This window comes from Bubalus kerabau, chromosome 17 (genome assembly GCF_029407905.1).
Source record: "Bubalus kerabau isolate K-KA32 ecotype Philippines breed swamp buffalo chromosome 17, PCC_UOA_SB_1v2, whole genome shotgun sequence".
NCBI classification, from domain to species: domain Eukaryota; kingdom Metazoa; phylum Chordata; class Mammalia; order Artiodactyla; family Bovidae; genus Bubalus; species Bubalus kerabau.
In genome coordinates this window covers 21,992,598-22,064,686 of record NC_073640.1, presented here as the reverse complement: position 1 = coordinate 22,064,686, position 72,089 = coordinate 21,992,598, and the positions used below count along the sequence as shown (strand labels likewise).

The window sequence follows — 72,089 nt, the reverse complement described above, 5'->3', positions numbered from 1 at the left end:
GCCAGCTGGGGCGAGAATCTAATATCCACCAAGAAGGGAGGAAAGATGGACAGAACTGAGAGCAGGAGAGAGGGAAGAATAGCTTTTTCAGACACCCACTCTGGTCCAGACATCCATTATCTTGAAAGCTTGAATTGTATCATTGGCAAATACGGTCCATTTTTCCTCCTGAAGTGATAGGAATGCTTCACTCCTTTTGGGGCAAAGGTCTCAAGTCTGAATAACCATAATTTCTCTCCCAGCCTTTCTTTCCCAAGTGAAAATGATGCTCAGTTAAGTCAGCTCACAACTCAGACAATTGCCCAAGTACTTCTCTTTAAGACAACTACTGTTCTTCAGCGTGCAGGACAAATGCTTTATGCGTTGGCCACGTAGAACATGAAAACGGCTTGTACTCAAAGGTGAAGAAATTAACAAATTAATCCATTTTTCCTGCTTCAAGGACATTCTTAAGTGATAACCATCTCTTTTTCTGTTTTTTGTTTTGCCACGAGTGTATCACAGCCTGATTCACGTGGCAGCACAATCAGACTTACCCAATATTGCTCTCGCACCATCGATGCAAACCAGTCCACACAGTGAAAAGGGAAAATAACATTTCAGTGTTATTAGGAAAATAGTTCTGACCTTGTAGGCCCCCTGACAGCGACCCAGGCATTCTCAGACCACACTTTGATATGCCCTGCCTTTCACTATTTTGTCTTTCTCTATAAGCATACAAGCATGCGTGTGCATGCTCCCCCCCTCCCACACACACACACACAACACACACACAGCTTCTATCATTTGATTTTGAAAAGGGCATTTGAATACCAAAAAGATGAAGGACGTCATTTCAGAAGAAAGCACAGCCCAGTAAACTGCATGTGTTTAGATTTATGAACAACCCACTGCATTGTCCTTACTTTTCTGGTTTTGCCAAGGCCGGAGGGGGGTAGCTGTTGGCATAGAAGTCTGGTGTTTGGAAACCGCCTCCAGGATGGCACACCCCTTCTTGAACAGATGAGAGAAATCAAGCCCTGAAGGGCTGAGTGCTAGCTGGGGCACAGCTAAGCATGGTTGGACAGGGCTGGAGCCTGGGTTCGCCTCCAGACAGGCACCCCTCGGAGGAGGGCCCCAGGTAAGCTTTTACACCCAGCCTACCCTTTCCAGAAGATCTGGGAGTAGACCAGCCCCTGGGAAGCCCCCAGTGAGGCACGTGTGGAAATGGGTGAAGAGCTCACACCCATCACGAGCACGCTGGAGAAATAGTCTGAGCTATTAACCGGCAGACACTGCTTGGCCTCTGCCCCACTTCCTCCCCCCCAGCCCCGCCCGCATTCCCCCATCCAGTATCCACTGTCTTGGGTCACTTCGTAGGAGCCACACAGATTCACATACCTACTCAGGTGCACAGCGCATATGTATCTGCCACCTACCCCCCAGCTCACACTCAAACCTTACCTGCCCCGCCTCCATCCCCAGTTGCATTCTTTACATCCTCTCTCCCCATCAGGCCCACAGCCCTCTGCTCACTGCCCACCCCTCCCACCGTCCCCTGGGCACACACAAGAAGACCCAGGCCTGAGGGTCAGGGCAGCCAACAGGCAGGTCGCTTCCCCATCCCAGGCCTCAGCTGCCCAGCTATAAGGAAGGAAAGGAGGACTGGAGGAGAAGGTCCATCTCTAAAGACCCTGGCCAGTTTCAACACCCCACGGGTCTACAATGGTAGAAAAGCATGTGGAAGTCCACCCCAGCTGCCCAGGGGGATAGGGAGAGAGGGGACTTGGGAGGCAGGAGGGAAGAGGGTGTCACCAGGGGGTGTAGGCATCTGAGAGCACCCAGGACTGAGGCTCCAGGGTTGGATGTGAGGGTAAGGGGGACCGGTTGCAGGTGGTGGGTCTGAGGAGTTGGGTGGGGAGAGTCACAATAGGGGACTTTGGGGTGCAGTTTAGGGGCTTCCAAGGGCTCCTCAGTGGATGGTGAAATTGCAGGACAGTCAGATTGACCCTCCAGAGTCTCCACAGTGGTGTACGGAGTGGTTTATGCCTTTCTCTGCACAAAACTTTCCCCCTAGCAATGCCAAGCCAGCAAGCACAGAGACAGATATCCATCCCTTTATTCAAATAGTCAGCTTCTGTGGGAGGTGGTGATGGTGAATTGTATGTGTCCACTCGACTGGGCTCCAGGGTGTGCAGTGAAAGTGTTAGGAGCTCAGTCCTGTCAGACTCTACGCGACCCCATGGACTGTAGTCCGCCAGGCTCCTCTTTCCATGGGATTTCCTAGGCAAGAATACTGGAACGGGTTATCCTTTCCTCCTCCAGGGGATCTTTCTGACCCAGGGATTGAACCCAGGTTTCTACATTGCAGGTAGATTCTTTACCATCTGAACCACCAGAGGAGCCCCCAGGGCGCAAATACAGTGGATGAAACATAGCCTGGGTGTGTCTGTTTGGAATTTTCTGGATGAGATTAACATTTGAATCAGGGGTCTGAGTAATGCAGATTGCCCTCCCCAGTGTGGGTGGGAATGCCAGATGGAATTTGCTGACTAGGGAGCCTTCAGCACCCAGAGTCCTGGAAAGGGCAGGGACCCTCTTCACCGTGCTTTGAGTCCACTTGGATTTACACTCGGCAGTACGGTTGGCTTGTGGGAAGAAGGAGATATGACTTGGTGACCCTAACTCAAAAGTTTGATGGATTTTAATCTGTGGCCGGTGAGAAGAGATGGGTTTTCCTGGTGCTGCTGCCGCTGCTGCTGTCACATCAGCCGTGTCCAACTCTGTGCAACCCCATAGACGACAGCCCACCAGACTCCTCTGTCCCTGGGATTCTCCAGGCAAGAACTCTGGAGTGGGTTGCCATTGCCTTCTCTGTTTTCTGGTGGCTCCGTGGTAAAGAATTCACCTGCCAATGCAGGAGATGTGGGTTCAATCCCTGGCTGAGGAAGATCCCCTGGAGAAGCAAACGGCAACACACTCCAGTATTCTTGCCTGGAGAATTCCATGGACAAAGGTGCCTGGCGGGCTACGGTCCATGGGGTCGCAAGGAGGTGGACATGACCTAGCCGCTGAGTACAATAAGAAGAGACACACCTGTGTGTCTCTGAAGCTGCCTTCAGAGTGGCCTCCTGGATTTGCTTGTGCTTACCCAGAGAGGAACTAGCTTGACCTCGTGGGATCAGAAATCTCCTCTGTTTCAAGAGCTAAATGACAGTCACAACCCCAGAACCCCTGTCCCTGGATCCCTCTCCCTGCTCCCCCACCAGGAAGATGGGAGACAGCGGTCTTCTTGGGGAATTAAACTCTTAAAGCGCTACTCTTCATATCATGGAGGAGACAGGAACAAAGCTAACATTCCCATTACCTCCACTCACTGATAATTCAGGCTCAATGGATGTCAAGTCATACCAAACAAGCTGAAGCTACTAGTTAGAAACAGAAGCAATAACTCTAAAGGGATTCCATGCCAAGGAAAGGATTGCCTTCTACTTTATACACTGTACATAAGTCCAGACTATCCTCGGGCTTTCCCCCCACAAGTAGGACCCCTCTGAGGGAGCGAGGGGGAGACACAGGGAGCAGGGAGAGGTATACTGCATGGCTTGGGTGCCAAGAAGGAGGAAAACCCCATCATGCCCAGGTAATTCCTGCCCTGGGGTCCCTGCCCACATGGAAGAGATAAAGGTGGTCTGGAACAGAAGAAATAGTCTCCCCACCCCAGGCCTTCTCAGATGAATGGAATCACCAATTTAAAGGGGAGGTGGGGACCAAGACCAAAAAATCAGACCAAGTAGCCTGACATGAGGTAGTCATGATGACAAGATGGAGGAGTGGGTAACACCAAAGGCTTTAAGGGTCCAGCTTTTTTCATGCAAATATCTGCAATTCTGTTTGCTAAATGTCCAAATGATTTCAAATCCACACCCTTCCTCAGCTTCCTCCTTTATGAAATGAAGATGATAATCATTGTAACCACCTTGTCAGGACCTGTAAGGATCCAATGGCTTCATGTACATAGAGCCCTAGAATCCGTTATGGTCATTGCTCAGCTGCTATGTCATGTCCAACTATTTTGCAGGCCCATTGACTGCAGCCTGCCAGGCTCTTCTGTCCATGGGATTTTCCAGGCGAGAACACTGGAGCGTGCTACCACTTCCTTCTCCAGGGGATCTTCCCGACCCAGGAATCAAGCCCACATTTCCTGCATTGGCAGGCAGATTCTTTACCATCACACCTCCAAGGAAGCCCCAACCCCTGGAATAGTGTCTACTAAATAAATAGCGATTCCAGGCCGTCACCTTTGGTGTCATATCCTGTTGTGGCGAAGCAAGGACATCAGAGGCCAGGAGGACCCGCACTCCCAGCTTAGTCATCTTGCTTGGAGGGTATCATTCAACCCCTCTGAGCTTCAGTTCCTTCATTTGAGAACCAAGATGAGTTCTCTGAAGCATTATCATGAAGTAACATGGAATGATGGAAACAGGCAATCCCTAGACTGTAAATGGCTACAGTCCATGGGGTTGCAAGTCAGTCGCGACTTAGTGAATAAACCACCAGAGGTGGGTTTTTTGTGCAGTGCACAGCCTGAGCAACCGTCTGCAGCAGCCCTGATGATGAACGTCAAGCAGTTGGCACACTGGAAATACCACCACTGTGTGAGCTTTCCTACCAAACCATCGACTAAAACTCAAAGTCTTTCCTGTGCACCTTCCCCTGTAATGAGTACAATCAATGCCAGGGCTGAGGAAGATGGGCCACCTTTAATTTGTGAGGGTTCCTACAAATGTTTCTAGCAGGAAAGAGCCTGAGTCCTGCTACAAAGCAGAATCCAACTCCACAGGTCAGGCTCCAGAGAGTGAGGCAACCTACAGCCGGTGAAGGGGACAAGGCTGGGTGTGCAGAGGTGTCTTCCCCACAGGAGGGTCACTGGGGAAGGCCTGCACTCCCATGCTTTGACTGATGATGGTGGACACTGAGGTGGAAGGGGCAGTGTCTACAGAGGTGAGGAGGGGGACATGCTTCAGAAAATAGGCTCCTCTGGGGGCCCTTCCGTGTGCACCTAGGAGTGCCCACCCTGTGCCAAGTGGGGGTGAGGCAGAGTCCCGGGAGAACCTCTGGGGACTGGCCCCGGTCCTATCCCGTACCAGTCGGTTAATCCACTTCAAATGGGACAGCTCGCAGAGAATCCCGAGTGACACCATTGTTCTATTGCCCTTCATTACCACCACTTAGATCTTTTTACTTTATTACAAACATTCTTTAGCCCAGTCACGGGCTGATCTCCTAATTGGAGCTGCCGCTTCCACCCCCGCCCAGATCAAAGCTGCCCTGTTTGTTTGTGGAGGACGGAGGATGAGCCGTCTTGCCGGCCTTTGAACATGAAGGCCCCTTTGTCTTTCAGCTGAAGTCATCCCTGGCACCCGCGGGGAGGAGATTGTGGAGGGGGGGTTGCTGTAGCCTGGCCAGAGGCTCAGACCTCTCAAGCTCTGGTTCGAGCCTTCAGAATAAGACCCCAGACCTCCCTGCCGGCCTCTGAGGGGGGCTTGCAAACCGGCAGCACGCCCCGCCCTCCCGGCCCCGTGGTGGTTTAGTCACTAAGTTGCGACTGACTTGCGACCCCATGGACTGTAGCCTGCCAGGCTCCTCTGTCCACGGAATTCTCCAGGCAAGAATACTGGAGTGGTTTACCATTCCCTTCTCCAGGGGATCTTCTTGACCCAGGGATTGAACCAGGGTCTCCTGCATTGAGGGCAGATTCTTTACTGACTGAGCCACCAGGGAAGCCCCCCTAGAGGCATCTTATTTGACCGCTATGGTGACCTTGTATCTAAACGTTTAATTTAAATACTTTTTAAAATTTTAATATAGCAGATGCTTAAATATTTCTTAAAGAAATAAAGTATTTCTTTTGTAGTTTTTATTTAAAAATTTGAATACCTGTCAATACTGGGCCTCTGCAGAGAGAGTGAGCTAACCAGCATTCTGAAGGTTATTGTCTCATCTGAGGGGCATCCATGGGGCATTTCGGGCACCTTTTTATTTTTTAACACTTGCTTTTAAACTGTTATTTCCCCTGAAGTTCCCTGGGCCAGAACCTGAGCCCTGCCACTAGAGATGGTAGGAAGCAGTGGAGGAAAGGTTGTGCCCATTTTACAGACAGGAAAACTGAGATCCCATGATATTCATATAAGTGGCCTGAGGTCACACAAAGGCTAATGATAGACTTGAGAGGTAGAAATTACAAGACATAGGGAATTGACAATTATTTATCCTCTCTTATTTTGATGTTATGATCAATATGACTACTTTGGAAGAGAAAAGCACAATAAAAGTGCCTTTCTTTAATATAGACACCCTTGAGGTTAACACTTGGGATCTATTATTATGTAAGAAGCTGAGTACTCTTTATAAACAATCCCTAGCACTGGGTTATAATTTCTACACTTTACAACTGAGAAAACCAAGGCTTTGAGACTCAAGGGCTTTGCCCAAGGTTACCCAGAAGGGTCAAAGGTTAGACCCAGGTCTGCCTAGCTGGTTGGTTCTGTTCTGGGTTCATCATGAGCTGGGTGGTTACATTTAAGAGCTTCTGGTTCTCCTACACAACATGGGGGCCACCTACTCAGAGGACCTCCCTACCTGCAAGGCATCTGCAGCCTTGCTTATCTGCCCCCACTAAGCCCTCCCTTGAAAGAACCAACTGGACCAGAAGTGAACACCTGACCCAAGCTGGGCCAATGAGATCCTTCCTGTTGGGGAGTAGAGATTGGAGTTCAGTTGTGGACTCCAGTCCAGACAAATAGAATAATGAAGTGTCTGAAAAGAAAGAAAGATGGAGCAGAGAGAAACTGATGCTGAGGCCCGATCGCCCCACAGGCATCCAGGTCCAGGTCTCGCGGCCTCACCCCCAGCCCTTGGCCTTTGCCATCACCCTGTATCCTTCCTGTGGAGCACCATTTTATTCTCAAGGTGATTTGAGAGATTATCTGTCTTTACAGCCATATAATCCCCCAGGTAAACAGAGTAAGACAGAGCTGGGTTTTAATCCTGCCCCTGCCCCGGCCATGTGCTTTTAGACAAGTTATTAACTATAGTTTCTCCTGTTCATAAAGTGGAAGAAATAAATTCCTACCTCATGGGGCTTTGGGGTGATTCAAAATAAATAATGTAATTGGAGATCCCTGCAGATAGGACCCAGTGCAGCAGAGCCCTGGCACCTGGCTAGAGCTTTTACCAGCTTTGTTATATTACATTAGAAAGCTTTTGTGACAGGGAGAAGAAGCAGTAATTTCAACCAACTCTTGACTATTCCACTTTGCAGGGTATTCACAAATTAATTTTTATCATGTGTTGATGTCCTTCCACCACGTTTCTGCACATGTTTAGAAAAGACGGAATTATTTATCAGTGGCAAACTCTATAATTGTGGAGACAGAGGCTGTTGTTCAGTCACTAAGTCATGTCCGACTCTTTGTGACCCCATAGACTGCAGGATGCCAGGCTTCATTGCCCTTCACTGTCTCCTGGAGCTTGCTCAAACTCATGCCCATTGAGTCGGGGATGCCATCCAACCATTTCATCCTCTGTCGTCCCCTTCTCCTCCTGCCCTCAATCTTTTCCAACATCAGGGTCTTTTCCAATGAGTCAGCTCTTTGCATCAAATGGCCAAAGTTTTGGAGCTTCACCTTCAGCATCAATCCTTCCAGTGAGTATTCAGGGTTGATTTCCTTTAGGATTAAGTAGTTTGATCTCCTTGCTGTTCAAGGGACTCTCAAGAGTCTTCTCTAGCGCCACAGTTTGAAAGCACCAGTTCTTCAGTGCTCAGCCTTCTTTACAGTCCAGCTCTCACACCCATACATGACTACTGGAAAAACCATAGTTTTGACTATAGGGACCTTTGTCAGCAAAGTGATGTCTCTGCCTTTTAATATGCTATCTAGGTTTATCATAGCTTACAACTAAATCATCTAAAGCAGGTGTGAATTTTACTCCATGATTCTAGATATGAAAAAAAAGTTCTTATTTTATTTTTCTAAAATCAAATTAAACTTGATTCTAAGCACCCATCCAGCAGCCTAACTAGAAATTTGTCCCTGGCCACTGTTGATCAGTCCTCAAACCAAGGCAGAACTGGACACAGTGTTGCTCAGAGGTTGCAGCTCGGATGCCTTCAGCCACGTCTTGGCATGGGATCTTTGCTTAGGCCTGGGGTCTCAGTCCAGCCACACTAGATATGGCCTTTTCTCTCAAAGGGGCTACCACAACCCTGTATCCAGGTCCCATCCTGTTATTTTCAGGATTTGAGAATTCCACACAGATCTTTCCTCCCTGAGGGAATTTAATTTTCCTCTCATCACCTCCTCTCCCCAAATCAACCTCCCCCATTCAGAATCACTTTCCTTCACTCTGGAAAGACCCAAGACAGCGGTTCTCAAAGCGTGGTCCTAGGCCAGCAGCATCTGTATCACCTGGGAGTTCTAGAGAAGTGTAAATTGTCAGACCTGCTGAATCAGATGCTCTGAGGGTAAAGCTCAGCAATCTGTGTTTCAACAAGCCTTCCAAATGATGCTAAAGCTTGAGGACCACTGGTCCAGTATCATCACACAATGAATTTATCAGTTTAAAACCAAAGCCAAGAAGGTGGGGTTGTCTTGAGACAACTCCAGGCTCTGGTCTCGGCTACACAGCATCCTCTCACCTGGTGAGTGAACAATAAAGACCCGAGTCCTGAGCTAAGGAGAGACAAAGGACTTGGCTAGTGCTCATGGCAGTGTATGTTGTGAACTGCACAACTCCAGAGGGCGCCATTCATGTAAACTGCCACCTGATTGGCAAAAGATGGTGGCCAAGTGGGAAACATCAAGGAACCAGAGGGCATAAGGAGGGGGCTCGTGATTATTTGAATAAGTGGGTTTGGGGGATTCCATCCCATGCAAGGGGTGAGTGGGAAGATGGAAAGAAAAACAGTTGCAAAACCTGAACTCATCCCTAGGGGGCGCTGTCTATGTGGACAACACACGTTACGGGTCAAAGAGAAGAAAGCATTGAGAAGGTCTCAAACTCAAATACCTAGAGGAACCAGGCTGGCAATAAAGAGGCAGGGGGCTGGAGGATGCAGCCCATGTAAAGATGCAGGCTCCACCCAGCCTCAGCCACTGTTGCCACATGGGATGCTGGGCTCAACCTTGTCAGATTCAACTTTCACATGAAATCTCTTGACGTATTATAAACAGCTTTTGATTTTTAAAAACACTTTACAGCATATCTAAACATAAAAATTATTCTCAAAATCTAATTAAAAACAAATTTAACAAAAGATTTGAACACTTCACCAAGGAAGATATATAGGTGGCAAAAAAAGCATGGGAAAAGGTGTTCCACATCATTAGTCATTGGAGAAATGCAAATTAAAACCACAATAAGATAACACTATGTACCCACCAGAACTGAAAGAGACACATGTACCCCAATGTTCATTTCAGCACTGTTTACAATAGCTAGGACATGGAAGCAACTTGGATGTCCATCAGCAGATGAATGGATAAGGAAGTTGTGGTACGTATACATAATGGAATATTACTCAGCTATAAAAAAGAATGCATTTGAGTCAGTTCTAATGAGGTGGATGAAACTGGAGCCCATTATACACAGTGAAGTAAGTCAGAAAGAGAAACACCAATACAGTATATTAACACATATATATGGAATTTAGAAAGACGGTAACAATGACCCTATATGCAAGACAGCAAAACAGACACAGATGTAAAGAACAGTCTTTTGGACTCTGTGGGAGAAGGTGAGGGGTGGGACGATTTGAGGGAATAGCATTGAAACATGTATATTACCGTATGTAAAATAGATGACCAGTACAAGTTCGATGCATGAAGCAAGGCACTCAAAGCTGGTGCTCTGGGACAACACAGAGTGATGGGGTGGGGAGGGAGGCAGGAGGAGGGTTCAGGATGGGGGGACACATGTAGAACTGTGGCTGATTCATGTCGATGGATGGCGAAAACCACCACAATATTGTAACGCAATTAACCTCCAATTAAAATAAATAACTTAATTTAAAATAAAATTTTAAAAAACCTGACAATACCAAGTGCTGACAAATAATGTAGAACAACTAGAAATCTTAACATTGCTGATGGGAATACAAAAGGGTACCACTACATTGGAAGCAATTTGGCACTTTCTTATAAAGTTAAACATATTTTTACCATGCAACCCAGTCATCCCACTCTTAGGCATTGCCCAAGAGAAATAAAAATTTATGTTCACACAAGACTCTGTAAGTGTATACTTATGACAGTTTTCCTATTTGTAATCACCAAACTGGAAACAACCCAAATGTTCCTTCAACTGGGCAATGGATAAGAGAATTATGGTATATATATATATGTAATATGGAATATTGATCAGCAAGCAAAGGAATGACCCACCAATACATGCAACAAAGTTGCTAAATCTCAGTAGGCATACTGTCAAGTGAAAGAGCTCTGACTCAACAGATTGCTAGTGTAGGATTCCATTTTCATGACGTTTTGGAAAAGGCAAAACTGTAGGGACAGAAAACAGATCAGTGGTTGCCAAAGGTTGGGGGTGGGAGCAGGAATAGACTAAAAAAACCACGCAGGGGATTTGGGGAAGTGATGGAGATGCTATATACATTGCTTACGGAAATAGTTTGTCAAAATTCACCAAACTGTATACTAAAAAGGGTGAATTTTACTATCTGTAAATTATATTAATACAATAAAATTATTATACCTTATTAAACAATATACCTTAATAAAACATGGAAAATTAAATAAAAATCACTCTGTGGGCCAAACAAAGCAACCATGAGTCAAATGCAACCCGTGGATTGTCCTGGGTGTCACGGAGAACAAAAGGGGGACCACGGAAGCCCCAGCCCCTGCCCTCAGGGAGCAGAGGGACAGAGAGGCACGACTTTAAACCATACTCCCCAGTGACAGCCCTTCTCTCTGGTTTTCACCTAGGGTTACATGGAGGATGTCCAAAAAGACTTCCTTCCTCACCTAAAATAGTTTGGAAACTATCAGCCTCTTGGAAATAGGGATGGACCAATATGTGAAGATTCCATGAGAACCCACCTCTACCACTTCTCTTTTGTGTGACCTTGGGTCCTTCCTGGGTCTTCATGTCCACTTCCCTAAAATGGGAAATAGACCACCCCCCTTGGTGCCTGTCCCCCAGATCCCCTAGGAGACCCCGTGAGACAGGAATATGAAAGGGCTCTGGCTGTGGGAGGGATGAGCTGGGCAAGAGGGTGGGGAGAAAATCATGGAAGACACTCAGAAGTAACCAGACAAATGCCCATTAAAACAGCAGGGAGGTACTGTTTTTCATTCATCGGACTGGCAAAGATGAAAATAAAACTGAGGTTTGGTTGTGGTAGCAGTGGGGATGTGAATGAGCCCAGGGGCCTTAGGTTCTGTCCTCAACCCAGTCACATATTGGCATCTCCTGGGCAGCTGTCAACCAACCTGGAGCCCAAGTATGAGCTTAGTTGCTCAGTCGTGTCTGACTCTTTGCAGCCCCATGGACTGCAGCCAGCCAGGCTCCTCTGTCCCTGGGATTCTCCAGGCAAAAATACTGGAGTGGGTTGCCATCCCCTCCTCCAGGGGATCTTCCTGACCCAGGGATCAAACCCAGGTCTTTTGCATTGTGAGAGGATTCTTTTATCAACTGAGTCACCAGGGAAGCCCAGGTGAGACCCAACCAATTAAGGAAAATCTCAGGAAAAGGAGCAACAGAGGATGAGATGGTTGGATGGCATTACTGACTCGGTGGACATGAGTTTAAACAAACTCTGGGAGATAGCGAAGGACAGGGAAGCCTGGCATGCTGAAATCCATGGGGTCGCAAAGAGTTGGACACGACTGAGTGACTGAACAACACCAGGCAACATCATAATCAGAATTTTTAAAATAATTTTTAAATTGGTTCTTTAGCATGGGAAAAGCAGCAAGTAATATACAAGGGAAACCCTATACAATTAACAGCTGATCTTTCAGTAGAAACTCTGCAGGCCAGAAGGGAATAGCAGGATATATTTAAGGTACTGAAAGGGAAAAATCTACAGCCAAGATTACTCCACCCAGCAAGGAACTCATTCAAAATTGATGTAGAAATCAAAGTCTTTACAGACAAGCAAGAGTTAGAATTTAGCACCACTTCCCTGGTGGCTCAGATGGTAAAGAATCTGCCTACAATGCAGGAGACCTGGGTTTGATCCCTGGGTTGGGGATATCCCCTAGAGGAGGGCATGGCAACCCAGTCCAATATTCTTGCCTGGAGAATCCCCATGGACAGAGGAGGCTGGCGGGCTACCATCCACACGACTGGGCAACTCAGCACAGCACAGCATAGCAAGCATCTTTACAACAAATGTTAAAGGGATTTCTATAGGAAGGAAACACCACAGAAGGAAAAGACCTACAAAAACAAACCCAAAACAATTAAGAAAATGCCAGTAGTAACATGTATCAATTTTTAAATTGGTGCTTTAAAAATGAAACATCTGCTCAATATCATGTGGCAGCCTGGATGGGAGGAGACTTTGGGGGAGATTGGATACATGTATATGTATGGCTGAGTCTCTACTGTCTACCTGAAACTATCACAGCATTGTTAATCAAACAATACTCCAATATAAAATGAAAAGTTAAAAAACAAAAATGAAAAAATGAAATGAACAACTGTGTGTGTATAAGTGTGCATCTGAAAAAAAAAATATATATATGCTATATATGCTGTGCTGTGCTAAGTCGCTTCAGTTGTGACCGACTCTTTGTGACCCGTCAGACTGTAGCACACCAGGCTCCTCTGTCCATGGGCTTATCCAGGCAAGAATGCCCGAGTGGATTGCCATGCCCTCCTCCAGCAGATCTTTTCAACCCAGGGGTTAAACCTGCATCTCTTATGTCTCCTGCATTGGCAGCATTGGCAGGCAGGTTCTTTACCACTAAGGCCACCTGGGAAGCATATATATATACATACATATTTAAAGGATTACATTTGATTGCTTGTTGTTAGAATTCTCTCTTCTTCCTCAAGGTAGAGGTATAAGGTAATGGATTTTAGATGAAGTCTGGACTTCAACTTCAGAACAAATCAACCAATCTAAATCCATCATAGCAATTCTGTTTCTCTCACCAATAACTGGTGTTGAGCCAGCCTACTCTCAGTTCTGCCCAAGAAGGGGTGCGGAATGGGCTAGGGGTATTTCTAGCCAAAGATCTATTTCTCTCAAGGAGACACAGGAGAGAGAGCCAGTCACTTCCTGTCCCTCAGATGGTGGCCTGGGAGCGCATGATGTTTAACGGTGCTGTGGGCATCTTGAGCCCAAGAGGATGGCCATGCCAAGAAGATGTGCAGGTGCTGAAAGTGGTGGAGGGAACAAAGGGATGGGAATTGGGTGTCAAAGACACTACAGACCAATATGAGCCACCCTGTCACTGGGCTTCCCTAATGTGAGATAACAAGTGGCCTAGTGGTCAGATTCCTTACTTGCTGTGTTCTCTTTTCCCTAAAACTGACAGCATTTCCAAGACCCACCCCTTAGAGAGCGGTCCAGGAGAGTGGAGTAGCCCCTACGGGTACCTAGCTGAGCAGGACTCCCCTTGCCTTTATGGAAGTGGCCTGGTCTGACAGCTTCTCTGGATTCAGGACCACTGGTTGCTTGAAACTCCATGATCTGGCTCAGTGGGAACCTGTACCTTAGAGGCATGGGTGAGTGCGTGGAGATGGGGTCTTCTGGGAGCTCACAGGGGAGAAAAACCTCAGAGCTCTCTGAGGTCTCACCGTCTTGAGGGTGGGCAGGAATGGTTTATACTTCCTCAGACCTCACAGACCCGGCAGGGAGGTAGGCACCCTGGAAGGGTGATTTCAAGGCCCAGTTTCTATAAGGAAATTGAGGGCTGCCCAGTTTAAGGATAGAGCTGCTATGAAAACAGCAATCAAGATGCCTCAGTGCTGGCATCTTCCCTCTTCTGGGCACCAGGCCTCCATGTGCTCAGAACACTAGAGTGTGCAGAAAGGAAATGCCCAGACCTCCTGATGATACCCTTGAACCTGGGACCCCACAGAGCTGGTGGCAGCCAGATGTCTTTTCAGTCCCCAGCCAGAAGGCACCCAGGCCCTGCCCTGAGGAGCCCACTCAAGGTGAGAAACAGAATATGGCCCCAGCTCTAGGCCTGGAGGATTTGGGCTACACAGATGCTGAACATCCAAAAGACAGTGATTCTGGAAAATCAGGCCTCAGTTTACTCATCTGTAAAATGGGGGTACATACGATGCTCACCACAGGGACTCTAACATGGAGGACATGCACAGAGTTGCTGATTCCTTGCAGAGACCCCACCCACTCTCAACAGTCTTTAACCCAGGTGACAAGTCATTCAGATCCTTGGGAGTTTGTGCTGCTTCTCATCCTAGCTGACCAACCCCTGCCCAAAACTGCAAGAAAGGTTTCAGTCCCAGTCACACATTTTGAAAGGGCAATCACAGAGACTGGAGGTGAGAATGGAAGTGAGAAAAGCCAGTCCTCCAGTGAGGACAGAGGAACAGGTGGTCCCAAGAAGCTGAGTGGAGGAGCCGGGAGGAGGGGAGGGTGGTTGTGAGGGGCCGTGAAGGACAAGCAGGAGTCTGTAGACCTGGTTTCAGAGTCAGCTGTGAAAAATAAGCAAAGAAGCCCTCTTGCACATCTTAGCCCTGCCTCCTGCGTTGGCTCCTCAAAGGACTATGCTTATCTCCATCTTTCAGATAGAGAAGCTGTGGCCCCATGGCTCACACACACGCCTCATAAGCCACCAGCCTGGGATTCAAACCCAGGCCTCCGGAGGCTCCCAGCTTAATGTCCCAGTCCTGCCACTGACTCAGGGAGATGAGGAGAGTCCTTGCTCCTCTCTGGGGCTCATTTTCCCCATCCTGTTGTCCTCCAGGCCCTAAATCCCCCGGTCCCCGAATAATGTGGCTTGCCAGCATCAGCCTCTCTTCCAGGGGCTCCAGGACCAGCTGTTCCGGCAGGACACCCCCCAGCCATACTCTGGTGCTGACCCCCAGCCTGCCCTACCTGGGGCAAAGGGTGGCCAGGACCCCTGCCCCCGGGGTTACCCCAACTCTGAGCACTCAGCTTTCTGGAAGAATGACCCCATTCTTCTGGCTGATCACTGTCCACAGTGACCCCAGGCCACTTCCTCCAGGCTGCCCCTGCAGACAAAGCCCCGGGCCCAGGCTGGACCCTCTGCGCTGCCCCCAGACCTCACCCACACTCCTAGCCCTTCGGCACCAGGCATCTGCTGCCCTTCTGGAATCTGTGTCAGGCTGCTGTGGGGCGGGCAGGCCTCCAGACCCAGAGGCCCAGGGCCCCTGAATGCCCTAGGGTGCACCCCCCAGGGTCTACCCAGGTTGCTTGGGAAACCATTTCAGGTCATTTGAGACGATCAGGAGCCTTAACTCTGTTTTGAGCCAAACAACAGGAAGAAACAAACCCCTGTCTGTCAAAGTCCTTCAGACAGAGCCCCCCCGGGGGCCAGGCATGGCGGCACACCTCACTGACTCCTCTTTGCTGCTTCTTTATTCAGCTCCACAAATATTCGTCAGGAGAGCTTCCTGCCACACTGGCATTGGTGTCCGCGGAGGTCAGCGGGGGACGGGTGGACGAACAGAAGAGAGGAGAGCCCCCAGGGAGAGCCGACTTTGTCTCTGCACCAGGGTCCTCCCAGGGCAAAAGTGCTTGCTACCTCCCCTGCGCGACTGTCCACAAAACAGCCAGTTGTATCCTTGATTTCTAAGTGGTCCCAAGGATGGAGAGACCCCAAATGCCGGCCATGTTCTAATGTGGGGGAAACGTTCTCATCATCCGTCCTTGGGTGTTAAAATTCAGCGCCATGAGCAATTACTACACTTACAATTGGACAGCAAAGGTTTACGGGCCTATGTTTTTCCAGTACTGAGATGATTTATTGGAGGTGGCTGTAAATGTTATTCTGCTCCTTGTAAAATGCAGACAAGAGTAAAACACAGCCAAAGAAAGTGAAAAATCACTTGTAGTCACTGATGGGGCTGGAAAAATCCGGTTCTTCATTTCCTAGTCCACAATGATGTAAGGCCTCGGGGATCAGAGCGGCTGAGGCGCAACTGTGAAATCCGTCAGGGCTCTGGGTGCACCTGCAGGCCCTGGCCTGGGCTGGTGGGGGCCCTGAGCCTTGGCTGCCCTAAGCCTGTGCTCCCAGAACCACATGGGGACGGGCAGTAGGGAGCTCCCCGACAGGAGAGGAATTCAATATATACTGATCTGTGAGTCCTCAGCATGCTGGGAGGCAGATGTTCCCAGACACTGGCTAAGAGGCAACAGTCTAATCTCCTCCAAACCTGGCTTATCAATTTGACATTGCCAACTTTTAGGTTTAAATCTTATGCCAAGCAAGTACATTAGGAAATCAGCAATTATTCATGTTCACCAAGACTTCATAAAAGAACGGACATTTATAATATTATTTATTTTTATTTATTTATTTGGCTGTACGGGTTTTAGTTGCAGCGTGTAAACTCGGTGGTTGTAGCATGTGGGATCCCAACCAGGGATCGAACCCAGGCCCCCTGCATTGGGAGTGTGGAGTCTTAGCCCCTGGGCCACCAGGGAAGTCCCAAGAACAGACATTTAAACAACAAAAACAGAAAAGACAGACTCTCAAAGTAAAAAACTTTATGAAGAACTCCGTATACTGCCCTCACTTGCCTCATTTCACTGTGCGGGAGTCAAGCCCTGGATGAAGGCCTGCAGTTGAGAGCCAGGCTGGGAGGCGTGGGCTTGTCCTTTCTCTGGACGTCAGTTTTCCCCTTAGTCTAGCATTCTTCTTGCTCAAAGGCTCTGAGTTCTCTTAACCACTCACTCCCAGCATTTCTCTCCCTCTCTCTTTCCAGTGACAGTCTTGTCCCAGTGGTCACCTTCTAACAGCCCATATGTAGCAGATTGTTTGAAAGTGCCAACACCTAGACAGACCAGCAGAGGAACAACCTGGGAGTCACCCAGGGGTGATGAGCTGGGGGAGGAGGGGCAGGGAGGCAAGGCCACACGGGCATCCGAGCTGGACAGGGAGGCGGCGGGGAGTGAGAGAAGGTGTCAAGCAAGGGAAAGGTGAGAACACTGGAGCGAGGGTCTCTGCCGTGTTCTAGAAAGGGGCACGAGACGTAGAGTGGGCCATGAGAACATTTCCAGAGGTAGAGCCGTTTTCTGGATGGGCTTTCTGAGCTTCAAAGCCATATTCTGCCAGTCGGTGGGGTTAGTTCACAGCAGAGTCCCCCTAGGAATCCCAGATGGAGGGAAGGAAGGATGAAGGAGACCCTCCAGCTCGCCCTGCCCGCCCCAGCACAGCTGCTTCTTCCAGAACCCCTTGGAACGTGTGCTCCAGAAGTCCCCACCTGAGACCTGTTCTCTGGGGCTGGGGTCTTGTAAAGAGGGTGCGATGGAAAGTAGGAACACTCCAGCACCTGTTATCTCTCCAGCACCCTCCTCCTCCCCGTTAGCACCTAGCACCCTCTCCTCGGGGTCTCCCCATTTGAAAAGTCCAGCCACACAAATAAGGGGGAGGAATGAGTGGTGAAATCAGGGCTGAGGTAGGTTTGGATCGTCTCATTCAATCATTGCCCACTGCACAGAGGGAAACTGAGGCCACTGAAGCACCTGGGGATTGAGGAGTCTTCCGGATCATCCCACGTGGGACCATCAGAGACACCGGGAGCCTGCTGGGAGGAGCAGACAGTCTGCGTGTCACTCAATGTGGACATTTTTAAACAGTTAGATTTTCTTTTCTTCTCAGCCCCTCAACCCCACCCCCACCCCTCCCAGCAAATGGATAACAGGAAACAGCCAAGCTTCTTAACTTTTCTTTAATCTTCCCCTCTCTGGCAAACTGAAAAATCAAACGATAATTGTCTGGGTGATCTCATTATTGTCAACAAAATCCAAGCCTTGAAGTCCGAATCCACTGAAACGCTGACACATTAAACACAAAAGGAAACTGAGCTTGCATGTTGTTCAATAAATAAATAAGGCTGGCGGGAGCCCGGCGCAGGCCTGGCACACGGAGGGGCCAGGCTGGCGGAAACGTGGGCAGGCAGAGCGACCGTGGGACCTGAGAACCGTGGCCTCAGGGAAAGACGGGGTCTAAGGGGTCGACATCCCATCCTTCCTGTTTGTATCAGTCTGATCCCTGCAGGAAACAGATGGCATCTTCCAAAGGGAAAGTGGGGCTCTTTACAGGTGAAGGGGAACTGGAAAGGTCTTAGTGACAGGGAGTACCAGTGGGAGTAGGTACCACAGCTAGGCCTGAAAGGACAAGGGGATGATGGAGCAGGACCCAGAAAGGATGGCATTCAAAGAGGCAGTCAGGTAGGTCTGTGTCCAGGCAGGGAGAGAAGCAGGGAATGGACCTCCCTCCTGCCGCCTTCTCATCCCCCAATGCGTCCTCCTATTGACCAAACCCAAGCAAAAGTCAGAGGGAGGCACCAATGGAGAGCTGGCGCTGCAAGGCCACACAGTGGAATCTGGAGGGGCATAATGGCATGCCGTCCATGGTGGGACACCCTTTAGGGTGCCACGCGGAGCCCACCCCAGCTCGTGCCTGCCCAGGGATCAAAGCAACCCCCCACCTCTACCTTCAAGCAGCCCATCCACATCTGAGCATTCTAAATCTCAGCTCCTGGCAAAACCAAGTTCTGGGGTTGGGAAGCAGGTCACACGCAGAACAGGGAGCTTGAGCCTGGGGAGGGCCTAGTGGGAGGGCTGCTTCATGGGTGCATTGGTTGGGGAACACAGAAACAAGAGATTCCCCCCTTTGATCATCTTCTCCATAGGTCTCTGGGCCTGATGTTTCTTCCACCTTATCAGAACCTTAACAAGCGCCATGACAATACATTCCTCATCACTCTCATGGAAAATGGGATACTTGCGGGAACAGAAGTGGGCGGGGATGTCCTTCCCCTACTCCCTTCTCATCTGTAGTGTGGTGGGCTTACAGGGACAGACCAGCCTGGGCGAGTACCGCCTGCGCACAGGGGTTGCTGGGAACTGCTGCTGACTGGGGCCCCCATACCTCCTCTTCTTTCTGGCCCCGAGGCAGCCATAGGAGGAAAAGAGCATCAGGAGAACTGGCGCCTTCACCTGCCTCCGCTGCTTCCTGGTTCTGTGTCCCTGGACAAACCCTTCCCCACTCTGGGCTCAATTACCCCAAATAACAAGGAAAGGAGGCTTTGATTCTGATCTCGGCCAACCCAAGACCTCAGCATGGAGAAGAGCCCCCTCCCTCACTCTGCACAGTCCCTCCCTCTCTCCCCAACTTCCTTCTATCCAAAAGGGGCAACTGGCTCCTTCTACACTACAGAGAAGTTAATTCTAAATTTTTTATCTGTGAGAAATTCCCATGAGCACACTGGATTTTTGCTAAGCACCTCTTGGGTGCTGTCACATTGGGGTTTTTGCCAAAAACTCCCTCTGTTCCGCCTGTTCAGCCATAGCGTGAGCAGATGGGATGATGGTGGACCCCAGCGTGCCTGACCCTCAAGCCAGAGACGGTCCCAGGTCCCCCTCAGCCCTCCCTTCTCGGGCTTGCTGCCCTGGCTCTCTGAGCCTCGGTTTCCTCATCTGTAAAATCAAGGCACTCATTGTAACTACATGACTGACAACACATATAGCATTTGGCTTGATGCCTGGCACGTGGGATGCTCTTTTTTCCAGCCTCTTGTTCTGCTCTCCTTGAAGCTTGGTGCAGGTGGATTTCCTCTGCAAAGCCAGCTGTTTCTGACACCTGCCTGTCCAGTCACTGAGCAAGTAAGTCCTCAGCGCTTCATTTCCTGGCTTAAAAACCCTCCCCAGGAGACTACGGAAATAAGGCTGGAAAAAAACCTCTTACTAAATGCAAAGAACTGCATGCTTCTAAGAAATTAAGAAAATATGTTTATTTTCTCGTCTTTCTCTATCTCATCACCTTGAACAAGTTCTGAACTCCTTGAGGGTAGAAAATGAAGGTGGGACACTACTGTTTATTGAACACCATGGGAGATATTACAAGGGCTCTCTAATATCTGGTTGTCTTTTCCTTCCTGAACATAGAAAAAATCCTGTATCCCAGCACCCTTGCTGTTACATGGAGCCATGTGACTAGTTCTGGTCAATTTAAAATTGAAATCTAAAGTGTGCTGCTTAGCTTTTTAGTTAATTTCTTTCTCTGCTCCAGTGAACATAGGGGTTTCCTGTTGAAATGGTGGAACAAGAACTTAATCTTCTGGATCATGTGTCGTACATAGGGGAACGCTGCCCTAGGGAGTGGCCAGCACCATAAGCAAACCTTTTGCAAGAGTGAAAAATAAACTGTTGCTGTGTTAAACCACTGAGCTTTGAGGAATATTTGTTATTGCAGCATAGCCTTGCCTGGACTGACTGTACAAACACTCTCATGTAAAAGTATTTTCATATGCATGATGATTTCACTTGATCCTCACAACAAGTCTTGAGACAGCATTATTATGATCTCCATTTTCCAGATGCAGAAGCAGACTAAGACACGTCAGATAAGTGGCCCAAAGTCAACAGGAGGTAGACCCGGGGGTAGAGCTAGGTTTATATGCCTTCCACGTGCTGAGTCTTACCAAGTAGGTAGGTTCCACTCCCCAGAAAGGCGGTATCTGGGAGGCAGGCATGTAAATGGCCAACTCAATGGAGAATGTTCCCGGTCAGTTTGGGGTCTTTGTTGAGTAAACGTAATCCTTCAAGTGTGGATTTCTACAGTCTGGGAAAAAAATGTTCCCAGCTAAAAGTAGCTACACCAGAAGGTCTCAGCCAGAGTCCAGCTCCAGCCTGGCAGACTTCTCAGATGGCTTGGAATTCCTGCTGGCCAGGGTTCCACCAGCATGGAAGTGTTTATACTCGCCTCAAATTAGTTCTCCCATGCCTTCCAGAACCCAGTCCATATTTGGGATGGAAAAGGGAAAATGATTCCCAGTGGGGATTCAGAAACCTCAGAAAAATTCCACAGGGGCCACAGGCTCTCGCCACATGGACCAGGTCCCTGTGCAGTCACATCTTCTGGCCCCTCACACCTGGACCCTGTGCCGAGAAGGGCAGCCAAGTCAGAAGGACATGACCCAAACACACACACACACACAAATTCAGAAGGAAGGCGTTTCTGGAAGGATCCATATGAGAGACAGTATACCTCTGCAGCCAAATGAAGGGTGAGAGAGAAGAAAAGACCTAATTTGTGTTTCTCATTCATTGAAAGTGGGCTTTTCTTTCTCCCTTCAAGAGGCTGCCAGGTGATTGGATTGTCTTCAGCTGTGAGGAGCAGAAACCCCAAATAAAAGGGTCTAGGCCACATGGTGTGTATCCTTTTTATAATGCTCAGAAGCAGACAAAACAAAGCAATATGCTGTTTGGATGTACCTTTATATGTGACAAAACCACACACACACGCACACGAATAATAAACGTAGCGTTCAGGGCAGTGCTCTGGGATGGTCAGGGGAGCAACAACAATTGGTAATATTCTATTTTTTGAATTTTGAGCTGAGCGGTGGGTAAAAACATACCAGTGGCATGTCACAACCAAGGTTTATGCTTAATCCAATTCTGTCTACCTATTAGGGCTTCTCTGGTGGTTCAGACAGCAAAGAATCTGCCTGCAATGCAGGAGACCCAGGTTCAATCCCTGGGTTGGGAAGATCCCCTGGAGAAGGAAATGGCAACCCACTCCAGTTAACTTAGATTTATTTGTGTGCATGCATGCTCATTCATGTCCAACTCTTTGCGACCCTATGGACTTGTAACTCACCAGGCTCCTCTTTCCAGGGGATTCTCCAGGTAAGAATACTGGAGTGGATTGCCATTTCCTCCTCCAGGGTATCTTCCCAATGCAGGAATCAATCAAACTGGCACCTTTTGCATCTCCTGCATTGGCAGGTGTATTTCTTTACCACTGAGCCACCTCAGTGGCTTATTTTATGGGTCTTATTTTATGTTCATTTTATAGATAAGGAAACTAAGAAAAGAGAGCTTAAGCAACCTGCTAAGGGCCACACTGTTACTAAGTGGTAGGCAGTCAGGTTTCAGAGACCTTGGTCTTAGCTGCTGCAATAAGGATACAATTACCTCATAAAACTATAATCCCAGAGCCCTGGTTGTTGTGGGCGGGGCGGGAGCGGGGAGGATATGACATCATCAAAGATGGCATCCTGCACATGTCCACCATGTCTCCCCACCCCCACGGAAGGGCATATTGTACCTGCAGCATTTTCAGAAAGTCGCAATGCAGTTCAGTAATTCTGATTCCCATGTTCAGAATCAAACCAAGCATCAGCCACCATAATGAGTTTAGAACAAGTCACCCCCTGAGACTTCAAGGGTAGGTGGGAATGGCTGAAGAGAGCTAGCAGGGAACCAAGAGCATTTGCCTCTACCACTGTTTGGGATTCCCTTGCAAGGGCTCTGAGAGGAAAAGGTGGATGACTCCCCTTGGACCGTGACCCCTTGAACAGCAACTATACCTAAGTCATTCTGCTCTCCTTCCCCCCTCCCTGGAAAAGGCCCATCAAATAGCAGGCATCCAGCTGTACCGGATAGGTCAGTTCTTGAGCCTGCCCTGCTGAAGGAAGAGGAGACAGTCCGTCCCTGGAGCCCCAGAGACTGATGTCTGGCTTATTCTGCCTCTGATGTGAGATGATTGGTCGAGAATTGATCACCTGACCTGAGGGAAGTTATGTCATAGGTTATCCAACAGCCTATGAGACATCTCAATACAAAGGAATAGGTAGGTGGTTTAGTGGATGTCTTACCCCAGATTCCCCAGAAAGCAGAACATGGGTCAGACTTACATCCTAATGCGTCATGGGTAGAGATAATCCCAAGGAAGCAAGAAGGAGGGGGGAAGGAAGTGAGGCAGGAAGAAGGGCGTGGTGGATCCCCATCAGAAGTGAAGGACTTCTTCCCCAGCTTCTGGCACTGCTGTTGGAAGGCAGCCTCCAGCTGCCAGCCCTGTTCACAGTTGTTTTCACCGAAGTCACCTGGGTCATGCCCCCCTTCCTGGAGCAGCCCATCAAATAGCTGATAAGCACAGGGGCTTAAAGGCCTGACCTCTCACCATGACGTAGGACACCTCTGAAGGCCATGCCAGTTTCAGGATTCCCGTCAAGGAAACCACATCACAGCTCACTGCTCCCTCCACCCGGCCCTGCTTCCACCTAGCCAGGGCACTGGCAGTGAGCCAGGAGCACACCCCAAGACGTGCCTGTGTGCTGAGCTCCATCTCAGACACGGCTTCCCGGGGAGCCCGCGGGTAGAGGGAAAGCATAATTCAGATGTAAGTGTCACCTAACTGGCTCCAGCACCCCGAGGAGATCCCGCGGGTTGACCAGCCCTGCGTGGTGGGCCCGCCTCCAGAGAAGACACAGAGAAGCACTGCTTCTCAGAGGAGTCCGTCAGAGGACAGGTGAGGAACTTCATTGTCCGACGCCCCCTCGTCCAGGTTTGCCTCATGGGAGGGTCACCCCTCTTCCACGTGTCACTCAGCCCCTCCAGGCCGCCGCTGGTGAAGCCAGTGCCTCCCTGGACCCCGTCAGATCAATCCCAAAGGTTTCTCCCACCTGGGCAGGTACAGCAGCAGCCATGACAAAGCTAGAGCTTTGCCCCAGGGGAGCTGAGGTGGTCAGCAGTGCCAAGAGCTGAGCTGACAAGGATGGGAGGCAGGGCTTTCCAACTGGAAGAGCGGCACTGACCGCTGCAGGGGCCACTCTGGCTGAGGACAGAGCAAGGGGCTGAGGGCTGAGAGCAGACGGGCCGTCTGGATCTAGGCGGAGTCTAATACACTGAGCCAGTCTGTTTCTTTTCTCTGGACTGGGAAACACGAGGGGACTAGATGCTGAGCCACTGTGACAGAGAAGGGGCCGTGAGAGGGTGGAGGCCTTGAGTCAGCAGAAGTTAGGAGAAAGCTGACGTGAGGTGGAGAGGAACTTTGTGCACAATGAGGGCTCCGGCCAGCATGGGGAGAGTCACCTTCTGGATGTTTCCTCTGAGCTGAAGACTCCATGAGAGCCCTCTGGGGACAGCTGCTGGGCACTCTGAATGCCCTTCCAGTCCCCTATGGCTCACTATAGAGTAACCATCCCTATTCTTAGAGTCTCTGACAGTTTTATCGAGGGGCTCCATTCCTTGGGGCAGGAACACTCCTTGTGCAAGGAGCAGGGATGCTCCTGAGGCTCCATCCCTGCTTCTAGAGGAGCTCAGTGAGAGCCAGGCCCCAGACTGAGCTTGGCCAGTTGAGAAGAGACTTGCTCTGCTCTAGTGTGTGTGTGTATGTGTGTTTCATCCAGGTGCTGCTCCATCTATTTTGGTGATACTAGAGAAGGCCCTGGAGCAACAAGGGCCAGGGAGGGGCAGACACCACCAGAAACCCAAGGATGAAGCCAACACCACAGAGGCAGGAGTGGAGAGACCGCTCAGATGGAGAGAAACCAAGTCTGGTATGTTATTTCAGCTTGAGCCTTTCCATCTGTATTCCTTCTTCCATCAAAAATTACCCTTCCTGGACTTCCCTGGTGATCCAGTGGTTAAGAGTCCACCTTGCAATGCAGGGTACGTGGGTTCGATCCTTGGTTGGGGAACTAAGATCCCACAAGCTGCAGAGAAACTAAGCACTCGCACTGCAACTAGAGACCCGTGTGCTGCAGCTAAGACCTGTGTGTGCTCAGTCGTGTCCGACTCTTTGCGGCCCCGTGGACTGTAGCCCGCCAGGCTCCTCTGTCCATGGGATTCCCCAGGCAAGAACACTGGAGTGGGTTGCCATTTCCTATGCCAGGGAAACTTGCCAACCCAGGGATCAAACCCACAACTAAGACTTGATGAAGGCAAATAAATTAATTTTTAAAAATTACCCCTCCTAACTTATGCACCATTGGCAGGGATGTAAATTGGTTCAGCCACTATGGGAAACAGTATGGAGTTTCCTCAAGAAATTAAATCTAGAATTATCAATGCCATGTGATCAAGCAGTTCCACTTCTGGGTATATATCCAAAGGAAACAAAACCATTCTTAAAGTGATAGCAGCATTATCACAATAGCTAAGGCATAAAAACAACGTAGTGTCCATCAATAGATGAATGGATAAAGAATATGTGGCACATCTGAACAATATAATACTGCTGCTGCCGCTGCTGCTGAGTTGCTTCAGTCGTGTCCGACTCTGTGCGACCCCATAGACGGCAGCCCAACAGGCTCCCCGGTCCCTGGGATTCTCCAGGCAAGAACACTGGAGTGGGTTGCCATTTCCTTCTCCAATGCATGAAAGTGAAAAGTGAAAGTGAAGTTGCTCAGTTGTAATACTATTCAGCCTTAAAAAAGAATGAACCTTCTAGAGGACATTCTGCTAAGTGAAATCAGCTAGACAGAGAAAGACAAATACTGTATGATCTCATTTATATCTGGAACCTTTAAAATAATGTCAAACTCACAGAAACAGAAAGCGGGATGATGGTTGCAGGGTGTGAGGTTGGGGAAATGAGGAGCGGATGGTGAAAGGGTACAGACTTTCAGTTATAAGTAAATTCTGATGAGCTAGGTTACAGCATGATGACTATAGTTGACAATGCTGTATTATATACTTGAAATTTGTTAAGAAAATCAACCCTAAACATTTTCTCTCACACGCACCCAGCAGGTAAGCATGTGAGGGGATAGTTGTGTTCAGTAACTTGATCACGGGACACTTTTCACAATGAATGTGTGTATATGCTCAGTCATGTCTGACTCTCTGTGACCCCCACGCACTGTAGCCCACCAGGCTCCTCTGTCCATGGAATTCTCCAGGCAAGAACACTGGAGTTGGTAGCCATTCCCTTCTCCAGCGGATCTTTCTGACTCAGGGCTTAAATCTGGGTCTCTTGCAATGCAGGGGGATTCTTACCATCTGAGCCACCAGGGAAACCTCGTTCATAATGCATACATAGATTAAATCATCACATCATACCTTTTAAATATATCACAATTTTATTTATTAGTTATACCTCAATAAACCAGGAAAAGAAAATTACCATTTCTTTAGCACCAATCTTCCAGGGCCCTGCTAGGAAATTAAAACAAAGCTAGAAACAAACAATCTGATTTATAAATGGGCAAAAGACTTGAATAGACATTTCTCAAAAGAAGATATACATATGGCCAATAAGCACATATAAATGCTCAACATTAATAATCATTCAGTTCAGTTCAGTCGCTCAGTCGTGTCCGATACTTTGCAACCCCATGAATCGCAGCACGCCAGGCCTCCCTGTCCATCACCAACTCCCGGAGTTCACTCAAACTCACGTCCGTCAAATCGGTGATGCCATCCCGCCATCTCATCCTCTGTCGTCCCCTTCTCCTCCTGCCCCCAATCCCTCCCATCATCAGACTCTTTTCCAATGAGTCAACTCTTTACATGAGGTGGCCAAGTACTGGAGTTTCAGCTTTAGCATCATTCCTTCCAAAGAACACCCAGGACTGATCTCCTTCAGAATGGACTGGTTGGATCTCCTTGCAGTCCAAGGGACTCTCAAGAGTCTTCTCCCAATACCACAGTTCAAAGGCATCAATTTTTCGGCGCTCGGCTTTCTTCACAGTCCAACTCTCACATCCATACATGACCACAGGAAAAACCATAGCCTTGACTAGACGAACCTTTGTTGGCAAAGTAATGTCTCTGCTTTTCAATATGCTATCTAGGTTGGTCATAACTTTCCTTCCAAGGAGTAAGCATCTTTTAACTTCATGGCTGCAGTCACCATCTGCAGTGATTTTGGAGCCCCCAAAAATAAAGTCTGACACTGTATCCACTGTTTCCCCATCTATTTCCCACGAAGTGATGAGACCCGATGCCATGATCTTCGTTTTCTGAATGTTGAGCTTTAAGCCATTAGGGAAATATAATTCACACAATGGCATACCATGTAACATCCATTAGGATGGCTATTATCAAAGGCAAAAAAGAAAATAAGTGTGATGAGGATGTGGAAAAATGGAAACCTTTGTACATTGCTATTGGTGATGTAAAGTGGTGCAGCTACTGTGGAAAATGGTATAGCAAGTTCTCAAAAATTAAACATAGAATTACCATATGATCCAGCAGTTCTACTTCTGGGTATATACTAAAACAGATATTTGTATGCCCATGTTCACAGCAACCTTATTTTACAATAGCCAAAATGTGGAAGTGCCCCAAGTAGCCATCAATAAATAGATGAATGGAAAAGCAAAATATGGTAGATAGCTACAGGAGAATATTATTCAGCCTTTAAAAAATAAATATTAAAAAATTTAAAACTATATTAAATACTATCCAGCCTTTTTTCTTTAAAAAGAGAGAGTCTAACAGATGCTACAACACAGATGGATCTCAAAAACATTATGCTAAGTGAAATAAACCAGCCTCAAAAAGATAAACGGTATATGATTCCATCTATATGGGGGTGCTAAAATAGGCAAATTCATAGAGGAAGAAAGTAGAATGGTGGTTTCCAGGGACCAAGGCACATGAAAATCAAGAGTTATTATTTGGTGTGTGCAGAGTTAAAGTGGGGTATGATGAAAAAGTCCTGGAGGTGCACAGTTGTGTGAATATATTTAATATCACAAAACTATACACTTAAAGTGGTTGAAGTGGTAAAATTTGCAGTACCAGTATTTTACCATATTTTTTAAAAAACTAGATTATTTGGTCAAGTGTGAGAGCTTCTAGGAACCCATGAGAACACTTGGACCTTCATTCATCATGTAGATGAAGTTCAGTGAAGAAAGAGGCTTGGTCCAGGTACAAGGTGGTGATAAGAGAGGCAGGAGGCAGGAGAAGAACTTAGGCGTATAGACTCTCAGGCCTTGGGCTCTGGCATTTCGGTTCAAGCACTCTGTGACCAGTATCCCAGATTGACGTCTCCACACAGAAGCTGGTTCTTCCAAGGATCTTGGAATCTACCACCAAGATCACTGATCTGGATCCCCTCAAGGAAAGGGACTAGGGGACTCTTAGCTCTGGGTCCAGGCAATGCTCCTGGGCCAAGCTTCATCATAAGAGTCCCTAAAGTGCAAAACCTTGGAAGTTCCCGTTTTTCAACCCTGACTGTCCATCCCTCATGGTAACTTGAAGGAGGTTCACTGAGGAGTTTCACAGATTTCACATGTCTCTCAGCAAACCCATTTTGACATTTATCTTCTCGATCCAACCAAAACCCTTCAAGATGGCCTATTTTCAGGGCCCATCTCAGAGCACCCCTTTAACATCTAGACAGGGATGGCAGAAACTTGGCACATTCACCACCACATTCCACCAGGGCCCACGACAGACTTCACAAATCAATCAAGTGTCTGCTCCCCACTGAACATGAAGAATTCAGACTCATGTCATCGGAGCCTCTAGCTGTCCAATCATTCAGCACTGCCACTCAAGGTGAGATCTATTTGCCAGCCATCACCTACATGAATCGGATACACTCTGGGATCTTGAGAAAATCACTTCTCTTTTGGCCTCAATTTCTTCACCTGCTATATGATTTTTGTGTCCCTGCTGGCACTGTGATCCAGTGAATTCTATATTGTGGATAGAGTCTACATTGTAGAAATTCTTCATTGTGGAGTGTGGAAAATTCTAGAGTGTGGGTGCATGTGCGTGCATTCATGCTAAGTCGCTTCAGGTGTATCCGACACTCTGCAACCCTATGGACTGTAGTATGCCAGGCTCCTCTGTCCATGGGATTCTACAGGCAAGAATACTGGAGTGGATTGCCATGCCCTCCTCCAGGGGATCTTCCTAACCCAGGGGTCAAACCCACGTCTCTTACCTCTCCTGCATTGGCATATGGGTTCTTTACCACTAGCGCCACCTGGGAAGCCCACAGTGTGGATAGGAGAGGGAAATGCTGTTTGTCTCAAGAGATTCTATGGACTTTTCCACATATTTTTTGGCAGTAGGTCTTGCTTGTTTTATTTGCATGAGGGAGGGTCATGGAATCAGACGTCAGGAGATGACCATGCTCCTGGCCAGCCCTCTGGAAGCCATTTCCCACTTCCTGGAGGGCCCCAGAGCCAAGAGAGTCCTAACATTTCCCTTCAAGGTGGCACACTTCTGCCCCACCACCACTTCCAGCAGGAGAACTGCTGGCTAGGACTGACATTTCTGCCCCCTTGCTTTGCCAGCCACCTCTCCTGTCCCTTATTCTGGGAGGGCAGCTGGGTCCCTCCCACAGGGCCTAGGCAGGCCTTCTCATTTCCCTGCCAGCCAGCCAGGCCACCCTCTCCACCCAGCTCTTGGTCAGCCAGACAGGGATGTATCAGAGCAAGGAGAGAGGACAGGACTGCCCTCTTGCCACCAAGCACTATAAAAGAAAACATTAAATCTTGGCCTCCACCAGGGAACTGCCTTAATTAGGGTGGCGCCGAGCAGGACGCCGTAATTAACTGTGTGTCTGTGTTTCCATCCCAAACACCCATTTCCAGAGCTTTGTGATCCAGTCTTCTAAGAGAAGCTCAGCCAGAAACTTGGCACCAGCAGCTTCAAAGGGGAGGGATGACGGGTTTCCCCCTGTTCTTTCTTTTCATAGCCCCACTCAGGGCGAGTCTCTGGAGGTAGGAGCCATGGGTCCTTCCCTAAAAGGGTGTTAATTGTGGGTTCAGAGCTACTGGCTCTGCCTGGTCCCCCCAGACCAGGGAAACCCAAAGGTCTGATGTCAGTGTGAGTGGATGCGTGTTGGTTTTGCTTGGATAACAGCCATTATTCCAGTAACTTTGATTTTCTTTAGCGAACCAGCCTCAACCACCTGTAGCTTTAGGGAGTCCATGTTTTGGGACTGGCCAATCAGAGCTTTCATCCCCTGGCCAGTGGTTGGTTCAGAGTTGGACCATGCTGGACCAATAAGAGTCTGATGGAATCATTGGAAAATGGCTATTTGCTTTCCATTGGGGTTACTAAACTGGTAAGATGTCAGCCTGGATCTGTAGGGACCATGTTTGCCACCTCACAAGACTAGGCCTGAGAATAAGGCCAAGTTGAAGAAAGCATGGAAAAAAGACAGAGGGTGCCAAGAGACAGAGAGAGAGAGACCTGATGGGATCCGTTAAGCAGTTGAATCAGCCATACCTGAAGCAAAAATACACCCAAAGACAATTACATAAGAATCAATAAATTCCCCACTTTTGGTTATGTTGATTTGGACTGAGTATTTGTCACTTGTAACCTGCAGAGATTTGGCTAAAACAGAGGTCACTACATGGACTTCATGAAATGCACTCCACACACACCCATAAGTGCCAGGCAGCATGGTGAATGCAAGGGTGGACAAGAATGGCACCCAGTCTTATTGGGCTTCTGGCTTTTGGGGGGAAGAGGAGATGTAAGGGAAACTGGACTTCTGGTTCTAGTGCCCCTCCGCACTGAAAAGCCTTACTTCCGGCTAGCCTGAATCATTGCCTCCAGAGGAGACTGTCATCCCTTTATTGGATGCAGTTGTGCCTACCCAGAGAGCAGCCGCTCGTCATCTGATCACAGTGCCTTTTTACGGAGCGACTTGTATGAATCCCTTGTGTGAACCAGCCCTTGGTCCAGGAGTTCTCAAGACAATATGCCCCCGGCCATAGTGACTGGTGTAGGAAAGCAGATAAACACATAGTTCATGGGCACGCACAGATGCACACAGTGACTGGCACAGGAATGACCACAGCTCTGTTACCTTGGACCCACGGATATAACCCCTGGTTCCCACCTGCCCTGTTGACCAATGAACTCCCCATGGTGAACCAGTGAGCATAGATCCTGGAGCTGTGGCTGAAATTACTGGGGAAAAGATACTTGGTCTCTTGGGGTTGCTAAGTAGCATTTGGGCCTAATGCTGCCAGTGAGGTACACTCTGAGAATAAAGTCAAAAGAGAGGAAACTGGACCCAAGATAAAGAGATTCAGAGAGACTCAGTCTTGGTAATGAATATAGTTTGAGCACCTGGAACCAGCTGTGCCTGAAACCCACACTTCTGGATGATTCCCATTTGAATAGGGATTCTGCAGAATATGAGCCTAAAGAAACTTGATTAATGCTCCTAGGACTGAAGGAGCCTTATGGTCAGACTCTAGCCTGCATTTTCACTCTTGTCTCTAACAAGGAGCCTCATACTCCAACCAACTGAGATGCTCATGCTACCACCATGCACACAGCAATTTGTAGAGCTTTGGACTCCAGAGAGAAACCTTTTTCTCTCTCAATTGCCCACGAAAGCCCTCCCACTATTCAAGGCCCAGTTCAACAGCCTCCTCCTCCCAAAGGCCCTTGGAGGGCTCTCCCTCTTCTGCATTGTGCAGCAGCTCTGGTCACTTGGACCCATGGACACACCCCCTGATTCTCACCTTCCCTGTTGACCAATGAACTCCAAGAAGGCTGAGAAACGGGATGGAGCAGCTTCCCCATGACCTCATATGCACCTGTAGCCAGGCCTGAAACAAAATCCATTGCCAAATTTTCAGTCACAAGTGCCAATTAATTGCATTTTTTTCTTTAAATAAGATTATTTTTTCTTTATAAGAGTTTCTGACTCTTACAACCAAAGAGTTACAATGGTGGCTATGTTTTCCCCTAATTACAAAACACTCATTGAAGATCAGAAAATATTGATACACACACAAAAGAAAATAAAAACGATTCCTACTCCCACCTAGAAACCATTTAAAATATAATGGAGCCATGTCCCTTTAGACTTGTTTCTATATATATATATGTGAGTACATATTTATTTAGATGAGATCATTCTCTAATACAGATAGGTGCTTTTTACTCCTTGTTGAAGTGGAACCATATGTACAGGAAAGGGCACAAATCACAAGGATACAGCCTGATAAATTTAACAATGTGGACACATCTGTCACCAGCATCCAGATTAAGAAACAGTATCAGTCAGGACCGCCATATCTTTTTCTGGTTCATCCTGCAACCGCAGAGAGCATCACTCTCATGAAATTAGCCTCCTTAATTCTTGATGAGCAATCAATTTGTTTTCCATTTTTGTACTGTCGAAAGCAAAACCACAGAGGCCATACCCTACACACACATCATTTTGCATGTGGGAGCTTGTGTTCTAGGAGAAATTCCTAGTAGTAGCTAACGTTTCTCAAGCTCTTTCTGCCAGACACTGTATTAAATGCTTTTTATGGATTAGCTTGTTTGAGCCTCTCAACAATTAACTGAAATAGGGACTTTTATTGTCCCCATTTTACAGAAGTGGGACTGCAGAGTCAAAGGGTAGGCACACTTTCCATCTTGATTCACATTTTCTAGCTGCCCTCTGTCCGACTATACCAATTAATTCTCCCTCCAAGAGCACAAAAGTTCAATTTTCCTTCCACACTTGTAAAGCTGGATACTATCAATTATTTGAATTGCCAGTCTTGGCTACCCAGATATGTGAAAAATCACAGCTTACTATAGATATTTGTTCATTTCTTTCATTTTTTTAGTAAGGTTGAACAGCTTGTTTCATATTCATTAGCCATCTATATTTCTTTTCAAAGTTACTTGTTCATGCCTTTTGCCTGTTTTTCTGTCTGCTGAGGATATTGAATTTATTTTCACATATCGGAGGTATTCATCTTTTGCCTTTTGCATACATTGTAGATATTTTCCAACTCTGCTTTCTTTTTTTATTCTAAAGATGATTTTTCTGACATAAAAGAGTTTATGGGGGAATTTCTCTGGTGGTCCAGTGGCTAAGACCCCATGCTCCCAATGCAGAGGGCCTGGCTTAATCCCTGGTCAGGGAACTAGATCCCTCTTGCCACAACTAAGAGTTCACAAGCCATAACTAAAGATCCTGCATTCTGCATTGAAGAGCCCATGTGCTGCAACTAAGCCCCAGTACAACCAAAGAAATAAAAAAAAAAAAAAAAAGAGTCTGTGGGGTTTGGGTATTTGGGGCCTTTGTATAACGATCAATCACTTTCTTTATGATTCCCCATTTGTAAAATGGGGAGGAGTGGACCAAATCTGTGATTTTTAAAATGTGATCCATATGACTAGAGGGTTCCAAGACCACTCACCAGCCCCTCAGGGAGGTAGGACATGGGAAAATGTCTGAGTTGGCTTTTTCCTTGGTTCCTGGTTCCATGAATGGTTCAACACCTTGGGTATTGGTTGAAGTACCAACCAGCCAGGCTGATCTCTTGGGACCTTAGGAATGGGTCCCCTCTCACAATCTATGGGGCATTTCTTATGTTTTCTCCATCACCTTTGCCCTATGAGTCCTAATCTGAGCTGGTCAGTGATGGATCAATCACCAACCCACCCACCACATCCTGCCCAGTTCCTGCCCCAACAGGAGCCCCAGCAACACTTCTAGCATCACTCTTGGTGGACACCAGCCTTGACTGATTTTAGGATGATGGAAGGGGTTATATCACAGTCTCACCCAGCAAACAACCCCAAACTAGGCATTCCCTGCACCTGTCATGGTCCCCCCCAACCCCCAGTCTTCCACCAGGCCTGAGTCCTAGCTCACACACCAGATACTTATCATCTCTTTTTCTGGAACCGTTCCTCTAGGACTCTCCCTGGGAACTTTATTTTCACCAGTTTTTTAGGAAAGCATATTTGGCCCTCCTTCCACTGTTTGCTTGGGGACTGCTTCTGCATGTGTGTGTGGACATCGTTGAACTAGATACCAGGTTTTCAAAGTGTGACCTAGGGACCATGGGAATCCCCACGATCCTTTCACAGGGTCCGCAGGTTAAAATTATTTTTATAATACTGTAGTTGTTTGAATGGTGGTCCCCCAGTAGATATTCCAGTGTTCTAACCCTTAAAAACTGTGACTGGGATCTTATTTGGCAAAAAAGAAAAAAACCTCTTTGGAGATGTAATTAAGGATCTTGAGCTAAGGAGGTCAACCTGGATTATCTGTGTGGGCAATGACAAGTGACTTCATGAGATTTTTGCTGTCATTTAGTCACTAAGTCATGTCCGACTCTTTTGAGACCCCATAGACCATAGCCTGCCAGGCTCCTCTGCCCATGGAATTTTCCAGGCAAGAAACACTGGAATGGGTTGCTATTTCCTCCTCCAGGGGATGGTCTTTGACCCAGGGACCGAACCCACGTCTCCTGCTTGGCAGGCAGATTCTGTACCGCTGAGCCGGCGATAGACACAGAAATAAGTAAATAAGTAAAAATTTCTTTAAAAGATGGACACACAGAGGAGAAGCTGGTGTGAAGTTGGAGGCCGATACTGAGGTGACACAGCTGTGAGCCTGGGAGTGCCGGCAGCTACCAGAGGCCAGAAGCGAGAACGAATGGTTTCCCCCCCTCCCACCAGAGTCCGTGGAGGAAGCATGGCCTCGCTGACACTTGAATTTCAGACTTCTAGCATCCAAACTTGTGAGAGAACAAACTTCTATTGTTGCAAGTCATCAAGTTTGAGGTCATTTGTTACAGCAGCCACAGACAACTAATACAAACCTTGAGACGTCATTTGCCTTTTTCCCTCTCGTTCCTTCATGAGCGTACCGTGGCATTTTCCAGAGGCTACAGGACATGTGATGTTGGAACAAATTGGATGCAGAAGCCAATAGGAGAATCCAGCTGTCTCCCATTAAGCCAGACATTTGGAGGGTTACAAAAGTGAAAATAAATCATGCCATCCTTCTTACCAAATCATTTTTGCTTGGGGAAATCTAGTTCTTTTTCACTAAACAGTTATGTTTACGTAAGAGAGGACTTTTTAAAAATTAGCAAATAAATAGTTTTAAATATTCTCAGTTTTAATTTCTAATGCAGTGAATATTGATAGCTGTAATCCACATAAATAAACGTTCTTTGGGGTCCTCAATACATTGAAGAGTGTAAAGTATTTCTGAGAGGGAATTCCCTGGGAGTTCAGTGGTTAAGACTGCATGCTTCCAGTGCACAGGGCGTCATCCCCTGGTTGGGAATCTAAAATCACATGCCACGTGATGTGGCCAAAAAAAAAAAAAAAGCAGTCCTGAGATTAAAGTACTTGCTAATTATCTTAACTAGATAATGTCTCCCTCACCTTCCCAGTCTGAGTCTGTTCCTACTCAGCAAAATGTACAAACACAGGCTGCTGTGCTTAGTCGCTCAGTCGTGTCTGACTCTTTGCAACCCCATGGACTGCAGCCCTCCAGGCTTCTCTGTCCATGGGATTCTCCAGGCAAGAATACTGGAGTGGGTTGCCATGCCCTTTTCCGAAGGATCTTCCCAACCTAGGAATCGAACCCAGGTCTCCTGCATTGCAGGCAGATTCTTTACCATCTGAGCTACTAAGGAAGCCCAAGATAGGCTGCATTTATCTGCAGTTAACAGAACACTCAACTGAAAGTCACTTAAACAAGAGAAATGTATCATCTCACAAAACATATGGTCAATTCATTGCATCATCAGTCCTTGCCATCATGTTTCTGTTTATTCTGCTCTGACACCTTTAGAGAGCTGGTCCTTCTTCTCATGGTTACAGGATGCATCACATCCTTACACAATAATGGCCATAGGTAGAAAAAAGAAACATCCTTACCTTGAGCCTTACTCTCAAGCTAAACAGGGCCCCTCCCCCAACTTTTCCTCATGCCTCACAGGCCAGAATTGCATCACAAGTTTGTCTCTGCCCAGGAGAATGGCATTATTGTGATTGGCCCAGACTGGTCAAGATCAACCTCCTTGACTGGGAGAATGGCCAGTCTCCCCTGAAGACACGACCATCTAATTAGGGTTTTATTAGCACGAAAGGGGAGTCAGTCTATGGGACAGTACCTGCCATTCCAATGAAGGGATTTAGGGTCTGTGGAAGTGTACACCTCAAATCAATGTGAATCTCCACTCCTCAGATATTTAGGCCACAGCTGAGCCCCCACCTCCACTTCAGCCCCATGAGCCCCACACCTGTAGTGCCTTAGGGCACAGAGAATAGCAGGACAATTAAAGGAGGAGTCTGGGCCTTGTCAAGATCACATATTTCTTGTTCTCAAAATCAGGAGACTCCCTGACCACACAGGCACAGAAAAGACTCCTTGGAGACCAAAGGGGAGCCATGTCAAGGGATGTTCTACCCAGACACCTTCTCAGTAAAATCCGTACTGGTTAAGAGATGCATGCACATACATAGGAGTGTCCTGAGGTATACCAAATATGGACTGTAAACCAGGCAAATCAAAATGATTGGCCATAGGAAACCCTGAAGAAATACCCCATAAAAATAATTCAAACTGCCACAAGGGCCCAAAACAGGGACTCTCCCTCTGAGTCCACCCATGTGTCTATCCACACAGATTGTACTCTTTTCCTCCTAATAAATACTTCACTTGCTTCCCTATTTTCTATCTTTGTAGGAATTTTTATCTGCAAAGCTGAAGGCCAGGGCCCTTGTCATTTACCACTGGTCTAGTGGCTAGGATCTGGTGCTTTCACGGCCATGACCTAGCCCAATCTGTGGAACCCAAGCCCTGCTCCAAGCTGTCGCAGGCCAAGGCCATCTGAGATCACTGGTAAACACTCAGTGTTTTATAGCATTTCCCGTGTTTTTCATGTTAACCTTCAAGTTCTACATAGTCTCTCTAAAATACTGTAAAGTTCTCCCTGCCAATCTGTCTCTCTCTCTCTCTCTCTCTCACACACACACACACACACACAGGTTCCGTTCAGTTCAGCCGCTTGGTCATGTCCAACCCTTTGCAACCCCATGGACTGCAGCATGTCAGCACTCCAGGGCTCCCTGTCCATCACTGACTCCCAGAGTTTACTCAAACTCATGTCGATTGAGTTGGTAGTACCATCCAACCATCTCATCCTCTATCGTCCCCTTCTCCTCCCACCTTCAATCTTTCCCAGCATCAGGGTCTTTTCAAGTGAGTCAGTTCTTCGCATCAGGTGGCCAAAGTATTGGAGCTTTAGCTTCAGCATCAGCCCTCTCAATGAATATTCAGGACTGATTTCCTTTAGGACGGACTGGTTGGATCTCTTTGCAGTCCAGGGGACTCTCAAGAGTCTTCTCCAACACCACAGTTCAAAAGCATCAATTCTTTGGTGCTCAGCTTTCTTTATAGTCCAACTCTCACATCCATACATGACCACTGGAAAAACCATAGCCTTGACTAAATGGACCTTTGTTGGCAAAGTAATGTCTCTGCTTTCTAGTATGCTGTCTAGGTTGGTCATAACTTTTCTTCCAAGGAACAGCGTCTTTTAATTTCATGGCTGCAGTCACCATCTGCACTGATTTTGGAGAACAAAAAAATAAAATCTGCCACTGTTTCCATTGCTTCCCCATCTATTTGCCATGAAGTGATGGGACCAGATGTCATGATCTTAGTTTTGTGGATGTTGAGGTTTCAGCCAACTTTTTCACTCTCCTCTTTCACTTTCATCAAGAGGCTCTTTAGTTCTTCTTCACTTTCTGCCATAATGGTCATCTGCATATCTGAAGTTATTGATATTTCTCCTGGCAATCTTAATTCCAGCTTGTGATTCATCCAGCCCAGCGTTTCTCATGAAGTACCCTGCATATAAGTTAAATAAGCAGGGTGACAATATACAGCCTTGACGTACTCCTTTTCCTATTTGGAACCAGTCTGTTGTTCCAAGTCCAGTTCTAAACTGTTGCTTCCTGACCTGCATACAGATTTCTCAAGAGGCAGGTCAGGTGGTCTGGTATTCCCATCTCTTTCACAATTTTCCACAGTTTGTGGTGATCCACAAAGTCAAGGCTTTGGCATAGTCAATAAAGCAGAAGTAGATGTTTTTCTGGAACTTTCTTGCTTTTCTGATGATCCAAAGGATGTTGGCAATTTGATCTCTGGTTCCTCTGCCTTTTCTAAAACCAGCTTGAACATCTGAAAGTTCACAGTTCACATACTGTTGAAGCGTGGCTTGGAGAATTTTGAGCATTACTTTACTAATGTGTGAGATGAGTGCAATTGTGTGGTAGTTTGAGCATTCTTTGGCATTGCCTTTCTTTGGGATTGGAATGAAAATGGACCTTTTCCAGTCCTGTGGCCACTGCTGAGTTTTCCAAATTTGCTGGCATATTGAGTGCAGCACTTTCACAGCATCATCTTTTAGGATTTGAAATAGTTCAACTGGAATTCTATCACCTCCACTAGATTTGTTCGTAGTAATGCTTCCTAAGGCCCACTTGACTTCACATTCCTGAAATGAAACCTGTATCACACACACACGGGTTAGCAATTCCAAATTCTGGAATCTTTGTTTTGCAACTCTGTGGTGCAACTTTGGACATGTAACTTACCCACTCTGGGCCTATGTTTCTTTACTTCTAAAAAGAGGGTAATGAGACCTATGACCTGGAATTGCTGAGGATTAAATGAGATGAGGAGTGTAAAGTTACTTCTTGTTGAGACTCAGATATTGTCAGGTGTCACATTATTTTTGCATCTCAACCTCTGAACGGCATTTCAAAACCTGCAGAGTACCTGAACTTTCATTTTATCATCTGTGATTCACAGCAGGAAAGGGTTACCATGTTCCCAGTGAGGTCATTGAGGGCCAAAGAGGCCAAGTGATCCAGCCAAGGTCACACAGGCAACTCAAAACCAGTTCTGTTAGCCAGGCTCTCAGATCCCAAGCCCAGGGTCCCTCTAACTTCACACTGCCTCCCTGACTTCCATCTGTGTGACCCAGATTGCTCAGCTACCAAAAACCTGGAAAGTTTTGTAGGAATTAAGTCTGGGCCTTTGGTTTTCACATGGCCTGGAGAAGCAAGGACGGTTGCAAATACCCAGGAGAGGGGAGGAGGGACTCTTCCAGTTCACAGTCCATGAAGGAAAAGCAACTTCTTAAAAGACTCAAGTCAGGAAAGGCCTTCTAAGAATGCAAAACCGGAATATAGAAATTAAAAAACAGATGCATTTGACTACATAACAATGTTCATCCGTTGTAAGGCAAAAGATGCCATAAGCAAAGTTAATAAACAATAAATTATGAAAAAAAATTTGTGATGCAGAGGACAAGGGTTACTATCTATAATATACAAAGGGCTCTTACAAAGTGAAGAGAAAAGGGCAAACAACGCAAAAGAAATTATGGCAGAGGACATGAATAGGCAATTCACAAAAGAATGAAGCCAAATGGCCACAAACAAATGAAAAGATGCTCACACTCATTAGTGGTCAGGGACATGCAAATTAAACTGACAATGAGATATCACAGAGGAAAATTTAAAAGAACAAGAATGCAATTGCTGGCAGGGATTTAGGGAAAAGCTACAGTGATATGTTGCTGAAGATGTAAATTATTACTGTCTTTTTTGGGAGAAATCTGGCAACACGAATTAAAACTTCAGGAGTAACATGAAAACTTTGCATTTAAATATATATATATATTGATTTCCTTTAACCCAGCAATCCTGACCCTGGAAACCTACCTGATAGAAATTAAGCTATCATATCCTAAGGACAAATGATGAAAGATGTTTATTGAATTATTATTCATAATGGAAAAAAAACAAACTCTCAAAGGTCTTCCCTGGTGGTCCAGTGGTTAAGAATCCGCTTCTAAATGCAGAGGACATGGGTTCAGTCCCTGGTCAGGGAACTAAGATCCCACGTGCCATGAAGCAACTAAGCCCATGTGCCACAAACTACCAAGCCCACACTCTGGAGCCCACGTACCACCGCTAGAGAGAAGCCAGAGCCCTGCCACGAAAGGTCCCACACGCCTCAACACACACCGGACACAGCCAAAGATAAACATGCATGCTTTCTAAACTCTCAGAAGAAGGCATGGCAGGGTTTCCCTGGTGTCTCAGCGGTAAAGAATCTGCCTGCCAGTGCAGGAGACAGGTTCCGTCCCTGATCCGGGATGATCCAACATGCCTCAGAGCCACTAAGGCCATTGCACCACAATTATTGAGCCTGTGCTCTAGAGCCCGGGAGCCACAACTGCTGAAGTCTGCACACCCTAGAGCCTGTGTTCCACAACAAGAGAAGCCCCTGCAATGAGAAGCCTGTGTATCGCGACTAGATAGTGGCCCCCGGTCACTGCAACTAGAGCAAAGCCTGCACAGCAATGAAGACCCTACACATCCAGAAATAAATATAAATACATTAAAAAAAAATTTTAAAGCATGGCAGACTGACACACAAGAAGTCCTGGTTTCCCAGCCTCCCTTGCAGCTTGGTTGGAGCCATGTGACTGGGTTCTAGCTAGGAGACTGGAGGGAAGAAGCGATGTGTGGCTGTAAAGCCCCCTGCACAATCCCCCTTCACTCTCTTCCCCTCTGCAGTGAGCACCTAGGGCCGGGGTCCTTGTTCAGGGAACACCATCCCAGGGCTGCACCACACGCTGCGCTGGGACAGGAACAAGAAGGAAACAAGCCACCGCAGCGTCACAGCTTCCTTGTGGCCACGGCAGAGCTCACTTTCACGAATACACAGCCTCAGTGTCCATCGGAGGAAAATGACTGACTGAATGATGGCACAGCACGGCCTGGGCTGCTCCTCAGCCTGCGCAAGCGATGAATTAGGGCTAGACCAAGGGACTCCCACACCACCAAAGGAGAAGAGCAAAATTCAGAGGAGCCCCCGTAATATCTTGTTTCGGTCATATAAACAATGATGGAGAAGAGCCTCTAATGGTACATATGTACATGTCTATGCATGTGTATCAATGGCACCCCACTCCAGTACTCTTGCCTGGAAAATCCCATGGATGGAGGAACCTGGTAGGCTGCAGTTCATGGGGTCGCTAAGAGTCGGACACAACTGAGTGACTTCACTTTCACTTTTCACTTTCATGCATTGGAGAAGGAAATGGCAACCCACTCCAGTGTTCTTGCCTGGAGAATCCCAGGGATGGGGGAGCCTGGTGGGCTGCCATCCGTGGGGTCGCACAGAGTCAGACACGACTGAAGCGACTTAGAAGCAGTAGCAGCATGCATGTGTATGATGTGAGCATATGTGGTTATATGAGGATGGACAGAGACCTGGGAGGATACTTCTAGCTTGCAAGCACAAGTTGGAAGGGAGGAAGAAAAAAGAAAGTAAGGATGCCCAACTGATGGAAAAATGCATCACCATAGTTTTCAAGACTTCCCAGGTAGTCCAGTGGTTAAGACTCTGCACTCCCAATGCAAGGGCCCCAAGGTTCAATCCCTGGTCAGGGAACTAGATCCCACATGCCACAACAAAAGTCACACACACAGCAACAAAGATCTTGCATGCAGCAGCTAAGACCAGGTGCAGCCAAATACGGGGCAAGAAAAACATAGTTTCCAAGAGTACTTTACATTTATGAATGTGCAGAAGTAAATATAAGAATGTTTTCATATGAGAGAATAAAACTTATTTTCTATAACGCAAGGAAAAAATGCACTCACGTAGCTAGAGGGTGCAGGAAAGAGGGGATATCGGATCCACCAGGAAGGGATGCAGAAAGTTCAGTCCTTGCCTTAATCTGATCACACCTTTCTGTCTGGCTGAGTCTAGTCAGGGCATCTCCCTGATTGCGATGTGGCTAAAAACAAGGGGAAAGAAAGGTAACCAGGGTCTAGGAACCATCTTGGCCTGGGAGCTGCAGCCAGAGAGTGGGGGCTGACTCCCAAGCTTATGAGAAAATGGGGAAGCCTTCAGTCAGCAGCCCAACAACTAAGCCAGCATATTGGGGAGAATCTGCCAGGACAGGAAGGACCCTTAGAAGTCGCCAGGGTCAAAAGTCACACACTGGGTGCCCAGAAGTCAAATCCAATACTTGTCAGAGTTTGTTTGGCTTACACAGTGATGTCTGAAAAAATTCAAATTGGTAAATACAGTGTCATATACGAAAATGTTCTGCACTATGCTGGATTAGATACTTGACTGAAAAAAAATAGAACTTGAAATTGGACTGTGGATTAGATCATAGTATGATATCAACATTAATGTTTCAAATTTTAAAAACTATTCTGTGGTTATGTAGGAGAAAAATCTCGTTTTTAGGAAATACTGAAGTGTTTGGAGTAAAGGGAGAGTTTATTCTCAAACAGTTCAGAAAAAAATGTACACATATTTGAATACGTGTGTGTGTGAGAGAGAGAGTGAGAGAGACAGAGAGGGAGAAGGGAATGACAAAGCTAGGTAAAAGTTATATGGGAAGTTCCCTGTAATATGCTTGCAACTTTTTCCTCTAAGTTTGAAATTATATCAAAATAAGAAGTAACAAAATAAAGCAAATTTAAAAAGCCAAATTGGTTGGCAACATATTCAAATTGGCAGAGTTCATACGAACACACACACTCCAAATTTACTATCTACAGTTTATAGTGACAAAAACAAAAATCCGATTATCTGGCCATACCACTCCCACATTTCTGAATAGCTGCAATTGGGTGGAGCTGAGAAACGGTCACCCCGCTTTAGATAGGGCATGCACTCTTCAAGTTTGTTACAGTCTCCAGGCCTGTCATGCTGCGGTCCACGTGGTTGCGAAGAGTCAGGCATGACTTTGCAACTGAGTAACACCCACGGCTCCTGCTGCCGCACCAAGTCACTTCACCCAGTGACCGGCCCCAAAGTTGTGGGTTTGACCCCACCCCTCCATCGGCTCCTTACCCACACACTCTGACAAAAGGAAATCATACCCTGTGGGCTTTGGTAGAAGACAGGATTTGGCTTTACCCCTTAGTACTGCCATCCTTTCACACTGCATCAACTTGGCTAAACTAGAACGACGTTGTCCCTGAACTTCCTTATGGGTCTGAGGTAGTGCTGGCCAAAACAGACCTTACATGTGAGATCTGGAAGATGGGAGAGAAGCAGCAGCCATGTTCTTAGGCTCCGAAGGTCACACAGGACCCCAGGCCCCGTGGCGGCTTGCTCAGGCTGCCAGCAATCTGCTGGTCATCTGTATTTGCAAGGGCAGCCCCTGGCTTCTCCAGATCCTCTGCGTCTTTTGGTCCAGGGCCAGGCGTGTGTGCAGCTCTGTGGTGAAGCACTCCAGCTTCTCCCACAGGTCACCCTCGGCACCCAGGTTGGAGAAGGTGAGAGACAGACACACTTCTAATTTGTCCTCGTTCTCACCCAAATCCAGCTTTCCTTTCCAGGCATCATTCAGACTGACTTTAGGCTCAACCCCAGACACAGTGGCAACAGCCTGAACAATCTCATAAGGTTGAACACCTATAGTAAATCCATTTTTGTATTATTTGTAGAGGTTCTACTTTCCTAATCAAAGCCTGACACATCTGTGTGATCTTAAACAAGTTACTTAACCTCTCTGAGTCTCACTTCTGTTGCCTTAAAACGCAATGATAACAATATGATGAACACCCATGATAACACTATAATCCCACACGATTATGGTGAGGACAAGATGGGAATTATACGTAAGTGCTTAGCAAATGCTCCATAAGTGTCATGTATCATAAATCTGCAGTGTTTTTAAATGGGAGCTGTGCCTTTATCTATATAACATCAGGAAAGAAATAAACTAACTGAAGATACCTAGTTTGATCTGTCATCATCTAAATTAACAGTTCTTCTTCCAAACCCTGCAATATTTTAAACTCTCCCCAAATGTATGTGTGTCTTCCTGTAAAATGGGAAATTTGAACATTCTAAAATACTTCTTTCATTTAAATGTAGTACAGACAACCTCTGTTAGATTGCATCCTAGGAACCAGGTGATGAGATGAAGAGTCATGTGTGGCAGATTGCTGGGAGTCCTCTCGGGGGACCCCACCCTGAGGGTGAGAGCACCTGGGTTGGGCAGAGTGAGGAGTGGGCTGTCTTCCAGCTAGAACAGAGACCTCTGGCAACCCCACAGAAGGCTTCCTGAAGACCCCTCAGAGTTGCCCCAAACTGAGGCAGAGTCTAGCCATTGTACAGCATTCAAACCACTCATTGAACAAAGTCCACATTCATTTGGAGGGGTGGCATAAACATGGGTGGGGGTGCTCCCTCCCTCCAGGGGAAGGGATTAGCCGCCAGCACTCCACAGCTAAGGCAATGAGGCGCCATCCTACAGGGCCACCTGGGTTGCACACCACAGTGTCCACTACACCACCCTGTTTTTTTTGTTTTTTTTTAATCTGTTGTTGTTGTTCGGTCGCTCAGTCATGTCAGACTCTGCAACCTCATGGACTGCAGCCTGCCAGGCTCCTCTGTCTATGGGGGATTGTCCCAGTAAGAATACTGGAGTAGGTTGCCATTTCCTCCTCCAGGGGATCTTCCCAACCCAAGGATCAAACCTATGTCTTGTGCATTGGCAGGAAGATTCTTTACATTTGAGCCACCTGGACATGGCCAAAGAAGCTGGTGGCCACTCTTGTCACTGGCAGTCACTTTACAACTATCCGGCTTTGAGAGTGGTCGGGCAGAAAGACAGAATGATATCACTGGGCTGCTGATTACCATGGCCAAAACCCACCTTACCTCTAGACTCCCAGATGGGTGAAATAATAAAGTTCTTGGCTCTTTAAGCCACTTGGATGTGGGGTTTCTGTGCCGTGCAGTCAGAAGCATTCTAAGTTACCTAAAGGTGATGCTCTTGTTAGTGTGACCACCACACGTACACACACCCTGTGCAATTTGCACACTCAGGGATATGCACACGACTGCAAGATCAATTTTTAAAAACCCAACAGCTTCCCTACCCCCAGCAAAATTAATTTGAAGGAAAATGGTGCAGCCACTGTGAAAAACAATAGGACAGTTTCTCAAAAAATTAGACACAGAATTACCATATAATCCCACAATTCCACATCTGGGCATATACCCAAAAGAATCGAAAGCAGGGACTCAAAGGGGTATTTGTACACTAGTGTGTATAGCAGCATAATTCACAATAGCCAAAAGGTAGAAACAACCCAAGTATCCACAGATGGATGAATGGATACACAAAACGTGCTGTGTACAGCCAACAGAATTAGCCTTAGAAAGGAATGAGATTCTGACACATGCTATATCATGGGTGAACAGACTTAAACCACTATGCTTAGTGAAATAAGCCAGTTTCAGAACAAATATTGTCTGATTCCACTTTTGTGAGGTACATATAATAGGTACATTGATAGAGACAGTAAGTAGAACGGTAGTTTCCAGGGGCTGGGGGTGGGAGAGGAGAGGGGATAGTGTTTAATGGGAACAGAGTTTCAGCTTTGGAAGATGAAAACATTCTGGAGATGGAGGATGGTGATGGTTACACAGCAGTGTGAGTATACTTAACACCACTAACCATTACACTTTAAAAAGGCTTAGATGAAATTTTTATTGTATGTGTATTTCACCACAATTTTTAAAAAAAGATTTGAAAACATAAAAGAAAAAAATCCCCTTCATATAACAGCAGTACACGAGGCACCTCGGAACAAACCCAGTCAGAACTTCACAGGACTCTGGAGAAAACCGTAAGTCTTCACTGAGGAAATGAAGAGGTTGAAGTGTAGAGATGTACCATGTTCATGGAGGAAAAGAATCAATGTTGTAAAGAGGACACATCTTCCCAAATTAATCCATAACATAATGCAATTCCAAACAAGACCCCAAAAGCACTTTTCCTTGAACTTGCTCAGCTGATTCTAAAAATCCTATGGAAGAATGACTATAACATAAGAATAGCATACATTCAGAAAAGTGCACAAATTAGAAATGTATAGCTCAATGAAGTTTTACAAAGTGAATCACCATTTCACCAACACTTGGATCAACAGACTGACTGTTGTCCCAGAAGACCTCTTTGTACCCTTCCTGTAGTCATTACCAACTTTGAGGTCTCTATCTTAATGAACTTTGCCCGGTTTTGAACTCCCTACACTTGGAACCATATCATATGTGCTTTTTGGTATCTGGTTTCTTTCACTCAGCATGATTGTGCAATTCACCCATGTTGTTGCTTCAGTTGTCAATCATTTATCTTCATTTCTGTGTAATACCCAAATTACAACTATCTCACTATTTATCTATTCTACTGTTCACAGGCAAGTGGATAGTTTCCAGCTTGGAGAGACTGCAAATAGCATTCTGGTACTTGTCTTTTGATCCACATTTATGCGCAAACTTGCTGGGCATAATCCTAAGAGTGGAACCACTGAGTCATCAAGAAAAAGTTTTTAAAGAACAGAGGATGTTTGTGGGTGTAGTGGGAAAGAGACATTCTTACCCTACTGGACATCACAATAAATTACAAAGCTGCAGTAATTAAAAGGCACACATAGTAACACATCTCCAGCTCTACGTGCGCGTGCACACACATACACACACACACACACACACACACACACACACCCTATGCATGTACATATGCAGGGTTGTACACACACTGCAAGATCAATTTTTAAGAACCCAACAGCTTTCCTACCCTGCACCAAAATTAACTTGAAGGAGCATGCACACGGTACTCATGCCCCCATCCACATCCACACACAGGCATGCTCTCCCACCCGACATACTCCACCAGTCAGCACAGACAACTCATGGCCGGACTTCCCAGACCAGATAACTGAGTGTCGCAGTCCCTTTCAAGTGGTATCAGAGCACAGGCCTGCAAGTATCCAGGAGACGGCTGATGGAGAAGAGGAAGAAGAGAGAGAGCCCCCCTGCCACCCGCCCACTGGCTTTAAAAAGAGAACAAAGTGAGCGGGATCAGAGGGTGCAAGGTGATGGCAGCGACGCTGAAGCCATTTATCACTGCCAGGTGTGTGAAGGGTCAGGCTGCAGGGCACGCTGGAAGTGCTAGCAGGGGTGCCTGAACCCCCAGACACAGCGAGAAATAACCTGTCCGTGGGCGAGGGACCAAGGAAGGGCTGCCAGGACCCTCTTCTTAACAAAATGACAACGTGCTTCCTCTTTTATCCAGGCCAGAGGGGGTGGGGGTGCAGGCAGGATAGAGGCAGCGACAGCTTAATAAAGAGCTGTCAGTCAAAGCTCTAAAAATACCCTCCCGCTGCCAGCAGGCTCACTCCTGCGCCCGCCCAGGCTTCCTGCCGCTTGAACGGTCCCTTGGTGACACACAAGGACAAATGTCTACCCAGAGAGGCCTGGCGTCAGGCAACACACACGATCCCTCTGTGGCTGGAATCTGTCTTTTCTCCCCTACCATGCCCCTTCAGGACCCTCAGACAGGCACACCCAGGGCCAGGAAGTGGGTCATGAGGGTCCCAGGGTCAAGGCATACTTCCACACCAGGCTTCTCCATCCTCTGGAAAGGCATAAATATCAGACACCTCTCCTCGCAGGTGGCTCCCAACCCCTAAAAGAGCCAGGTTTCACAGGGGCAGGGGGTCCCAGAGATTCCAGTTTCAGGCAGGCTCCTGGTTTGGAACCAAAAACCATCTCGGCTTTCGCTAAGATCCTGGTTTAGTGGGGAGGCCCAACACTGTCATGGCAGAGATCCCAGCCTGTCCAGGGACGCAGCACCACTGCCGAGTCACTTCTGGTCTGACGGGAGGCTCGGCTCTTGCCTTGGGGAACTCCCTGTCTGATGAGGGAGGAATAACTTCCTAAAGACAGGTTCCCACACAGGGACAATAACAGACGTTTAGCCAAAACGGCCTAATGGTCCAGTGCCCCTCCATCTTTAATGCACGTCCAATTCACTGGGAATCTTTTCAAACACAGACTTCCTTCTGCATATTCTAGGGTGAGCCTGAGGCTCTGCATTTCGAACAAGATGCCCGATGATGCCAGCGCTGCTGCTGCCTGAGAGCGAGATGAGGTGCATGGAGGGTGTGGATAACTAAATCCTACCGGCTGTTCTTCTGTTCTTCAGAGCTCTGAGCTGGGGCTACCTGGGAGGGCTCCGAGGAGCAAGTGGGGTGGAATCTGATGGGCAGAGGGAGAACTCTGGAGAACTGGCCTTAAGTCCAAATCTGGGCTCTGGCGTTTATCAATTGTGTGACTCTAAGCAAGTTTCTTGACCTCTCTGAAATTAGGACAACGGTGGCCATGCACACCCCACAGGATGGTGTGAGCAGATGGAGCACTAGCACAGGCTTGGCACACGCCTGGCACAGGTAGGAGCTCAAGACACACCAGCCCGCTGCTTTTATAATAAACTGTAACCATTGTGTCTACACGTGGGAGGGCCAAGCCTCAGACAGAACCGGCAGGGGGCTGCTCCTAAAGGCAGGGCTGCAGAGAGGCCCTGGTGGATAACAAGCTGCCGCAGAGGTGTCAGGCAAGCCCTTGACTTCCCTGAGCATCAGTTTTCTCATCTGTAAAATGGGGATCATAGCCTGGCCTGTCTCTGCAGATGTAGTTAAAAATCGGGACATCCTACACGCGCAGCAGCACTTGAGCACAGGGACTGGCACACAGTAGGCGCTCAATAAAGCGCTCTCTGGGATGGGAGTGGGGGACAGCGGTGCCAGGACCCCCGCGGGTCTGGGGGCCCAGCGGAGCGCAGGAAGCCAGCGCGCCCGCCCCAGCCCCCCACCCCCACCCCCACTCCCACCCCCACCCCGAGGCCGCCTTTGAGCCCTGCGCTGCGCTTTGAAGTCCCAGATGGGCCTGGAGGAAAGAAGATCCCCGCGCCCAGCCCCCAGCCCGCACCTGGATAAACACGCGCCGCCAGCCCCGCCGCCAGCCGCGGACCGACGGCCTGGCGGCAGGGACGGCCAGGCGGCCGGAGCGGCCCGGCAGCGGCTCACTTCAAAGCGCCAGCGGCCGCCAGCGGGAGGGGGCCCTAATCAGGCCCGGCTGCCGCCGCCTGGGCTCAGAGCCCTGCCCGGCCTGCCCGCGCCGCCCCCGCCATCTGCTCCGCGTTAGAGCGCTCACCGATGGGGGCAGGGGCGGCCGGGATTGAATGGCACAGTCGCAGGCTGACCGTCCGAATCGCGAGGCCAGGCCAGTCATCTCCCTCCCGGCTGATTCCATTACCTCACCGCTTCATTAGTTCATTCGTTAATTTCAGCAAATATGTACTGAATGCCTGGGTGCCAGGCACCCGTGCTAGGCAAGGGAAATACAGTTGGTTCATTCATTTAACCAATATTTGTTGAACTCCTATATACTAACAGACCTTGGGGATACAATTCATTTATTCATTCATTCAATAAATTTTTTACATGCTGTCTGCAATTTCATCTCCCTCCAGCTCACTGCCCAGCCACCCCCAAACCACTCACAAGTTCCTCCTTGCTCTATGACCTCCATGCTTTATCATTTGTTCTCTTTGCCCGGAGTGCCCTCCTCTGCCCTAAACAAACTCCTACTTATGCTGCAAGAGCCCGGCTTGAAAGTTTCCTCCTCCATGAAGACTTCACCCCTCTGGAAGTCCCCGAGCCCACACAGTGCCTCTCACCTCCTATATGGCCTTGAATGACAGTGATTCCTTCCTTTGCAGGGTCTGTGTACCCCACCGCAGACTGACAGCTCCCACCAGGACCCTACCAGTCACTGGCTATGTGGCTCTATAATCACTCCATGCCTCCGTTTTCCCATCTAGAATCAAGAAAGGACAAACTTTGCGGGGTTGTGGGAAATAAGTGGGTTAAACACAAGGTCAGGCTGTGTGAGACAGAAGCGTGGCAAAAGGCATCAATGGTTTCCTGATCCTCTCTGCAGCCTTCTGGCTCCAAGAATCAAAATTTGGTTCATACACCTCCTCCAGGAATCAAAACTTGGTTCATACACCTCCTCCAGGAAGCCCTCCTGACCTGAGAACAGGCTTCCTCTCCCTCTGTTGAGTTCCTGCCAGTCTAACACAACTTACTGACCACTGTCATCTAGTTGTTCCCGGCGGCTTGATGTCTTCCAGGCCTGTATCCTGGGTCCAGTGCTCCAGAGTGCAGAGAGCTAGCCCTATGTCTCTCTTCCTGCCCCCTGAAGTCCCTGGCAAGTTACTTAGCACACCCTGGATCCAGCAGACAAGGGTCCCTCTCAGGCTCTCTCAAGGTGGCAAGGAGCTTGGGCTGAGTAGGCCGCTCAGGTTCTGGACTGTAGTCCCCAAGGGTGCAAGGAAGTGCCTGAGATCAGGCGCTTCACCCACAGGAGGGGTAGGGAGACACAGACTTCCTTCCCATGTCAACCTGTGTAGGCTGCTGGGAGCCTAGGAGCTGAGGATAAACAGGTCTCTGGCTTTGAGAACCACTGAAGGCTCCTTGTAACCCTGGGGAGCCATAAAGAGACAGACCCAGAGATTGAGACAGAGATACCTGCCCAGGAGGCCAGCAGGCCAGAGTGACCAGGGTTGCCAGGGAGTCTGAAAGGGGCTGGTTACCCAGAGACACCGGCTGGCAGACAGACAGACAGACAGATAGACAGGAAAAGCTAGACTCCTGGGGTCATAGCCTTCCCAGGCTCTCAGGTCCCCTCTCCCTTCCTCTCCATCCTCTGCTTCCTGCAGAGCTCATGGTCTCTGCCCCTGATGTGGCCTCTGGGTTTCTCTCAGTCCATTGGTCACCTGTGGGGCAGTGAGTCGGAACCTGGAAGATGAGGTACTTGGATAAGTCCCAAGCATAGAGCCTGCAGACAGTTAATGCATGTGGCTGTTTGGGGGGGAAGGGCAGTGACATTTGTTTCTAAGCCATAGGCTTGTGACAAAAGACCTGGGTTCAAGTCCTGACTCAGCTGCTCACTCCCTGGGAGAGATGGAGGGGTCCACCAAGAGCATCAGCGGGGGGATCAGGGAAAGCAGTCGAGGCAGCCAGTTCACGCGGTGGCCCCTCAGAGCAGGGCACGTGGCTTCCAACTCTCTCCAAGTGCCTGCTGCATCCTCACTGCCCAGGGGAAAGCCTCGCTTGGTGCCCATCCTGGGCCTTCTCCTGCCTCATGGGCTTTCTGTGGGTGCAGCCATCTTGGGTCTGTAGCCCAAAGACCAACCCTGAGGTGAGGATTCGGGCACACATGATGTGTTTGGGAAGTGCTCCCGGGGAGGCTGGCGAGGGCATGAGAGAGGAACAGGGTGGGGAAGAGCAGGACCAAGAACACTATGATCTCAGGCAACACCCCCACCCCCACCCCCACCAAGAGGGCAGCTTCAAACTGATCCCACAGGGGACTCTGCAGGGTGACTTTCACCTGGGAATTTTCCCAGCTGGGGCCTGGGAGCTTTCATATACCTGTGCTGGTGAAGCGTGTTAATTCCCAGGCACTTAGACTCTGTGGTGTGGACAACCCACTAGGAGTCCTCCAAAGGAGAGCCCCAGGGGCTCTGGCTCTTGATGGCATACCAAAATGGGACTAGGTGCTCAGAAGGGATCCAGAGGGTTGCCCACCAATACAAGACCTTCTTTGGTCCTGCCCCATGAATACTTCCTGCAAAAAAGCCTCTGAGGGCAACCTCTGGGGGTGGCAGGCAGGAAGAGCTCCCCAGATGCTCAGGGAAGATCCAGAAGTTCTGAGGGACTTCTGGCTCATCATCTGGGTGCCAGGTCCTATTGCACAGGGGGCCTTGGTACATGTGGCCTGAAGGCCACATAAAGTCACCATCTGACCTAGCTACTGCCCAACTGAAAAAGTCTCCCTCTCAAAGGCAGGGTAGGCCAGGGTTCAAGAGCCCCAGAGTGTCACAAAATCTGGCACTCCATTTACCAGGGGTGTGTGTTTGGGCAAGTTATTTTACCTCTCTGAGCCTCAGCTTCCTCAGCAGGAGAATGGGGATAATTATAACAATTTAGGGCATTTACAGTGAGTCAGACATGATGCGAAGCTGGTCTTAGACTGCTGGGTTTCCCAGATCCTTATATCTCATTTTTCACAGTGAGGCCTGTACAACCTTACCAACCAACCACCTGTCTTGAATTCCATTCATGTCACCAGTATTTAAAAAAAAAGACACTACTCCCAACAATCCTCGGGCTAATAAACACATTCTTGATGTTGATTTTGATAACAGTATTTGAAGATGCAGATTCCTGATGGGGATAATTCATATATTACTTAATCTCTCCTGTCAGGGGCACCATGTCCAAATGCAAGGTTGTATTGTATTGTATACTCCAGGAAGTAACACACAAAACCACAATACGAATGGCACCCCCTGGAACTTTCCAAGTGCTCTGCTTGTTCAGCCTGCTTCCTGCAGCCTTGAACCCAAAGTGTGGATTACGGATTTAGATCATTCTGGTGTTAACCTCCACCTCTACGATGTAGAGTCATTTTGTGTGCGCACACTCACGCCATGATTAAGAGGGAAGCACTTTTAAGGTAATCACACAAGCAATAAAGCAAGCACTCCCCCCCATACCTTGGGGGCTTCCCTGATAGCTCAGTTGATAAAGAATCCGCCTGCAGTGAGGAAGACCTGGATTTGATCCCTGGCTTGGGAAGATCCCCTGGAGGAGGGAAAGGCTACCCTCCAGTATTCTGGCCTGAAGAATTCCATGGACTGTATAGTCCATGTGGTCGCAAAGAGTCAGACATGACTGAGTGACTTTCACTTTCACTTCACTGACCCCACCATACCTGGCACACACTAACTCAGTAAACCCGATTCCTGTTTTGGTTTCTGCCCAAGCAACACCAACTAGAGAGAACTTTGGCTTTCAGTGTCCCAGCTCCGGCTTTGCAGACCCTCCTGGGAGACCCCAGCAGGCTAGGAATTCCCACCCTGGCCCCCACCGCTCCCACCCACTGAGCCTCCGCTCCCATTGAGAGGGCCCTTCAGTAGCCAGTCACTTCCCCTAGGGAGATAAAAGGTTGGATCGCGATGTCCCTTCTCTTCTCAGGGTTCAAAGCTACCGCCAGCCCCCACGTGGCCGGCTTGATTTGTTTCTTATCTTTAATTTTTTTTTTTTAATCGAGCAGATCCCCTCCGGTTACTTTTTCCACAGCATCTTACAGCATCTTTGGAGCGGGCAACAAAAGCATTCTTTTTGGAGCCAGCGGGGGGCCAGGGCAGAGCCACTTCAAAGGGAATGCAAAGCGGCAGTGATGTCCTCGTCATTGTCCTCCCCTGCGTGTCTGCCCCCCATTGTCCTGAGGCCGCCCTGAATAGGCAGGCACAAAGGCCACCGTTCAAAGTGGGCACCACATGCTCCATCAGAAGGCCAGCCTTTGCCTCTGCTCCGCTCCCTTCATCTCACACACACAGGTTTCCAGCCCGGGGAGGGGAACTGGCCTTGAAGTGGGCTTTTTTTCTTCTCTCTCTCTCTCTCTCACTCTCTCTCTGTCTCTCCCTCTCTCTTCCTCTCTCTCCTCCTGAGCCAAAACTTACGATTGTATTTTGAGATAGCCCCCGATTGGCAGTCTTTCCCTCTTTCTACAGAACAAGGACAATTCACCACAGGCTGCAGATCAGCTGTAGGAGCGCTGGGGCTTTCTTGTGAGGTGGGGGCCTCGGTGGGACCTGCTTTCCCCTCTGAGAGGGAGGGAGGGGGGGCAAATCCCACTCCTGGCACCAGGGGGTCTGAGGCCTGCTGAGCTCAATGGAAATTTAGAAATAGATGTTCCAATCTCGATTTTCCAGAAGAGGAAACAGGGCCAAAGATGGGAAGAAACTTGGCTTTTTCTACGGTGGCTCAGATGGTAAAGAATCGGCCTCCAATGCAAGTGACCTGGGTTCAGTCTCCGGGTTGGGAAGATCCCCTGGAGAAGGGAATGGCTACCCACTCCAGTATTCTTGCCTGGAGAATCCCATGGACAGAGGAGCCTGGCGGGCTACAGTCACTCCATGGGGGCAGAAAGAGTCGGACTCAAAATGAGAAATTTTCACTTCACTTTTTACAAGAAGGAGAAAACAGAGGCTCAGAGAGGTTAAACGACTTGTTCAGAGTCACACAGCTGATTAGTGGCAGAGTTGGGATTTGATTCTGCCAAACTTGGTGGTGGGACATTGCACAACATTTGTCCTGCAATCCACGGTTCCCTTCACAGGCACGCTGTGTGGTGTGCAGTGTCTCAGGGCGGTGGCTGGGATCAGGTCCTTTGTGTTATAAGTCTGACTCGTTGCAAGAGCATGGATTCTAACCCGCCAGGCTCCTCTGTCCATAGGATTGCTCAGGCAAGGATACTGGAATGGGTTGCCATTTCCTCCTCCAAGGGAATCTTCCCAACCCAGGGATCGAACTAGGGGAGTTTCCTCCCAGGGGGGTAGGAGAAGGCAGGGAGGGGATTATGGATGACAGCAAGAGCAGTGGCCAAGCAGACCTGGCCTTGGGAGTAGGTTTGGGATCTATTCCAGAAAGATACATGAACCTGAGCAAAGTAAAGGACAGGGAGGCCTGGCACGCTGCAGTCCATGGGGTCTCAAAAAGTCAGTCACAACTTGGCAACAGAAAGAACCAGTCCTATAGCAGAAATGGCACAGGGCTGAGAGGAAACCTGCAGCTGCCCAGGGTGCTGGGCCAGCCTCTGTAGGCCTGGACACTGAGCTTAGGTCAGCTCACTGACTTGCTGTGTGACAAGGGGTGGGGGAAGCCCCCTCTGATGCTCAGTTCCCTTCACCTGTGGAATGAAGCAGGTGACTTATTTTTGGCAGGAGACTTGCTCCTGTGCTCCAGAAAGGGGGAAGTGAGGGTGGTAGAGGTCCTGCTCGGGGGACAGGGCTCCCAGCTGCAACCAGCGCAGCCCCTCCCAGCTGGCACAGATGGACCCCCCATTTAAGGCTGCCTTGGAACATGGTGAGGTTGCTTTTAAAAACCAAGTTCACATTTCCCTGGTGATCCAGTGATTGGGAATCTGCAGGGGACATGGGTTCGATCCCTGGTCTGGGAAGATTCCACGTGCTGCAGGCCGACTAAGCCCGTGTGCCACAACTACTGAGACCACGTGCCACACCTACTAGGCTGCGACCCCTAGAACCCGTGCTCCGCAACGAGAGAAGCCACGGCGATGAGGAGCCGGTGCACCGCAACTAGAGAAAGCCCACGCGCGGCAGTGAAGACCCAGTGCAGCCAAAAGTAAGTTAATTAATTAATTTTTAAACCTAGCTCAAAAAACTGCCACAAACTTGACTGAACATGAAGGTGAGTATAATTTACTTAGTCATGTCTAACTCTTTGGAACCCCATGGACTGTAGCCTATCAGACTCCTCGTTCATGAAATTCTCTAGGCAAGAATACTAGAGTGGGTTGCCATGCCCTTCTCCAGAGGATCTTCCTGGCCCAGTGATTGAACTGGGGTCTCCTGCATTGCAGGCAGATTCTTAACCATCTGAGCCACAAAGTGCCAAAATTTGGTGAAGATGAACAAGAGGAGCTGTTGGGGCAACAGACAGAAAAGACCTTTCAAGGAATTTGGAGTGACAGAGGTTTACCCCACAGCTGGAAAGATCCCAGGGTGCAGACCCAAGCTTCAGAAGCCTTCAGTGGGTTTCGCTGATACCTCTCTCCCTCTTTCTTGTGGATATGCGCGCACGCGCGCACACACACACACACACACACGGCCTGAAGCAATCCCTAAGCTGCCCATCAGTCCCAGAACCCACTTACATCCCACCTGCCTGTGGTTGGAACCCACAGAAAGAACTTCTTTCAGAGATGGACAAGCCCATAGTTGGCATAAACCAGTCATTTCTCTGGAAATTTTACCAAGTTCTGCAGACCGAAAAAAGAATCAATAAAAATATTAAAAGCAGCTAAAGTTTACTGAGCACTTCCGGTGTGCCTGGCATTATTCTAGACATCTACCTACCACTTCACCCCCGTATCAACCCTAGGAGATGCGGACAGCTCTTGTGGCCATGCCCCAAATGAGGAAACAGTGATTACCATCAGTCTGCCTGGGTCTGGTCGCACCCGGGCAGCCTTACCCACTCTCTGGGCTCTAACCACTGCACATTATGCCATTTGGGCCTGGCCAGCTTCCTGAAGGAGACAGGACACTGCTAATGAATGTAATAGGTGCACAGAAAGAAATCAGCTTCCCTGGTGGCTCAGATGATAATCTGCCTGCAAGTCCAGAGACCTAGGTTCAATCCCTGGGTTGGAAAGATCCCCTGGAGAAGGGAATCGCAACCCACTCCAGTATACTTGCTTGAAAAGTCCTATGGACAAAGGAGCCTTACAGGCTGCAGTCCATGGGGTCGAAAAGAGTTTGACACGACTGAGCGACTAACACAGCAACAGAAAGAAATTGAGCTTTAAAATGAACTTCTCTTACTTTTGCTCCATGGCCTCCAGACCATAGCTTCCCTGGTGGCTCAGCTGTAAAGAATCCACCTGCCAATGCAGGAGACGTGGGTTCGATCTCCTGATTATGGGGGTCAGTCCTGAAGGGAATTCTATCTCAGTTAAGACACACAACTCTGCTTAATCTCATTCCCCAATACACATCGGCCTAATGAAATTTTCTCTTTCAATAAATTAACATGTTGAGGAAACAGCCGAGTGTAAACAGAGTTGTAGCATCTCGTGTTTAGACGCCATTGACTTTCAAATCAGCTTGCTTCTCCAGCCCGCCTGGCAGAAACGGAGTCAAAATGCAAATGTAGCATAAACGACTCTATAATAAATGCTCATTCAACATTTATTCTTTCTCAAATCATCTCTTAAAGCCCTTTCATGCTAATGTCTAGGAGATGTGACATTAGAAAAATTGCTTTGACATGCTAAGGGGCTCCAAGATTAACAAAAAAAGAAAGGACAAGATAAAGCTTTCGGAAGACCTATTTCAGAGGAATTATTCCTGCCTTTGAAAGTGTTCCAAGGTTGCTGCACATTTCAGCTTGTTGGCATACATGTAAATGAAGTGCTACAAAAGTCCTCGGCTAAATTCCACTTGAATGAAAGCTCCCCGCCGCCGGTGCAGCAACAGGGAGGGCAGCCAGGCTTCAGGATGAACTCTAAAGGCAGCTGGAGCGGGCTTTCTTCTCCTGAGGGCAGAATGAAGGCAGGCTCCAGCCCAAGCCGTGGATAAAAATGCCAGGGTCCAGCACAGTTGGTGTGGCCAGTTCCTGACTGCCACACTGAGGAAGCAATATCTGCATCTTTTACCAACCAAATAACCCAACTCGCCAGCCCTGCCTCTCACTTGTATCCCTTGAGCAAGTTCTCTAACCCATCTGGGCCACTCTCAATCGGAGATAACAGGAGAACCCACTTAGCGAGGAGGCCGTGACATAACTCACCCAGAGTGCTCTGCGAAGTGGCTGACACTTAGTAAGCGCTCAAGAAATCGTTTGTGGTTGATGTCATTACTCTGACTTGTTCCCCTAAAGCCCTGCTGAAGTACAGGCTGGAGGCAGGAGAAAGAAAAGAGCCAGGGAGAAGAAGTAGGCATGTCACCGATGACGTCACCAAGACCCAGAGAGGCTCAGTGACTGTTCCAGGGTCCCCCAGAGCGATGGGGTCACAGCCAAGACTGCCATATGGTGCATCTGGCTGCCCCTCCCCCCACGCCCAGCCCAGGCTCCTCCTGCCCTAGCAGCCCTCGAGCCTGGTGAATTTCATCTCGTAGAATCACCTCGTCTTCTCTGCAGTTCCCTCAAGGTATGGCCTTTGACTTAAGGGCCCATCTGACGTTTCTGGACATCACAGTTCAGAGCAAGCTGGATGTGCTGCAATCCTCCTTCTTTTGCCTGTGTTGGGTCTTAGTGTGGCTGTGTTGCTTCATGCCGATGTTTTGATGCGGTGCACGGACTCTCCGGTGGACTCTCTAATTTTGGCCTCAGGTTTAGTTGCTCCATGGCATGCGGGATCTTAGTTCTGTGACCCAGGATCGAACCCGCATCCCCTACATTGCAAGGCAGGTTCTTAACCACTGGACTGCCAGGGAAGTCTCACGAACATCGCTCTTAATTACTAGGGTGTCTTAGAGTTTCCTGGAGTGGAAGGGAGAGAATTTCCTCTGAGCATCTGCTTTAGGCTGAATGGGGTCCCCACAAATTTGTATGTTGAAGTCTTATAACCCCCAGAACCCCAGAATGTGCCTGTCTTGGGAGACAGGGCCTTTAAAGAGGTGATTAAGTGAAAAAACCAGGTCATTAGGTGGGCCCTAATCCATATTACAGTGTTCTCATCACTTCAGTTCAGTTCAGTTAGTCGCTCAGTCGTGTCCGACTCTTTGCAACCCCATGAATTGCAGCACGCCAGGCTTCCCTGTCTATCACCAACTCCCAGAGTTTACTCAAACTCATGTCCATCGAGTTGGTGATGCCATCCAGCCGTCTCATCCTCTGTCATCCCCTTCTCCTCCTGCCCCCAATCCCTCCCAACATCAGGATCTTTTCCAATGAGTTAACTCTTCGCATGACGTGGCCAAAGTATTGGAATTTCAGCCTCAGCATCAGTCCTTCCAATGAACACCCAGGACTGATCTCCTTTAGAATGAACTGGTTGGATCTCTTTGCAGTCCAAGGGACTCTCAAGAGTCTTCTCCAACACCACAGTTCAAAAGCATCCATTCTTCTGCACTCAGCTTTCTTCACAGTCCAACTCTCACATGCATACATAACCACTGGAAAAACCATAGCCTTGACTAGACGGACCTTTGTTGGCAAAGTAATGTCTCTGCTTTTGAATATGCTATCTAGGTTGGTCATAACTTTCCTTCCAAGGAGTAAGTGTCTTTTAATTTCATGGCTGCAATCACCATCTGCAGTGATTTTGGAGCCCAAAATATGTTCTCATAAGAGGGGGATATTTGGACACAAACAGATGGAACACTTGTGAAGACGTAGGAAAGGCAGCCATCTGCAAGCCAAGGAGAGAAGCCTCGGAATAAACCAGCCCTGCTGATCTCAGACTTCCAGGCTCCAGAACTCTGAAAGATAAAGTTCTGCTGTTTAAGCATCCCGTCCATGGTCCTTTGTTATGGCAGCCCTAGTGGACTTGTACAGCATGTTTGAAACACATTGTATCTTTAAAGATGGCAACAACCAAGAGACATTGACACCACTCTCATTTAAATATTTCTACATTATTCCAGGTAGACAAACCGCTCTAATCATCCTAAAATGTCAGTGGCTTATCACCAAAAAATATTTATTTCCTACTCACCAGGTAGCCCATGGAACCATCTGTGGGTGGGGTCCCCTCCAGGCAGCACTCCTCCCCTGGTGACAGGGGTCAGGTCTCTTCTGTCTTTAGTGGCAGATAGAAAAATATGAGATAGGATCGTGCCTGGGAGGCTTTAGGAAGAAGCTTGTGGTGGGGGCATTACCTCTGCCACACACATTTGCTGGAGCTCAGTCCCATGGGTGCTCCTAACCACCCAGGAGGAAGGGAAGCATAGGTGAGCTGAGTCCCCCAGGAGGAAAAAGGGAACCATTTAGAATAGCTAGCAAGTCTGCTATGGCAAAACAGATTTAGAGAGATTAAGTGACCTGTCAGAAGAAGCAGAGCAAGTTGGCTATGGAGTGAGCCCATTACCTGTTGATTGGAGACCTCGTGACCTTCACCACCATCATCCTCATATCCTCAGCAACCACGACAGCCTTTTGCTGAGCATGTACTATGTCGGATGCTGTTCTGGGCACTGAGACTCAGAGCTGTGTAAGACTCAAGCATGCTGTCTCTTTGGGAAAGCGAGCTACATGCCAGGAAAGAAAACACCAACCAGACCCACCCCTGGTTAGGACAGAGTGGGCACTATAGATGGCCAAGCTCCCAGAAGCCTCTGATCCGTGCAGGAGGAGGACTCTAGAGGATGGAGAGGATGAGGTTGGCCATTCCAGGGAGGGAAAGTGGTGTAGGAGGGCAGAAGTCCCAGGGTCCCCCTTTGAAGAGGCTTTGTGGGGTGAGTATGAGGCTGGCAAGATGGGAGGTTCCAGGTGGCCAGGGCCTCGAAGTTCAGGGCTAAGTTGCGTGGAGCAGTGGAGAACTTCGGGGCAGGTGTGTAGAAGATGCTGTCACCTCCCTTCCTGTAACTCTGGGTCTGTCCAACTGCCAGCGCCCACATCTCTTTGCCTGAAGGTTTTTTTCTAGTGGCCAGAGCCCCACACGTCCACTCCACCCACAGGAGAAAAATACCACCCCAGAACAAGCTCTCAAGCTCTGTCAAAGGGGAGTTGGTGTATCAATATCCCAGCTGCCTCATACAAGGAGAGGCAGGGTAACCCAGAGGCAAGTTCTACACTGGCTCCCACAGCACCCCAGCAGGGTACACCCCAGCTGTCCTCAGAGGTAGCAAGCCTGAGAACCACACTACGTGGTCACCTTCCCTTTCTCATCTCACTATCCCTTTGCTGTTGTTCCCTGGACTCATCTTCCAGATAAACATTTTTTTAATTTCTTTTTAATTGGAGGGCAATTACTTTACAATATTATGTTGGATTCTGCCATATATCAACATGAATTGGCCATAGGTATACACCAGGTAAACTCTGGGCAGCCAAACGTACAGAGGTATCACATGATTCTATCACAACCACAGTAGAAATTGCAGTGGGTACCTTGTGACTTAGACAGTAAAGAATCTGCCTATGATGAAGGAGACCCAGGTTCGATCCCTGGTTTGGAAAGATCCCCTGTAAAAGGGAATGGCTACCCACTCCAGTATTCTTGCCTGGAGAATTCCATGAACAGAGGAGCCTAGAGGGCTATAGTCCATGGGGTTGCAAAGAATCGGACACAACTGGATGACTAGCACTACCCAGCAGGTGACAATCTACCAACCTCATCCCTCATCACAGGAGCCCAATGTGGCTGCAGATGTGTGATGAGGGGAGGGGACCCTCGGGCTTTTTAAATACTAAGATGACAAGCATTTTATTGATGCAGTAGGCACTTTACAATGAACCTAAGAGATCCTGCCTTCTCTGGGATGATGAGATGCCTGTACAAACTCCCAGGGGGTTCCCACTTCAAAAAAAAAAAAGCAAGCTCTCTCTTTTATTTACCCCAACCCGTGGATCAGCACCTGCCCAAGTCACCCCTCTCCCATCTTAAATAGGTAGTGCACACAGGTACACCTGACCAGCACTGGCCAGCCACTCCAAAAGACAGTCACAATGTCAAAGGGACCCTGGGACCTGCCCAGCCCTCTGCCAGTCTGCTCAGAGCTACCTGCGCCCAGCTTTCCCAGAGAAAGTCACCATGACTTAGTAACTCTGGAGGGCATCCAGCCTGAACCTGTAATCTATCCAGTAGCTTCTCGAGGCCCAGGGATTGACCAAGTCCATAGCCTTCTCTCCTCCCCATCTGGATCCTGGGAGCACCTTGAGGCTCATCTCACCTCTCTCCCACAAGATTTTCAGAGATTCAGGTGTGTGCCAGCACACACTTCACGTGAAAAGTCTTAGATCCGTCAAGAGTCCCACCTGGGAAAGACCTCTCGAGCCAACCCCACAAGTGCACCCTAGCCGAACTTTCGTCATCCCTGGCTCTCAGTCACCTTGAGCTGGCCCAGCCTGAGACAGTCACTCTCCCCGGATGGAGCCAGCTCTCCTCTGGGCTTGGGGTGGGTGGTGACATCAAAAAGGGTCAGAGGCTCCCTCTTGGGACAGTTGGCTATGGGCTGGGTCAGGGGGACCATAAGCAGGTATAGTTTCCAGGGGTCTGCCTCCCCCATCCCCGCATAGACACTGTGACATCCAAAGCAGATCAAAAATTGTCAAAAGCGCATAGAATCAGCTACTAAACTGTGAAAACCATGCCACAGTTTTGTTTTACAGTGGGAAAATTGCAAATGGCTTATCAAGAGGGGAAATAACATTTTTTTACTTTAAAAAAAATTAGCTATGTGCCCAGGAGTGGTTGGATGGATTCCCTAGTGTCCCAGGATTAGGCGATGCGACAGAGCTGTCTTGCCTTGGGACTGAGAGTGAATGGGTCATGTTAATGGCTCATTAAAACCCCTATCCTGTAATTTGTTTTCATTCTGCTACATCTGTTGTCTTAGGCAGGGCTTCCCAGAAGCAGACCCTAAGACTGGGATTTGAAACACAGAGTTCATCTGGGAGGGGATTCCAGGAAGCAGCAGGGAGGGTGTGAGGATGGGAGACAGAGAAGGGGAGGAAGCCAATAGGGGTTGTAATGAGCAGATCATCTCTATGGCAACCTGGGCTCACTCCCCCTGGGGACTACAGAGAGATCACCCCAGCCACCCCTTCAGAGGGGTGAGAAACTCAGTCACTGGCTGTACTCTGATCCCAGTGATGCTGACTGCCCTGCACTTCCATGGGGTAAACCCCAGCATCCAGAGGAAGCATCCAGAAAGGGTCACAGAGGAGGCCACAGGTGGGCCTGAACAGGAACAGTGTGGGGGGATTCCGAGCCAAGCTCAGCCACACCATCACACCTATGCTGACAAGCTCGTACTGGCTCCCCCAGCCCTGTCTCTGCTGCCAGCATCCCCAGCACATTGAACGTGTGTCCAAACTTCTTACTACTCATCTGTGAAAACTGAGGCCGCCCTATGGAATAAAAGCTATATTCCGCAGTTAGGCTTGGTGGGAGTGGGTAGGAATGGGACAAAGAATTCTGCACTGAGTCAGAAGCAACCTAAGAGATGAGAATCAGACCAAACCATGTGGGCCCCTCAGGCAGGCCAAGAGAAAGTAAATATCTACCTGCTCTTGCTTAGCAGAGAAGCCACTCTGTGTCAGTCACCTTCAGCCACTCTCTCCTTGGCCATTCCTCTAAGCAATTCTGCTCTGGCCCCAAACTTGCACCTCTGTTCAGCCAAACAAAATCCTAAAGTTAAGAGGACTATCCACCTTAGAATGCAATTTGGGGACCATCACTTGTGACTCACGTGGGCATCTCAGGACCTATACTCTAACCCTCAACTGCCTTATCAAAGAATTTCTTCCAGCCATATTCAGTACACTCCCAGATGTTGAGGCCTCCCAAATACAACTTTTCCCAGCTTGCTTCATTCCTAGTGACTCCCCTCCCCACTCCCTGCTATGTACCCAAGCCCTGTTAGGAATCATCTAGTCTTCCTCACTTTATCATATAGGAAACAGAGACCCAGAGAGGTTAAGTAACTTGTCTAAGGCCACACAGCTTGTTAGAGGCAGGCCAAGCCTCCCAACTCTCCTCTCAGTACTTCTATTGAAGAATCCATTCACTGCCCTACATCTGGCTGAGTATGGCCAGTGCATCCCTCATCAGAGCATTCATCATCCAGGACCCCAGAGCCAGTTGTTGGGAGCTCTGGTGAAGGAGAGCAAAACTGGGTATCTGATTCTGAGGCTGGGGCCCACAGGGCCAAGCCTGAGCACTTTCGCCCATCACACCACCAACCCCACTAATACATATTTTATGGGACTGTTCTCCCTTCCTTGCAAATGATGTCATTAATCTGCTCCCTGGCTGTGTGGAATAACATCCCTCAAGAACAGACCGCTTTCTGAATATTTTATCATTTCTCATTCCTTCTCCCCAAACTAATATATATTTACACAGTCTACCTCCTGCAGGAGAACTATATTGTTTTCTCTCAGTGCCCAAGAACTTAGACACAGAATCGTGCATAAGTAGAAAAATATATGCCTTGCTCTTGATGTTGAAAGCGAGAACCAATCATTTATCAAGCTGTGAGGGAAGCTGAGAGGAAGATTTGCATATGGTAGAGAGGGGAAAAAAAAAAAAAGGAATAAAACCAACCCCACCCCGCAGAGGGACCAAATGAAAGGGGGGCGGGCATCTTTTCTCTAACAGGGAACCTCAGAGTCTCTCTGCCATCCTTCCCACATCCAGCAAATCTCAGCGGTGGGGAGAGCAAAGAGCTATTTTGTCAGCAAGGTCAAAAACTTCCTACTTGGTGATCCAAACCGAAGAAACCAAACTTCTTGCAAAGTTTTTACGGTGCCATTTTTATCAGCATGGAATATTTATTATAAGAAGGATTCGAACATTCGTGTGGCCCTTCTGTTTCCTTGTTTACGATTCCCTTTTGATTAAAAAAAAAAATGGTTAGTGAGATGGAAAGGTAAAGACAGTGACTCCCATTTACAAATGAGGGCAGACAGACCTGCTCACCCTGGTGTGCAGGTAAAAGGGTTAAGGGAAAAAAGAAAAGTTATTTAACAGTTTGTTCCAAAGACTCTCTTAAAGATAAAATTTTGTATAGGAAAATGTCTTGCTGGGGTAGTTTGTGTGCAAAGGTGGGACCTTGGCATGCATGCCCAGAAGACAATGATGAATTCAGTTGTTCTGCACAAGGGTTTAGAAGGGATTAGAGGTAAGCTGGAGAAAAAGTGGGGCTGATGGCAGAAGCCTAGATAGAGTGAAAAACTTCCATAGGAGCCATAGCTAAGGGGTTTTTCCAGAGAAGGATAATTAATATTGATTGTAACTTGTCAATTTCTGTAATTCACCATTCCTCCTCCTGAAACTGCCAACCCTCCAAGTTGTCTATGCAAAGGTGTGACATGCGAGTGGCTTTGGGGGGGAACATGGGGAAAGAGTTAGGGTCCACTTTGGGGCTACTACAAGGCCAAGTAAAGAAACAGTCATGGGGGAGAGAGGCAAGTGAGGGGAGAGGTCAGAGAGCAGGGAGTCAGGACCAGAAGTGACAGTACGTGCGGACACCTAGGGATTTGCAGGAATCTCAGGAGGGTGTGGTGGCCCACCCACCTAGCTCCAAGATGTGAACACAGGATGGGAGTCTATGTTCTGTCCATCTTATAAATGGGGTGCCCTCTGCTGACATGTGGGTTACATGAAAATGAATAAAGCAGAGTCTTGGCTTGAAAGAGCTTCCAGAGTACAGTTTAAAAACAGTGGCAGGGCTTCCCTGATGGCTCTGTGGTAAAGAACCCACCTGCTAAAGCAGGAGACCTGTGTTCGATCCCTGGTACCTTGGACTGCAAGGAGATCCAACCAGTCCATCCTAAAGGAAATCAGTCCAGAATGTTCATTGGAAGGACTGATGTTGAAGCTGAAACTCCAATACTTTGGCCACCTCATGCAAAGAGCTGACTCATTTGGAAAGACCCTGATGCTGGGAAAGATTGAAGGCAGGAGGAGAAGGGGATGACAGAGGATGAGATGGCGGGATGGCATCACCGACTCAATGGACATGAGTTTGAGTAAACTCTGGGAGTTGGTGATGGACAGGGAGGCCTGATGTGCTGCAATCCATGGGGTCGCAAAGAGTCGGACACGACTGAGTGACTGAACTGAACTGAACTGAACCAGGAAGACTCCATGTACAACAGGGACTAAGACTGTGTGTTACAACTACCAAGCCTGTGCTCTAGAGCCCAGGGAACCACAGCTACTGAAGCCCGAGCGCCCTAGAGCCCAGGTTCCACAACAAGAGAATGAGAAGCCTGAGCACCACAACTACAGAGTGATCAATCCCTGCTTGCTGCAACTGGACAAAAGCCCTTGCATCAACAAAGACCCAACACAGTCAATGAATAAACAAAGTTATTTTTAAGGCAAAACAGAGGCATGTGCAAGGGCAGGCCATATCATCCACACACGTGAGGGGACTTGGCCAAGGACTCCAGGCTGATAGGAAGCAGGATGAGGATGGACACTGCCCCCAGACCCCCGAAGAACTTCTGCCCCCACCAGCCTCCCTCCCATCCAGTGGAGGGGGCCTAGATCCAATCTTTGCCCTTGAAATTCTTTTGTATATAAAGGTTTTATGAACTGTTATGATCTTAATATTTTTCTTTTTTTTTGTTATCCTGAATATTCGTTGGAGGGACTGATGCTGAGGCTGAAGCTCTAATACTTTGGCCACCTGGTGGGAAGAGCTGACTCATTGGAAAAGACCCTGATGCTGGAAAGATTGAGGGCAGGAGGAGAAGGGGATGACAGAGGATGAGCTGGTTGGATGGCATTACCAACTCAATGGACTTAAGTCCATTCAGCAAGCTCCAGGAGATGGTGAAGAACAGGGAAGCCTGGCATGCTGCAGTCCATGGAGTTGCAAAGAGTTGGACATGACTGAACAACTGGACAACAACAACCTCAAAGTGGTCCTGGCCTCCTCTGACCTGCCGTCTTCCCTTCTGTGGCCCTCCTCCTGGCAGCTCTCTCCCAGCACTGGTCTAAGCCACATAGCGGGGTCCTTCTAGTTTGACTCTGTATTTATGGAAGCAGACGACAGCCACAGACCCACCACCAAAGAGACACACGAGCAACACAGCCCAGAGGCAAGTTGTCCTCGTTATTATGGACAATCGCAAAAACCGTCAGAACAGGCGCCCTTTGCTAAGCATTTATTCTGCACCAGGCTATAGGTGTCCTCACCTCATGCTTGTGTGGCTTAGTCACTAAGTTGTGTCTACCTCTCTGCAACCCCATGGACTATAGCCCGCCAGGCTCCTCTGTCCATGGGATTTCCCAGGCAAGAATATCGGTTGCCAGTGTTCCAACCTCCAGTGGGGTGCCATTTCTTCCTCCAGGGGATCTTCCTGACCCAGGGATAGAACTTGAGTCTCCTGAGTCTCCTGCTTGGCAGGCAGACTCTTTACCACTGAGATACCTCATAGTGAGAATTAAATTACTGATGCTGGGTAACATCATTATCTTCATCTTATAAATAAAGAAATGGAAGCTCAGAGAGGTTAACCAGCTGTCCAAGGTCCCTTAACAGGCCAGAGCTGGGATTTATACCCCAATGATCTGATTAGAGATCTCTCACACTCCTCAACAGACTGAGCTATAAACACAATACACATGGGTGGGTCTCACTTGGTCTGAAGTCTTGTCCCTCTACCAGGGACAGAGCCTCTGTAGCCTCTGAAGGGCTCCAGATGGAATGGTTTGTGGGATGTGGGATCTTGTTCCCAGAGCAGGGATTGAACCCGTGGCCCCCTGCGTTGTGAACATGCAGTCTGAGCCACTGGACCACCAGGGAAGTCTCTTGGAAGGACATATGGGGTGAAAGGAGTGGGTCCCAAAAGTTTGGCCAGATCACTGGCTGGATTGGCTTCTGACTTTCCCAAGGCTGAAGTCAGCATAAAGCTGGTGTGTGAAGGAGGAGGAGGGGAAGAAAGAGGAGGAGGAAGAAGCAGGAAGATCCAACGAGGAGCGCCACCCCCAACCCCCACATGGGGACCCGCTTCACGCACCATCTGAGCTATCCAGGCGAGGAGGCCGAGGGAGCCCAGGAGGTCTATGATGTCTGGGGGCTTCATGGCCGCTTAGGTGGACTGAAAGAGAATTTTGTTCCGCCCGCTTATCCCCTAACCTTATAAACTCGGGATTAGCAGATCAAAGGCACAGCTGAGGGACAACAGTGGCTTCGGAGAATAGTTAGGGCTCCATCCTTCATGATCAAATGAACTTTAGTCATTGATAAATAAATGACGTTGTGAATTCCTCTAATTGGGCATGTGGGTGATGCCTGAGCCATCCCCGCCGGCCCTCCAGGCAGAGTTAGTGAGCTAGAGAGGACCTGTAGGGGAGGCAGACGGTGGCCACAAGAAGGGGGTCCAGGGAGCACCCGAGATGCAGTCAGGGGTCCCATGTCTGCCTTCCTCAACAAGCCTGAGAGTTTAAGGACTTGCGATTTGGAGCCAGGAGAGACAGGTTCAAACCCCCAGCACTGCCGCCAGTGAGTTAGGTGATCTGGGAGCACTGGCGTGGGAGAGTCCAGTGACCTGTCTGCACCTCCATTTCCTCAGCTGTAAGATGCAGAAATGATCCACTTAACAACCACCCAATACTAAGGGAGGTACCACTCAACCCAGAGTCCACATCCCTGAACAGGGTGGGAGACCAGCCCTGGAGGGTGTCTGCAGCAAGCAGGGGTGGGGGTAGGGAGTTAAAACACCACGTCAGAGCTAAAGCCAGATTCCCTGCTGCCTGGCTCAAACACTTCATTACTCTGTGCCCCTGTTTTCTTGTCTATAAATGGCTAAAGTAGAGTGACTGCATGTTAGTCGCTGGTGACATTTGATGACTGCTAACCCAGCCTCCATGCTGTTTCCTCAGCGATGCTGATGACCTTGTGCCCATTGACCCCAGATCCCAGTGGGTGCTCAGTTCCTTCGGTCGCATCTGACTCTTTGCAGCCCCGTGGACTATAGCCAGCCAGGCTCCTCTGTCCATGGGATTCTAACACTGGAGTGGGTGGCCATGCCTGCCTCCAGAGTATCTTCCCAACCCAGGTATCGAACCCACATGCCTTGCGTCTCCTGCATTGGCAGGCAGGTTCTCTACCACTAGCGCCACCTGAGAAACCCAGATCCTAGCCCTTCTCCATATCACAGGAACTATGTCTCCTTTGCCATAGAGCTTCTGGGTTGGTTTGGCCAATGGGAGGCCCTGCACAGAGTGAGAGGAGGGAAAAGTCAAGGTCTTTCTCCTCTCATCTCCCCTCCCGTCTCTGTATGCCCTGTGGTGTCTCCAACAGAGACTGTGCTGGGCCTCTGATCCCATTCCCACTGGAATGTCCCCACCCAGATTCTAGCTTGGCCCCAGCTCCCAGCCTCTAGGAAGACCACCTCCTCTCTCCTCTTCTGGCCCTGGGGTGGCAGCAACTTCCTGCCCCTGCGAGGCTCCTGGCTTTCTTGTCTTTCTCTGTTTGGCTTTTCAGCTCTTACATCTCTTGTATAATCAACTCCTTCTATTGAATTATTTCTCATTAAAAGACCTAGAGAGGCTTCTGACTGGTGCAGACCTTGGTCATTCATGCGGAGATAATTCAGAGCTGCTCTTAGTCAGGCCCTAAACATGAGACATTTCGTGTGTGTGTGTGTGTGTGTGTGTGTGTAGGAGGCTATTTTAATTAAGGAGGAGCCAAGTCCTACTTAGCCCCAAGTATCAGTGACATTAAAGACGTAAACACTATACAATTATATTTATAGACGTTATTTATGATAATGTTTCCTATATTCCTCAAGGAGCTGAGTTTGTCTTCTGAAAAGCTTTTACTAATTAGAAGTTGAGTCCCCAGCTACTCACCTTTCCATGAATCTTCTGCTAAAAACCCTGACTTCTTGCTGTATTTAGTATAAACAGTTTCTTAATATACCAAGCGATTCTTAAATGTCATTTGAGTCATAGTGATTGTTTGATAGGAGATACTGTGGCCTCAGCCAAGACCTATTGAATCATCTATAATGATGGGGCCCAAGAAACTGTACTTACAGTTACATCTCCAGTGTTTTTCAGAAGCATTCAGGTTGCAGACTCAGTTGCTCAAGCCTCTAGTTTATTTTCTTTAATTGGAAGATAATTGCTTGCTTCTTGGAAAGAAAGCTCTGACTAAACCTAGACAGAGTATTTAAAAGCAAAGACATCACTTTGTTGACAAAGGTCCATATAGTCATAGCTATGGTTTTTCCAGTAGTATGGATGGTAAAGAAGGCTGAGCACCAAAGAACTGATGCCTTTGAACTGCGGTGCTGGAGAAGACTCTTGAGAGTCCCTTGGATGGCAAGGAGATCAACCCAGTCAATCCTAAAGGAAATCAACCCTGAATATCATTGTAAGGACTGATGTTGAAGCTCCAATACTTTGGCCACCTGATGTGAAGAACTGACTTATTGGAAAAGACCCTGATTCTGGGAAAGAGTGAAGGCAGGAGGAGAAGAAGGCGGCCGATGATGAGATGGTTAGATAGCATCACCAACTCAATGGACATGAATCTGAGCAGACTCCAAGAGATAGTGGAGGACACAGGAACCTGGAGTGCTGCAGTCCACGGAGTTGCCGAGAGTCAACAAGGGGACACAACTTAGCAAGTAAATATTAACAATAATTGCTTTACAGTGTTGCACTGGTTTCTGCCACACGACAACATGAATCAGCCATAATTATATTTATATCCCATCCCTCTTGAGCCTCCATCCCCCCTCCCACCCCTCTAGGTTATCCCTGAGCACCAGGCTGGGCTCCCTATGGAGACTTTTCAAATGAAGGCCCTGTCTCCGACCCAGCCTGTAACTAACCTGTCAAAAGGGGCAGTGGACTCAATAGGACCAGCAGAGGGGAATCAGCCCCATCTGGGCACTAAGAACCTTCACATCCCTGACTGGAGCTGGAATGACTGGTCCTATTGACAGGTAGACAGAGGCGGGGGAGATAAAGTGATGGAATATCATAAGCTGGAATAGAAGGAGCCCTGGAGTAGAGTCAACCACTGGGGACTGCCCCTGGGGCATCAAGCAACCTTGAGTAAGGCTCTTCTGTCTCTGGGCTTCAGTTTCTCCTTCTGAGAAATGAATAGCAGAAAAGAGGTGATCTCCATGTTTCCTTCTATTTCCACATTTTTCTGTTGTTCAGTGCTCAGTCGTGTCTGACTCTCTGCGACCCCATGGACTGCAGCACACCAGGCTTCCCTATCCTTCACTATCTCGTGAAGTTTGCTCAAACTCATGTCCCTTGAGTCAATGATGCCATCCAACTATCTTCATCCTCTGTTGCCCCCTTCTCCTCCTGCCCTCAATCTTTTCCAGCATCAGAGTCTTTTCCAATGATGTAGCTCTTTGCATCAGGTGGCCAAAGCATTGGAGTTTTGGTTTCAGCATCAGGCCTTCCAATGAATATTCAGGGTTGATTTCCTTTATGACTGACTGGTTTGATCTCCTTGCTGTCCAAGGGACTCTCTTTTGTAGCTTCTGATTATTTATCAAAAGGGAAGAGTGTAGGAAAAACACCTCTGAGCTGTGGGGTTTGACTCATAACCTAAAGAAGCTACTAGGTCAAGACAAAATGTGCAGAGAGCACTCCTTTGGGTCAGGCAGGCTTGAATCTGTGTCCAGCTCTGCTGTAACTCCCTATATGACCTCGAGCAAATCACGCTCCTCTCTGAGCCTCAGTTTCCCCATAACAAACATAAGGCCCATAGCAGTACCTAACCAGGGGTTGTGTGGATTTAAAAAGACGATGTGCACAGAAGGACTCCACACAGAGTAGGTACTCAATAAACACCAGCCACGCTACAGCTGAAACTTAGTTGAAAGCAAGGCAGGGTGGGGGACCTGGAAACTTGACAGGAAAAGATGCTAATTACCCAGGATTCAGTGGCAATCCTGAAATAGACAGTGTACCTACTGTCCCAGGAGGAAGCTAGGGGTGATGAAAAAGGTACCCCCCTCCCAGTAGTCAGATCACAGTTTGCAGCAGCAGAGCGATTTCAAAAGGCTGATAAAGGTTACATCCTCTCACACAGAATCTCAGAAACATGCCTGTCCCCCTCCCCTGGGTTGAGCCTTACCAGAGCCAACACCTGGAAAGGGAGGGCCTGAGGTCCCCATGGGAGGTGGTCATGCAGGTGTTGCAAATGGCCAGCTCCTTTAGTTTCTGCACAACAGAGAGCCTTGAGGGGCAAGACCCCAGCCACTCCCCCAGTGGAGGCATGGCTCAGGCCAGCTCCCCCTGTGTTGGGCACAGTTTGGGTTAACATTGCCTAGGACCACCCAGGGTCCTGGAATGAGGGGTGGACAGGTGGGTGACCAACCTGCTTCTTTCAAGCTCCCAGCTCATTCACATGCTCTAACTTAAAATAATACTTCCCTGGGAGACCTGCTGCTGCTGGCAAGGCCAGACCATGCATAAAACATCGGCTGGTTGGGTTTCCTCCTCTGAATGACTTCATTCAGAGAATCCAAGGGTGAAAGGTTTCTGGGAGGATCACTTGGTTTCTTGGAGAGACAGAGCACCCCAATCTCCGCCTGAGTCCCCAGTCTCCCTGTTCTGTGCCTGGCACCTTGGACCCCATGGCAGCCCACACAGAGGGCTCCCAGGTAGGGGCTGGGCGGAAGCAGCTCCTTTCTCTTAATATGCACCCCAGGCCTTTTTCTAGACCCTTTAACGAGCAAGAGGAACTTCCCTGGGTTTGAATCCTGTTTCTTCCGCATTCCAACCATGTCTGTGTATTTGCACGTGCCTCATCTGACAGGTAGGAGAAGGCAATGGCAGCCCACTCCAGTACTCTTGCCTGGAAAATCCCATGGACGGAGGAGCCTGGTAGGCTGCAGCCCATGGGGTCGCTAAGAGTCGGGCACGACTGAAGCGACTTAACAGCAGCAGCAGCAGCAGCAGCATCTGACAGGTAAGAAAATGTGCTCAGAAAGGTTGAATGAGCTGCACACAGACCCACAGCCAGCTGTTTAACTCAGAGTCATTTACTGCTGTGTCCTTTAGCAGTAAAGGACCGAAAGAATGAGTCATGGAGGAGAGAAACGTCCCGGGGAAGCTTGTCTGAGCTCTGTGATTACCGAAAGGGATGGAGTCGAGGCTTTCTCACAAAAATGATTCACCCTCTCCTTTCTCCCACCCTCTCTCCTTTTACTTCATTCTCCTTTCTTTATTTCCTCTCTATATCCACAAATACCTCCTTATAAATATTTT

General features: G+C 48.4%; 1 long non-coding RNA gene across 2 annotated transcripts; it reads right to left on the bottom strand.

Annotated features, from left to right (window-relative positions):
- Positions 1 to 45,280: 45,280 nt before the first annotated feature.
- On the bottom strand, positions 45,281 to 69,003 carry LOC129631536 (uncharacterized). 2 transcript variants are annotated; one of them, XR_008704077.1, is made up of 4 exons: positions 68,883 to 69,003; positions 66,860 to 66,940; positions 58,878 to 58,961; positions 45,281 to 45,417 (listed from the first exon to the last, which is right to left on the bottom strand). It is a non-coding gene; the product is annotated as an uncharacterized LOC129631536 (long non-coding RNA). The 2 variants fall into 2 exon arrangements; XR_008704076.1 differs by lacking the exon at positions 45,281 to 45,417 and adding an exon at positions 58,407 to 58,641.
- Between the last annotated feature and the right edge of the window lie 3,086 nt (positions 69,004 to 72,089).